Source organism: Mytilus galloprovincialis, chromosome 2 (assembly GCF_965363235.1).
Source record: "Mytilus galloprovincialis chromosome 2, xbMytGall1.hap1.1, whole genome shotgun sequence".
Classification (NCBI taxonomy): Eukaryota; Metazoa; Mollusca; class Bivalvia; order Mytilida; family Mytilidae; genus Mytilus; species Mytilus galloprovincialis.
Genome location: NC_134839.1, coordinates 58,907,654 through 58,971,788, shown reverse-complemented (window position 1 = coordinate 58,971,788; position 64,135 = coordinate 58,907,654). Strand labels below are relative to the sequence as shown.

Sequence of the window (64,135 nt, the reverse complement as noted above, 5' to 3'; positions counted from 1 at the left end):
TAACTAGACTCTTTTAAAAGTGAGGCAAATTTTGTTTTCGGTGAGGGGTCTAGGGGCTGCTCAAGGCACCCAGAAGCTCTGAGAAAAATAACGCAAAATCGTGCATTCTGAGCGTTTCCAGGACTCTTACATTGATACGCAATTAAGTTTCAGCTTTTTTCCCCGACAATCTTCTGGTCTCAAAGCAATTATATAGATTCATTGTAATTCAAAACTTTTAGGTTTTAGGGACAACATTACAAGACCGATATGTAGGTTAAACAAACATCGTTATTCTCATAATCATTAATACGGGATCTGTCTGTTCTGTTCTTGTCTTGTATTGTGTTTAGACTTTGGTGATTTTTTTAAAGGACTGGATTTAATATAGTGACAGTGCAGTATTATACTTTAAGTACTGCTTAGGCCGACAATAGGAACCATCTTGACCTTGTTTTATGGTATTACTGATTCTTTCATTGTTGAAGACCCTCCAGTGACTATCAAGATGAAGAACAGGAATAAAAACCCTGACCATTAATAATTTGTATTTTTTTATGCATTGACATTTTGTGCGATATAAAATTACCGTGCACGTATCCATATTTCTGTATTTTCTATTAAAGGGTCTGTACACAACTTAATGCACGTTTAACCCTTCAATGTAAAAGGTCATATGGCAGTACATTGTATTTTTTTCAACTGATTTGAAGCCTGAAGATTGGTGGGTGGTCTTTCTTTGATTTAAACCATGTCTAGTTTTATCTACAAAAAGAGCCAGTTTTGTATTCTTTGATTTTAAGTTCGATTCTCTATGAAGGAATGACCATTTCTTCTGTGTCCAGCAGCATCGTATCTTTTAAAATATTTTCTCGCAAAATGTCTGGACATCGGTAGACATGAAACATTGCCAAACCACACATTTAGTACAAATGAAATACAACATTTAGACTATAGTCATAAAGTAGGACAATAAATGAACAAAAAGACAAACCCGGGTACAAATAAGACACATGGATCACGAAAAACATGCAGGAGCGACATCAGAGAGTGAAGATAACTTGCTTCTTGCAAGACACTTGCTGTGAAAACAATTTGATATGAAGACAAGCTTTTGTTTTAACTTTTTTTTTTTTAAATTTCTAGCATGAGGCATTTGCCTCATTTGCCTCCATGTAGTTACGGCCCTGCCAAGGATTTGTATATCGATACTTTTTTTTTAATAGTATATTGAAAAAAAATGCATATGATATTAAGTTTTTAACATATTTTTTTCCAAATATATTTTTTTCGATATTAAAAAAACATTTGTGTTTGATCAGCTTAAGGGGGCTCCTGGGTATAAATCAAATTTTTTTTCTAATATAGGATTTCGCTATATTTTTTTATAAATGAACTTTATCCTATACTTAATAGAAAAATGAAATTAAAAAATGGAGTCACCATTCATTTAACTCACAATCATCCTCCGGAAGAAGCATACATTTTTGTTAATGTCCTTTTTTTCTGTTGAACTAATAGGCGAAATTGAGGTAATATCGAAATAAAAAAAATAACCTAATTACAGAAATCGCTAAAATTTTACAATTATTTAGTTTATGTATAGCTTATTTGAAAACAATAATAAAAAATATAGGTCACCGATGAGTTAAAAAAGATATTTAGAATTTAATGCACCAAAGGGAGATAATTTGGAGTTTTTTCAATGATATAAATATTTTAAAAGTCTTCTGGGGCCGAACTGAATCGATTTTTTTGGTTGATTTTTGTACCAAATCATAAAGTAATAACTAATAGTGTAATAAATAAAATTTGTAATAAAAAAATAAAGGTTTGATTTTTTCCTGAAATTTTTGTACCCACGAGCCTCCTTAATCGTCAAACTATGTGAAAGGACATTTTCGTATTCTACACAAAAAGGGGGAGAGGGTTCAGTGAAGTTGCAGGATAATACTTGCTTCTTTTTTATTCTCTATGGACCATAAATTATGTATGAAGGGCTGCTTCACATAAAAAAATGAACAAGTCGTCGAGAAGAGGAGTACAGTTAGTTCACATGGGAATGCCGATTTTCTGTTAAAAATATGCCCTATTAACAGATATATCGTCAATCAAAGTTCTCAGCTTCATCAGGCAAAAAAGTAATTTCTCACACAAATATTAAGTTGTCTCTTCCTCGAACAAGATGTTGGCGTCAGCGTTGGACCTTTTCATGAAACAATGATGAACGCTTTACATGGGACGATAAATTCAATTAATGTCTACTCTATTACTTTTATATGTATTTTGTAGAACAAGCTAATTAAATTGTGTATAGCGACACTTATAAAGTTTGGATAATCAGTAGAGTTATGAAAGATTAATCTTATATATATATAGGTATAATTGTCAATTCCTATACCGTTTTCAAAGGCTTAGTCAGCATGCGACCAATAAAAATGAAGTTGCTATAGTGATAAGATACCGTTGTCTAGCAACATCTATTTCTTTAAAAAAAAGATGTTGGACGAGTGTTCATGCACCAATTAATTTGTTTAGCTCTAATTTCATTGTCGATTATTTTTTTTTTTTTCTTGCATACACTTTTTTGACATTTCAGACTAGTTTTTGAATTCGATTCATAACTTATTTTTACCATTTGATAGGAAGAAATATTCTTTCATCATTGCTAGACTCAATTTTCAAAAAGTATATTTTTTGTCTTACTATTATCTTAAGTTCACAATGCTGCTACTGGATGAAGTCCCAGATAAGATAAGAGTTGGGCACGTTTATTTGACTGAAACAGCTCTCTTTCTTCTATCTATTCATTTTCAAAAAGTAGTGCTATTAATGTTATTATGTTTGCGCTGAATGGTTTGATCTGTAAAACTGTTTATTCCTCTAGGCCATTTGAAATTTATCCTTAAGATAATTATTATGACATTCCTATTTTCCGTTTATTCTCGACCGAACTTTCTTCGGAAAACGTTTGGCATATATACCGCTGATTCGTTCTGTACGCTGCTAGGAAGTTTTCTGTATTCTCAGGGGCACAACCAAGGTATTGTGCTATGTTCAAAGTGTTAGCTGAAATATTAATAAAAGCAGACTTGCGGTAACCTTGAGTCAATGAAACGATTTTTCGCCATAAGTATTGGTATGAGCGCTTGTTGGCCTTTAAAAAAGTGATACTATGAACGCGTTGTTGCCGTATATATATTGTTTGGTGATTTTTACTTATATATATACAGGAACAAAAGATAATAGCTTAGTTGACCCATGCAGTTGCAAATAGTTTCCATATTGAACTATATCCTAAGACCTTCACATACACACTTACTTTTTATTGCTAATATTATAGAAGTCCTTAGGCTGCTCTACATATCGAACGCTGAGGTTTTGTAATTTCATATCACATTAAAAACACACACTCGAACATTAAAATATTTAAAGAACACTTAGATCCATATTAAAATGATACCTTGACTTCTATGTGACATCAAAGTATTGTGTTTAATGAATGCATGAAAGGACATGCTATTATATATGTAAAAAATTTACACAAAAAGCTACTATCTGTTACATTTATCTTCATATAAAAGGAAGGAGGACCTGTTGAATTTGCTTTCTTCTAAAATATTGCTGAAGCTATTCAAGTAAGTAGTCTAAGTTGTTTCATATATTTACATTCACTCTTCACAAAATATCGTAAGTATAAACATGATAAAGTTACTGACTTGTAAGTTGTTTACAAAACATATTAGCATTTTTTTATATTTTTTTTTAGCTTATTACATTATGTAATTGTTATATATATGTACCAAAGTTGCAACAATCTTTTTATTCTCTTTGAATCATTTCTGCACAATGTTCCTTACTGACTTATATACTTGTCTTCGCAAGCTTTTGGTTTCGTGAGCATGGTGAGTACCTGTTTGGTTTAGAGAGTTACTACCTGCTGTTTTTTTTGTTTTTTTTTTTGTTTTTTTTTGTTTCTCCCAGAAACGTTGTGACGTGTGTACTGAAACTAGCATTTTACATGTATTGTGATTTTTTTTGGTGGATTTGTATTTCATTATACAACGTTTCTGTAAAGTTAATAAATTGTTTTTCAATAGACTACTTTCTCAGAGGTCTTTAGGACTGACATGGTTCACTTATTAAATATAATGAATTGGCTTTGAACTAGCTTTCAATGACCACAATAGTCTAAGGATGGCACTTTAAATTTCTATTTGTTTTGTAAGTTGTTTAGTTCTTGTTCTTTGCCGATTTTTAGTTTGCTGTTATATCACTGTCCAAAGTAAGGATAGGGATAAGCGCTAGGAATTTGTTTAACACCCCCACATTCTGCATGTGTCCTTAGTCATGAGAATGTAATTCAGTAGGTTTTTTTTTTGTTGCTTATTTTCATATTTTGATTTTTTTCGTTTATATATTGTTTTATTTGTATGAGCCGTTTGTTTTATCTTTTGAATTATTTCCATGTTGACACTTTTATAGCTAACTAATTAAACGGTATGGGTTTTGCTCATTGTTGAATGCCGTATGTCAGCCTACAGATGCCTGGTCTACGTCATTTGGTTGTTAAAGTTGTGTCGTAGCCAATCCTACTATCATACAAAACGTTGTTATACTAAATGAGAGGGTTCCTAAAATCATATATTTAAATATAGCTTATTTTCGTGATTTCATCTTATGTTGGGTTTTTTCAAAGCCTTCATATACTTTTTCTATAATCAAATAATATTGTCTTTACTCCAACCTTAAGTTGTCCAATAAAAATTTTAAAAAATGAACTCCCTTCTTTATGTTTTATAACGATACTAAAAATAGAATGGACATTTTCCAACAGTTGACTAAAACTCTTTCTAAACTGAAACATTTGAAATACGTACTGACTAACTTTCTTCAGCTCTTGAACTTTTTTGAAATTATCATTGGAAAATTTTTAATTATACATTTTTGATAATTAACTGCAAAAATAAAATCTGTCGAAAATCCTGTAGTCAAAAAAAAAAATGAAAGCCCTGAAAGACGGGATACGCCAGATGTGCGTTCCGTCTGCAAAAGACCTACCAGTAACAATGGTAACGCTCGGCTGAATAAAAAAGAAAAAAAAATACAAATGAAAATACGTAGTTGAAGAGCAATGAGGATCCAAAACTTCTAAATCTTTTTTCAAAAGACAGCCGATATAACTTTTTCCTGCGTAATCCTGGTGTAAAAAAAAATGCAAGCTGTTAATTTATAGGTATCACTATATCATGTCAACACAGAAGTGCTGACTAGTAGAAATAATGTCTACCCACGGTTGGAATGAGAAAATAGAGCGTGGCATTAAATAAACTTTTTTTAAACAAAGGAGTAGGGGCAATAAGGCCCTTATTTGGCCCAAAAATTACTGCAAATTTTAAAGTTATCATACATATTCTTAAATTACTGAAAACTGGTACTAAGAAAAACAAAACAAATTTGACATCGAAAAAGTTACCATGGCAACAAATCTTAACCTAATTTGCATATTTTGTTAAATTTCGTGATTTTCCTTGTTTTTTCATCAAATTTTAAGTATATTTAAGACTGAAAAAGTATGTGCGCACCCAAGAAACAACTTTATATTTGGTGAGATAATGCCAATAGTTATAATAAAGCTTTTGTTAAATTATTTTGTTGTTTCTCGGCTGCGCAGGATGTTTCCACAACGGACATAAAGTTAGAAAACTGCATAAATTCTGTATTTTTCATCGTTTTTGTGTTTAATTTTCACAATATCTCAATTAATTGTGAATCAGTACAGAACGTTTGCAGTCGTTTAAATTTACAGTCCACCGATTCACGTGGTGTATAGTTTGATACTGAATTAAATGCTGCTTTACAAATAGTTTAGTAATATCAAATAATAAAAAAAATGTTCATCTAAAACATATTTAGTACTTGTGAACTGTGAATGATTTATACACATATAATTTAAAAGAGACTCGCAAGATACCAAGGGACATGCAAAATAATAAGGCGTGAAATACGTTTGACCTTGCTATCTTTATAAGTACAATAATCCATTGAAGTACTCAAAATAATTTGAAATATGACACGAGAATTTTCGTTTCTTTTTTTTCAGCAGGGAAAATGTATAGGTTAAAGGGGCATTAACTGCTAAATTTATGTTCACCGATTAAACTTTAAATCTCAAAGCATATTTGATTTATAACATGCTAAAACTTATATATGTATATGCTCCATTTGGTTTCAAAACTATTAAGTTATCGCGCACTTAATTTTTTTTTCTGTATATGTCTTTCAATTTCACTCTTAAACGTTATTTATATTGACCATTATGCAACATTTATTAAAATGGTGTCGTAAAAAATGCTTGCACGTGGCAGATTTCCATACTTATATTAAATGTTCAAAGAAAATAAGTGCATGAATTACTGATTTTTTTATGTTTGGGTTTCTTATTTCATTTGTTCATTTAAAAACTATAATTCTTATCATCGTGTTATAAATATTGATGTTTCACATACATAAAACTTCCTGGACGAAAATAACTTTATATCGGTATTTTGTATAATATAAAACTTTTTGAATTCAGTTTTTGTTGAATATGGCCTTGATTGTTTATAAGGAGAATATTATGCTGTTAAAATCCAAACATCAGACTTAGATTCACAAAACCCGTTATATGACTTTATGACATTCATGAGACTGTAAAATTGAGAATGGAAATGGGGAATGTGTCAAAGAGATAACAACCCGACCATAGAACAGACAACAGCAGAAGGTCAGCAACAGGTCTTCAATGCAGTGAGAAATTCCCGCACCCGGAGGCGTCCTTTAGCTGGCCACTAAATAAATATATACTAGTCAAGTGATAATGAACACCAAACTAAACTCTAAATTGTACAAAAGAAACTAAAATTAAAAATAATACAAGACTAACAAAGGTCAGAGGCTCCTGACCTGGGACAAACGCAAAAATACGGCGGGGTTAAAGTTTATGAGATCTCAACTCTCCCCCTATACCTTAAGCCAATGTAGAAAAGTAAACGCATTACAATAGGCACATTAAAATTCAGTCCAAGAGAAGTCCGAGTCTGATGTCAGAAGATGTCACCAAAGAAAATAAACAAAATAAAAAAATAAATAAATAACAACAGACTACTAGCAGTTAACTGACATGCCAGCTCCAGACTTCAATTACTAAACTGATTGAAAGATTATGTCTTCATCATATGAATATCAGGCACAATCCTTCCCGTTAGGGATTAAGTATCATACCATCATAACATATATGAGAATACCATAACCCGTGTCATGCCAATAACTGTTTTTTTTTTTGTTTTTTTTTTAAATAAATGTGTTTAGTTCCGATGCAAAGACCCTATAAGTGAGATCAATATCAACGCCAAAATATGCAATCTTTAATCACATGAAAACAATATCGTAACTATATCCCTTTTTCATAAGTCTATTTAAAGGTTTTGTTAGCTTCTAAGGTGAATACTGACATTTTTGTGCTTTATAAAGAATATTTCCATAAAAAAAATTGATGTGAAATACCTGAACGTACAAGAAGTCTGCATGTTGAGCTATATTTACGAATGATGTCCTTATACCGATGATAAAATTTAGTAAATGTTTTGACTAGTTTGTGATATCGAAAACCCTGTTGTAATAGTTTTTCAGTAATACATAAATTTCTCTCGTTAAAATCTAAAACATTGTTACATACACGAACGAATCGTACAAGTTGAGATATATAAACACCGTAAGATAGTGACAAGGGAACGTCAGGTACCATCTAAAAATGGATAATTAACGATAGGAAATAAAAAATCATCTCATTTATCATAAATTTTAGTGTTAAGCTTTCCATTAATGATATCGGTATCAAGATCGAGGAAAGGGCAGTGGTCATTGTTAGTATTAGCTTTATTTAAAGTGAGTTCAACAGGATAAATTTCTTTAGTATAGATACCGAAGTCGTCATTATTGATAGCTAATTCGATGGGTCTTTGCTGATTTTTGTCATAAATTGTAAAATAGCGTTTCACACATATGTTGGTTATAAAGCTAACAAGTTTAAATCTTTCTTTTTTGCGTGTTCTTGTGCACAAAACACCAAATAAAAAACCAAAGATTAAGCAACATGAGCCCCATAAACAACAAGGGATTTACTATGACGTTACGCACGTTATTGCGTCAATACCGTGTAATCAACCAGTCCACACTAATAAATAGCTCTTCTATAAAATCATTACAGTTAAGTTATATAAAATTAATATCCATAGACTAGACAGGTAAATACTATTCCGGAAAAAAAATGCAAATTCTTTAATCATATTTTTCAATTGTCTAAAATAAGGACAGCATATTGAAAAAACGTCAAAAATATGCGTGTCAGACGTAACAGACTATACGCATAACAAAGGAGAAGGTTCACGAAGGGTTAAAATTGGCCCTGATTTTTTTATGTTTTTTAAATTTGGGCAAAAAATTACAAATGTCACATAGAAATACTTGTGATAATACTACTAAGACAAAAATATTTTTTCTGGCACTTTTCTTTACTATTTATGGAGCAATGACCCCTTCAATGAGTACAATTTGTATTGAAAGGTCAATTTTGGTACTTTTTGTCCATAACTTTAGTTTTTTTTTTTTTTGGCATAATTAACCTTGGCCTCCATTTACGATCCAAAAAGTGTTTATATTGATGAAATCTATATCAAAATTGGAATCTTTTGGTTACAACACATTTTGGATCGTAGGTGGCGGCCAATGTGTTTCAAAAGCTTTTAGGTTTGAAAAATGCACAAAATCATCATATTTTGACAAAATGTCTAAAATGGGCTTACTTTGGCGAATATCTTGTAGTCTTATGAAAAGAACTGATATATTTAGCATTTATACTTTTGAAATAGACCCATTTACGAAACAAATTGAGACCTTTTTGGTGTTTTATGATAAAGTTGATATTTTAGGCCATTTTGTGCCATTAGTGAACCTTGCCCTTTAGCAGGGGTGTTTGTGTTCTTCAAAAGTGTGATATCCGCGAAAATTCGAATGAATGATAAGCTTTATATATAAAGTATTACAATGATACTGAATATGCGTTCCTGTAACGATCTACGCATTTTTTTTTGGCAAAACAAAATAGTGTTCATTATGGTCAGATTTAGAAATGTTCAGTTATCAAAATTTATAGGTTTTAAAATACGAGATTATATGAAATTTCGTTTGTGTAAATTATGCTTACAAAAGTACATAGATAGACCATATCAAAATCGATTTTTTTTTTTGCAGCACTCACACCACACATAAAAATGCAACAGCTTTTGGCAAATGTCTTGCAAGATGTCAAATGTCGGATTTCGCCGCTTTTTACAACTAAACTGTCATTTGCAACGTTATTTATTGCATGCTAAATAGTGCTTTTCCGTAGTTGTACTTTAACTCTAAACAGCTACACACTTTTTAATAATTTGCGTAGTCAAAATTACTTCTTTTTCAAAGAAATGAAATGTTTTGCAAGTTTGTCCACTGCACGATTTTCATACGTTTTCAACGTTGTCGATTCGGGACGCTATTTTTGGTGGATTATCTGTAAAATTATATTTCCTCAAATAGAATTTTCTTGCTAGTCAGATACTATCAACAAGACCACAAAGTATAAAAAAAAATCCGATGACTGAAGTTGTTCGTTTAGATGAGGTTCTTAAGTTGTGAAAAAGTTGTGTATTACGAGAGGATAAAAAAATCGTCTTTTTCAAATTTTCCAATTTGGGAAGCGTAATACTGCAAATTTGTATTTCTCTGCAATAAGATTCATATGTATAGAACTTGAAAGTGAAAATAAAATTGGGACTGAAGCGTGGCTATATACCTCTCCATATCATAAAAAGCTTGCAAACATATGAGATGAATATAATTAACCTTTTTTTCTAACAATCGTTTCATTTCTTAATCTAATAGTTCCGTTACATGTATTAAAGTGAAGTGATTTTATTAGCAAGACCCGTTTAACTTGTAATTCCTGAAAAACTTTTTTAATTATCTTCTTCCTTTTCGGATCTAAATGGAGAAATATTGCATTCTTTTTCGTTTTATGTCAAATGGTCTCTAGTAGAGAGTTGTCTCATTAGCACACATCATACCGTATATATCTTCTCATGTCACATAGACTTATGCATTACCCAAATACGATATATTTTGTTGTTTGTTGCTTACATTACTTTCAGTGGGAAATATTTCATGCATATTTAGAACAACTATATTGATGTGCAAAACAAAAATTGCAAGCGAAATAAAAAAGATATGATATATCCCCAATAATCATTAATCGCTGTAAAACGTAAAAATTTGACGTTACCATTTGAGACGCAATATCTGATGGAGTGTATACAGTTCCAACTGTCGTGTTTCTAATGCCATGTACAACTTTTCTTGTAAGTCGCCTTTGTTATAGGCATGAATAAGGACGAGAGCAGAGGATTCTGGCTATACTACACGTGCTATATATCCGTCGACATCTACGACATTGATATCTCATAACGGCCAACAAAATCAAACAAAACATTAATGTTCGTTAAACTTTCGAATGTATATGATATTAAAAGCTAAACTTTATTTATCGATATAAAAAACGACAAACGAGAAAAGCTTATGAACCATATCAATAAGGACAGCAACTACTGAACATCAGATTCCTGACTTAGGACAAATGCAAACAATTCAAAAAAAATTGTCACCCTCTCAGCTATGTGATAGAGTAAATTAACACCCTCGTATCAGCCAATCAAAATATGGCATTTTAACGTGAAATATAATAATATAAACTATCAATTGAAATGGCTAAACTCAACCAAACGACATATTAGCACAAGTGAACCTACACTGAACGAATAAATTTTGATCTATGATACAATGTCCGTATAATAAGGGATGAGTAAGTATTATACCGCTGTGAAATGTCAAAAAATTTCAGAAAAACAACAGTAACCGTGACAATTTACCATTTACAATAATATTTTACACTGCACACAGGTTAAAGAAAATAATTTTGTTCTTAGATATACAGTTGAAATTGAGAAAGGACATATGTTTATATAATTGTAGTCATGTTATTATTTCTCATATACACCTACCTAATGCCCTTTGTTTCTAAGTAAAGCTTTATATTGTATTATGCGTGTGTTTTCTGTTTTGTCATCCTGCAGTTATTATCGCACCCCTTTCTCATGCATCTATCTAAGTTATTTGTTTTTTCTCTTTTCCTTTAATACCATTACCAATAAATTTATGATTTTATAGAACTCATTGGATTTGATAAATCGTGAAACCCTTCAAGCCATTATACTGCTGATTCTAAGAGCTAGCACAACTACATCATGGACAGTCGTAAAAATTCTAAAGCAAAGTTATAGTCTAATACTTGATCAAAAGGGGGACAATAAACAATTAAGAATATTTAAGCAATTTCAGAAGTATTATAATGATTTCGTCCGCGTATTTGTTATTTTTTTATAAGGTGTGTCTAAAACTAAATCTGTTTTTTTATTTAAAAAAATTGTTCCACACTATATTTAATGCTTTTCGTTCAATTCTAATATTACATCGAACAAGTACTTTACATGGAAAGTTTTTGTTTCTTCATCCATCCATATCTTCATATCGCCAACACAACATATGACTAAAATGAATAGCTATTTAAATTATACGGATAAAGTTTACTTCCTGAAATATAATACTTAAATATCATTGTATGTTCAGATCAAAGTAAGTAGATGTTTAAATAGTTTGATAATTAATAAGTTAATAATGTCAAAATCAATAATTGATAATTTCTGTATCATTGGTCATTTGTGAAGAGTTGTCTCAGTGGTAATTGTACCACATCTTCTTTTTTATAAACGTTCGTAAAACTTTCGAATATATAAGCTCAACTTTACCTTTAAATATCCTTGGTTTATAAGTTTAATTCAATGCAACAACTCTCCTTTAAGGAATATCTTCTTTTAATAGTTTTCTATGTTGTGTCGTGTGTGCTGGTGTTTTTTTGTCTTTTTCATTTTTAGCCATGGCGTTGTCAGTTTGTTTTAGATTTATGAGTTTGACTGTCCCTTTGGTATCTTTCGTCCCTCCTTCATAGGAATTGCACGTTATGTAATTTCGTATCAATTCTGTAAGATGTATCATACTCCATAAGCAAGTGTTTCTAGAATGTTGCTACACAGAAATCGAAGTATCAGAATGAGAAGATGGAAATCATCTCTTTTTGTAGTGGAGTCTAAAAAATTCAATGGACGCACATACTCATTCTTAATTTCAGGTTCTACTTGTAACAGTGTAAGTCAAGATTAAGTTCTGTATTTGTCGTATCTTTGACATTTATGATTTAAATTATGATATTAAATGTGTGTAATGTTTAAGCTAAATATTTTACTGTTTCGTTGCAGACACCTTTTTATCGTTAGTGTATATACATATATCTTTTAAAATATACTTCTACAAACGAAGTTATTTTGAATTTATATTTTATATATATATATATATATATATATATATATATATATATATATATATATATATATATACCATCTTTCTGTAGGTTTCGGGCAATCTAGTTTATTTATAAAGAACATGAAAAAATACTTCGATAACTTTTCTTATATACAAATGTAGTCATGGAAATATTTCTCATGCAAACCAAGTCAAGTCCTTTATTTCTAAGTAAACCGTGACTCATATCATGTTATGCATGTGTTTTTCTGTTTTGTAATCCAGCAATTATTATTGTTACCCTTTCTCTTGCAACTATCTAAAGAAAATAAAGTTTTCGGACTTTTCCTTTAATACCAATAAATGTATGATTGCGCAGAAATCATTGGATTTGATAAATCGTGAAACCTTTCAAGCTATTCCACTGCTGATTCTAAGAGCTAGTACAACAACATCATAGCCAGCGGCAGAAATCATAATGCAAAGTTATAGTAATAATAGTTTGATACTTGATTATATTATAAGGGGGACAATAAATATTTAAGTAGTTTTGGGCAGTTTCAGAAGTATTCAAATGATTGCGTTCGCATATTTGTTATTTTTTTTATAAGATGTGCTTAAAATTAATGTGTTTTTTTATTACAAAATATGTAACACAACATTTTTAATGTTTTTCGTTCAATTCTGTTAAAAAATACATAGAATAAGTACTTTACATTAAAACAAATTTTGTTTCTTCATCCATCCATATCTTCATATCGCCAACACAACACATGACTATAATGAATAGCTTTTTTAAAATTATGCGGAGAAAGCATACTTCCTGTAATATAATACTTTAATATCATTGTGTGTTCAAATCAAAGTAAGTAAATATTTAAATAATTTGATAATTAATAATTTGGTTATGTCCCTTATGATATATCAAAATCAATACTAGTTAATTTCTGTATCTTTTGGTCATTTATGAAGAGTTGTCTCATTGGTAAACCACATCTTCTTTTTTATAAACGTTCGTAAAGCTTTCGAATATGTGCGCTCATTTTTACCCGTTTAAAAACCATTGATTCAGAAGTTTATTTGTATGCAACAATCCTCCTTCAAGGAAAATCTTTATAGTAATGGCAAGTCATGCATTTTTGTACCAACTGTAAGATGTATATACTCCTTAAGAAGGTGTTGCTAGATGTTGCTCAGTATTAAAATGAGAAAATGGATATCAACTTTTTTTGTAGTAGAGTTTAAAATCTTGTAAAGGACTCTCGACGCCCATTCAGGTTCTACATGTTAGTCAAGATTACGTTCTGTATCTGTGGTATCTTTTGCATTTATTACTAGTATTCAAATTAAGATATTAAATGTGTGTAATGCTTAGCTAGTGATTTTACTGTTTCGTTCCAGACACCTTTTGATCGTTATTGTACATACTGTGGATTCATTATTATTCGTTGGATACCAATTTTCATGGCTTTCGTGGGTACTGTTGAACCACGAAATTAAATGTTCAACGAATAACAAATTTTCTATAGGCTTGTATGCAGACTTCAGCAAAACCACGAAATTAAATATCCACGATCTTCCCTTATCCACGAAAATTGGTACTTACGAAAATAAATGAATCCACAGTACATGTATCTTTAAAAATATAATTCTGAAAATGAATTTGTCTTGAATTTATATTTTATATACACTTATGCCATCTTTCTGTAGGTTTCGTACAATCTATTTTTTTTTTTATAAAGAACATAAAAAACTTCGATAACTTTTCTTATATATAAATGTAGTCATTGAATTATTTCTCATGTAAACCTATACAAGCCCTTTATTTCTAAGCAAACCCGGCCGCGACTTTATATTATGTTATGCATGTGTTTTTCTATTTTGTCATCCTGCAACTATTATCGTACCCCTTTCTCTTGCAAATATCTAAGAGAAATTAAGTTTTCGACCTTTTTTATAAGTTCATGATTTCGAAGAATTCATTGGATTTGATAAATCTTGAAATCTGTCAAGCCATTATACTGCTGATTTTTGGAGTTAATACAACAACATCATAGACAGTTTCAGAAATCTGAATGCAAAGTTATAGTTTGATACTTGATTATAAGGGAGACAATAAACATTTAAGTACTTTTGAGCAATTTCAGAAGTATTCAAATCATTTCGTCCGCATGGTTGTTTTTTTTTTATAAAGTGTGCTTAAAATCAAATGTGGTTTTTTATTACAAAACATGTAACACAATACTTATAATGCATTTTGCTAAATTGTAAAAAAAAATCGAACAAGTACTTTACTTGTAAAATTTTTTTTTTGTTCTTTCATCCATCCATATCTTCATATCGCCAACACACCACATGACTATAATGAATAGCTGTATTAAAATTATGCGGAGAAAGTATACTTTATAGCATTGTATGTTCAGATCAAAGTAAGTAGATGTTTAAATAGTTTGATAATTAATAAAATAATTTGATAATGTCCCTTATGATATATCAAAACCAAAACAGTTGAACATATTTACTACTGTTTTGGATTAAAGAAAATGTAAGTTTATTACACTATTCGATATTTTACATTTTCTATTTCCTAACCATAATGATTGTTCCTTTTGTACATCATATTACTGTGCTTGGCGCTGAATATTAATTTTGTAAATGTTGTTTTAAAGAAGCTGGTTGTTATAACTTTTATGATGCGAAATGTCTTAGTTCAAACGGTAAAAAAAAAGACAAAAATCACTTTTTTTAACGCATCTTATTTTGATATATAGTCTCCTGTCTTTTTTGAATATTAATAATTTATTTCGTTTTGCTACTTACACCCCTAAAATCTGAAACTTATAGTAAGAACTGTGTGGCATTTTGAATCAGCTTAAGGTTCATTTGTTGTTAAAACATATTCATATATGATCTCTAAATAAAAACTGACCATTACCGAACCCTAACATTGACACATATATGATCTGATCTTAGGTACGAGAGTTTATCATATCAGAATTTGTGATATCCATTTTTAAGAATTTGACATAGTACTTACGTCAAACGACAAAAGAGTTGTTGGAAGCTATCACGGTCAGCAGTTACAGACATAACATACTTTAAAAAAGTAAATAATTTGCTTTCAAGTCTGATTACGTTTTTGTCGAACGGTTTTGTATAAAGGTCCTTGTGAAATGTTTAAAACGATTATCAATGAGATTTTAAAGAACTGTTCTAATAATTTTATAATATCGTTTGATCTCCTCTGCATTCAGATTTTCTATCCTGAAAGGGAGACACTGTCATTCCAAATAGCCAATATTAAAGTGTGCGGTATTTCGTTCCCTTCTTTTTCATAACCTTTCGGTCCGAGACAATTCTAATGCGTCTTTAACAGCATGAGCAAAAGGGTCCACTATGTTTTATTGACATGTTGTTATCATTTAGATCAAGGGAGTATAATGAAGTTTGGAGTTTTTTTTTCAAATCAAGAAAGTTTGTCTTTTTTTCGTTCTTTGAAAATTGTCTATTTTGTTAGTTTATTTCTCTTGTGTACATTTTCCAATGGTCAAATTTAAATAAACGTTATTTTATGATAGGGATAAATGAGACCTTTTAGCTTTTTATGACGGTCTTCGTATGTGGTGCATATGTTCTTAAGAGCTTTTGCAATTAAATTTAAGTACCTTGTTTACAATTTTAAAAGATTTGTTCATCTTTGAAATAGCAGAGCTTGAACAAGTTTTTCTTCGAAAATTAATGACCCGATGGTATATGGTATTATAATTAGATCATGATAAACATGATAAATAAACACCAAAAAGGTCTACCGGTATATGACGGTGTATCGAATGATACTTCCTTGATATCTGATGATAAAACCATTAACTGAACGACTTTCAGCACAGAAATTAGGTCTCTTGTAGCATAACACGGATGTAATTTATTTTTAAACAGTGTGTTTATATTCACATTTATATTAATTTGCTATTTCAAAACGATTTAAATATTGACAGGGCGTTATCACATATAGGGTGCTTAATTAATCTTTACTACAATTTACTTGAATGCCAAAAAAATTGAAAAATATCGTTCATGCTGATCAGCGGTATAAAAGTAAAATAACGGAATATTACTATATATAACACAGGAAAACAGCATATAATAAAGGTGGTTTTTATTTAATCATTGTAAAATTTTATTACAACTTCTTATTACAGATACGATGTCTTCTACTAGTGTTACATGTGACATTCATGCGTCCACTGAAGCTCAACAATGGTGCTCTCAATGTGACCAGGCCCTTTGTGATGACTGCGTAGATTACCACAGTCAGGCTAAAGCTTCAAGGAATCATACAACAATCTCCACGTCTGATTTTCGAAAGCTACCAGCGTTTGTCAGATCTCTTAAAAAGACGTGCAATAAGCATGGTGAAAAAACAGATTTCTTCTGCTTAGTCCACGAGAATTTATGCTGTCCTTATTGCATTCAAACAATGCATAAGCAATGTGATGGAGTAGAAAATTTACAGACACTTACAAAGAATGTTAAAAGTTCTGCTTTCGTGGAAGATCTCGAGACTAATGTTCAAGATATAAAAACTAGTATCGAGGAACTATTAAAAGATCGTACACAAAATATTTCAAACATAGATAAACAAAAAGACAGTGTGTTGAAACAAATTACCAAGACAAAAATTGATATTATGAACTATCTGAACATAGTGGAAAAGCAGTTAGTGTGCGATTTAACTGAAGTGATTAACAAGGAAAAGTCTCGTTTAGGCAAACTAGTTAGCGATCTACAGGAAAGAAAATCCAAAATACACCAGATATATGAGGATCTTAGGACCATTAAACAGTTTGGAGCCGATATAGATGTTTTTCTTGCCATCAAGGAATTAAACCAATCAGTTCAAACTGAAGAATCTTTTATCTTTGACTTACAAACAGATACAAGTCTTTTCCAAACTGAAATTTTACTTCAGAAATCTGAAGATATAGAAACTTTAAAAAACAATTTTAAGACGTTCGGAAAAATCCTAATCATGTCAAAACCACCAAAGTTAACGCTCATGAAAAAGAAAAAAGCGCAAGCGCAAATTTTCATTTCAAAAGGACACGACGTTTTAACAGTAAATGGGCAGAAAACAGACAATGAGAAAATCTTTAATGAGATTATAGAAAACGGGAATGCAGTAGCCTTTGAAAGCGTTAATTTAAACACACCAGAGCAAGAAAAAGAGGAATCAGTTGATTCGGGGCAAAATTTGAATATTGAAATCAGTGTTCCTCGTGGTGAATCATTAAATGTTGAATGTATGCCTCGTATTAACCTGAAATTTGACACTTTTCTTGAAATTCCAGAAAGAGGTAAACAGTTGAACGCGTGTGAAATCTTACCCGAGGATAAGTTATTGTTTCTCATTAACAAAAAAATAGTTGTGTCCGAAACTAATCCAAAGAACATTCAGTATATTGATTTCACATGCAAGCCTACTGATTTAACATGCATCGATGGAAATGTTGTGGCAATTACCTTGTTCTCAGAAAATAAAATATGTCTTGTAGACATTTCTGAAGGACAAGAAATAGAAAGAATAAAAACCGCTGGACAATGTTTTGGAATTGACCATGCAGATGGTCAGATATACACAAGTCTGCCACATCAGAAATGCATTCAAGTTATAGACTATAAGAGGAATGTAAGTACAGAATCCACAATAGAGACAGTTCATAGTGCTTTTTACATCGTTTTCTCCGAAGGAAGGCTTTTCTGTTCAAATCACATGACAAATGTTGTTTTCTGTATGCTTACTTCCGGAAGTACATTATGGGAATATCGTAGTGACATATTGTTAGAACCATTTTGTATGTCGTTAGATTCAAAAGGTGACATATTCGTTGCTTGTAGAAAGAATAGATCGGTTATCGTGATCTCAGCTGATGGATCCAAGAGCACAGTTTCCTTAAAGAATGTATCAAGGCTAAAAGCTCCAAGAGCACTCAATTGGTGTCAAACAACTAATAAGTTTGTCGTATGCGACGAGCGTTCGGGAAGAGCTGTTGTATACACGTATAAATGAATATATTTTTATTTATATTTCACCCCAAAAAGACGAAAGATTAAAAAATAACTTTGAGATATAATGCCATATTTATATTGTTGTGTTTGTTCATCTTAGTTATGCCGCGTACTTTTTTATAATCCGGAGAACATATATGTTAGTCAATTTATATAAAATGTCTAAATATGCGGGTCTACACTTCTTTTTAGAAGTATACTGATACTGTACATCTTTAACATCTATGTGTGGGGTCTTTCTATGTCTTTATTCCTTTTAATTTTAAATAATTTGAGAGTCCTCTTTTCCTTTTATGCATTTGTTTATTTTGTCTTATATTCAGACAATCATCTGATGGTGTTATGATACCGTCTTTTTTAAGAATCTAATGTTTAAGATCAACGCAGCTTTCCTTGTCCTTTGGTATATTCTTACCATTGTGTTACATTATCATTGGAATATCAATTGATAGGAACCAATCACTTGGCGTTTGTCTCCTTTGTCGGAAATAATTCCTTTTCATATCCATCTGTTTTCTTGTACTTACCAATTGAGCAGCTCAATAGTTAACAAATGTACCAGGATTATAATTTAATACGCCAGACGCGCGTTTCTTCTACATAAGACTCATCAGTGACACTCATATCAAAATAGTTAAAAGCCAAACAACAGTTACTTCGTTTTGGATAAATAAACTCATCTTAGGTACCAGTGTTAAAATTCGAAAAAAAAAGTTTTGTGAACAGTTCTCCTACCGAATTAGACTATTTACCGGATTTGTTATCACATAAGCAACACGACGGGTGCCGCATGTGGAGCAGGATCTGCGTACCCTTCCGGAGCACCTGAGATCACCCCTAGTTTTTGGTGGGGTTCGTGTTGTTTATTCTTTAGTTTTCTATGTTGTGTCGTGTGTGCTGTTGTTTGTTTGTCTTTTTCATTTTTAGCCATGGCGTTGTCAGTTTGTTTTAGATTTATGAGTTTGACTGTCCCTTTGGTATCTTTCGTCCCTTTTCTTTATAGATAAACTAAAATAACTAATAATGCGTGTCACACACGAAATGCTATCTACTGGAAGGTTGATACCACCGACAAGGAAACATCCACCTGCAATGGCATCAACCAAGTGATTGTAAATAAACATCATAGAAACCAGGAATGAGATTTTGTACGACAGACGTGCGTTTAGTCTACAAAAGACTTATAAGTGACACTCGAATCAAAACAAAAATAACAAAACTTCAAGGTAAATTCTCCAAGTTGAAGTCCATAAAAACTTCAAAAATCAACAACCAATCAACGGCACAAGTGAAAAAAAAAATTCGTTAGGGTTCCACGGAACCCAGTGTCTCGCCTACTTTTGCTGTTAATCGCAGACTCAACAAAAATGAGGAAAAACATCAATAAACATTTCCCTCTCGATACTGTGTTTTGTTTGAAAGAAGCTTCCAAGTTTGGTAAAAAATCCAGGATAGTTTATGAATCTAATAAATGTTTTATAAACTTTAACTGCAGACTGTATGTAATTTTAACTGGAAGAAAAAGTCCATTTATAAGTAAAATACGGAAAAAGTGAATTTTTTTTCACAAAATTTACTTCTGAAAAATATCTGCGTCTGGCGTACTAAATTATAATCCTGGTACCTTTGATAACTATTATGATCAGAAACAAGCTTTTGTCTAAGTTTGGTAGAAATCCTGGATAGTTTAAGAACATTATAAAAATTTTAAAAACTTAAACTTCAGAGTGAATGTTTTGTTGCTGGCAAAAAAACTAAGTCCATTTATAAGTAAAATACGGAAAAGTGGAAATTTATTTTTACAAAATTTTCTTCTTGATACTATCTTATGATCATAAACAAGCTTCTGTCTAAGTTTGGTACAAATCATGGATAGTTTATGAAAGTTATGAAATTTTAAAAACTTTAACCACAGAGTGAATGTAATGTTTCCTCACAGAAAAACTAAGTCCATTTATAAGTAAAATACGGAAAAAATTGAATTTTATTTTTACAAAATTTACTTCTGGATACTTTCTTATGATCATAAACAAGCTTCTGTCCAAGTTTGGTAGAAATTCAGTATAGTTTAAGAAAGTTATTAAAATTTCAAAAACTTTAACCACAGAGTGAATATTTGTGGACGCCGCCGACGACGACGGAATGTAGAATCGCTTAGTCTCGCGTTTTCAACTTAAGTCAAAGGCTCGACAAAAATCCATATTCCTGCCTTGTTACAAGCATTTCCAATGAAAATTGTGGGTTATACCTAGGTTTTTCAGGGTAGCTAAACCTCACAATTATATGACAGTTGTTTAAAGTTTCGTTTCATTGTAAAATCTGGTGAGAACGCAAACAGAAATAACAGGGTAATGTGATAATAATTTGGATCCAGCAACCACAACTGTGAAAATCTATATCACAGACATACACCACAACTGTGAAAATCTATATCACAGACATACACCACAACTGTGAAAATCTATATCACAGACATACACCACAACTGTGAAAATCTATATCACAGACATACACCACAACTGTGAGAATCTATATCACAGACATACACCACAACTGTGAGAATCTATATCACAGACATACACCACAACTGTGAAAATGTATATCACAGACATACACCACAACTGTGAAAATGTATATCACAGACATACACAACTGTGAAAATGTATATCACAGACATACACCACAACTGTGAAAATGTATATCACAGACATACACTATAACTGTGAAAATGTATATCACAGACATACACCATTACTGTGAAAATCTATATCACAGGCAATCACCACACCTGTGAAAATCTATATCACAGACATACACCACAACTGTGAAAATGTATATCACAGAAATACATCACAACTGTGAAAATGTATATCACAGACATACACCACGACTGTGAAAATCTATATCACAGGCATACACCACAGCTGTGAAAATGTATATCACAGACATACACCACAACTGTGAAAATCTATATCACAGACATACACCACAACTGGGAAAATGAATATCACAGACATACACCACAACTGTGAAAATCTATATCACAGACATACACAACTGTGAAAATCTATATCACAGACATACACCACAACTGTGAAAATCTATATCACAGACATACACCACAACTGTGAAAATCTATATCACAGACATACACCACAACTGTGAAAATGTATATCACAGACATACACCACAACTGTGAAAATCTATATCACAGACATATACCACAACTGTGAAAATCTATATCACAGACATACAACACAACTGTGTAAATGTATATCACAGACATACACAACTGTGAAAATGTATATCACAGAGATACATCACAACTGTGAAAATGTATACCACAGACATACACCACAACTGTGAAAATCTATATCACAGACATACACCACAGACATACACCACAACTGTGAAAATCTATATCACAGACATACACAACAACTGGGAAAATTTATATCACAGACATACACCACAACTGTGAAAATCTATATCACAGACATACACCACAACTGGGAAAATGTATATCACAGACATACACCACAACTGTGAAAATGTATATCACAGACATACACCACAACTGTGAAAATGTATATCACAGACATACACCACAACTGTGAAAATGTATATCACGGACATACACCACAACTGTGAAAATCTATATCACAGACATACACCACAACTGTGAAAATCTATATCACAGACATACACCACAACTGGGAAAATGAATATCACAGACATACACCACAACTGTGAAAATGTATATCACAGATATATACCACAACTGTGAAAATCTATATCACAGACATACACCACAACTGTGAAAATCTATATCACAGACATACACCACAACTGGGAAAATGAATATCACAGACATACACCACAACTGTGAAAATCTATATCACAGACATACACCACAACTGTGAAAATCTATATCAAAGACATACACCACAACTGTGAAAATCTATATCACAAACATACACCACAACTGTGAAAATCTATATTACAGACATACACCACAACTGGGAAAATCTATATCACAGACATACACCACAACTGGGAAAATGAATATCACAGACATACACCACAACTGTGAAAATCTATATCACAGACATACACAACTGTGAAAATGTATATCACAGACATACACCACAACTGGGAAAATGAATATCACAGACATACACCACAACTGTGAAAATCTATATCACAGACATACACAACTGTGAAAATGTATATCACAGACATACACCACAACTGTGAAAATGTATATCACAGACATACACCACAACTGTGAAAATCTATATCACAGACATACACCACAACTGTGAAAATCTATATCACAGACATACACCACAACTGTGAAAATCTATATCACAGACATACACCACAACTGTGAAAATCTATATCACAGACATACACCACAACTGACGAACAAATTCAAACAAACATTTATCTGTCAAAGACGTCAACTTTAAGGGGTAGTAGATAGTATTTTTCGGTGAAAATGAAGAAAAAAATACGTTTTAAGTCTTTGAAAAACAAGAATGTGTCCATAGTACAAGGATGCCCCACTCGTATTATCATTTTTTTTCTTCCGTGGGCCGTGAAATTGGGATAAAAACTATAATTTGGCATTAAAATTAGAAAAATCATATCATAGGGAACGTGTGTACTAAGTTTCATGTTGATTGGACTTCAACTTCAATAAAAAAATACCTTGACCAAAAACTTTAACCTGAAGCCAGACAGACAGATAGACGGACGAACGAAAGGGAAGAACAGACAATCGAATGAAAGGATGCACAAACCTGAAAATCATAATGCCCCTCTACTATAGTAGCTGGGGCATCAAAAATATCGTTTACATTTTCTGTATAAAGTAAAAAGTTAGTAAATATAAATAATAGGGTAAGCAAAGTAGAAGCAACACTGTATAAAACCAGTGTCCGAATGGCACCCGAAGAACTAAACTGCACCAGGAATGCCCAAAATTAGCACGAAGACAAATAACGGTTAGACTAAATAAAATAAAAAGATATACTTTGAACAGCACCTACAATAAATTACATCATAGATACCAGGATTGAAATTTCATATTAACGCCAGACGCGCGTTTCATCTACAAAAGACTCAGCAGTGACGATGAAAAATGTTAAAAGGGCAAAATAAAGTACGAATTTGAAGAGCATTGAGGACCAACAATTCCTAAAAGTTTTGCCATATAGAGCTAAGGTAATCTATTTCTGATGTAGAAACGCGTGAGTATTTCAAAAATTCAAAAGTTTTGTAAACAGTTGATTTATAATTATGACCACCATCTTGTATACGTACAATTTGTGAAATTGACACTGAATATCTATCTATTTTAAGTTTTAATACTTTCTGATGATGTTTGTCAGAACTAGAGGCTCTAAAGAGCCTGTGTCGCTCACCTTGGTCTTGTGCATATTAAACAATGGACACAGATAAATTCATGACATAATTGTGTTTTGGTGATAGTGATGTGTTTGTAGATCTTACTTTACTGAACATTCTTGTTGCTACAATTATCTCTATCTATAATGAACTTGGCCCAGTAATTACAATGGAAAATATTTTCTAAAAATTTACCAAAATTTATGAAAAATGTTAAAAATTCACTATAAAGGGCAATAACTCCTTAAGGGGTCAATTGACTATTTTGGTCATGTAAACTTATTTGTAGATCTTATTTTGCTGAACGTTATTGCTGTATACAGTTTATCTCTATCTATAACATTGTATAATAATATTCAAGATAATAACAAAAAACGGAAAAATTTCCTTAAAATTACCAATTCAGGACAGTAACCTAACAACGGGTTGTCCAATCCATGTGAAAACATCAGGGCAGATAGATCTTGACCTGATAAACAATTAAACCCTGTCAGATTTTCTCTTAATGCTTCGGTTTTTGAGTTATAAGCCAAAAACTGCATTTTACCCCTATGTTCTATTATTAGCCGTGGCAGCCATTTTGGTTGATTGGCCAGGTCACGCCACACATTTTTTAAACAAATTACCCCAATGATGATTGTGGCCAAGTTTAGTTTAATTTGACCAAGTAGTTTCAGAGAAGAAGATTTTTGTAAAAGATTAAGATTTACGAAAAAATGGTTAAAAATTGACTATAAAGGGCAATAACTCCTTCAGGGGTCAACTGACCATTTTGGTCATGCGTGACTTATTTGTAAATCTTACTTTGCTGAACATTATTGCTGTTTACAGTTTATCTCTATCTATAATAATATTCACGATAATAACCAAAAACAGCAAAATTTCCTTAAAATTACCAATTCAGGGGCAGCAACCCAACAACAGGTTGTCCGATTCATCTGAAAATTTCAGGACAGATAGATCTTCACCTGATAAACACTTTAACCGCATGTCAGATTTGCTCTAAATGCTTTGGTTTTTGAGTTATAAGCAAAAAACTGCATTTTACCCATATGTTCTATTTTTAGCCATGGCGGCCATCTTGGTTGGTTGGCCGGGTCACGCCACACACTTTTTAAACTAGATATCCCAAAGATGATTGTGGCCAAGTTTGGATTAATTTGGCCCAGTAGTTTCAGAGGAGAAGATTTTTGTAAAAGATTACTAAGATTTACGAAAAATGGTTAAAAATTGAATATAAAGATCAATAACTCCTAAAGGGGTCAACTGACCATTTTGGTCATGTTGACTCATTTGTAAATCTTACTTTGCTGAACATTATTGCTGTTTACAGTTTATCTCTATCTATAATAATATTCAAGATAATAGCCAAAAACAGCAAAAATTCCCTAAAATTACCAGTTCAGGGGCAGCAACCCAATAACGGGTTGTCGGATTCATCTGAAAATTTGAGCGCAGATAGATCTTGACCTGATAAACAATTTTACCCCATGTCAGATTTGCTTTAAATGCTTTGGTTTTTGAGTTATAAGCCAAAAACTGCATTTTACCCCTATGTTCTATTTTTAGCCATGGCGGCCATCTTGGTTGGTTGGCCGGGTCACGCCACACATTTTTTAAACTAGATACCCCAATGATGATTGTGGCCAAGTTTGGTTTAATTTGGCCCAGTAGTTTCAGAGGAGAAGATTTTTGTAAAAGTTAACGACGACGGACGACGGACGCCAAGTGATGGGAAAAGCTCACTTGGCCCTTCGGGCCAGGTGAGCTAAAAAGGATGATACATTTTTTGGCAAAACCGTGGCTTGTTTTACTCAGACACCGATGATTGTTTACAAAGTCTGAGTAGCAGCTGCAAGTTCAATACGTGGGTGAAGTTGGCATATTGCATATTGCTGCTAAGATGAGCAAAATTTATAATTTCAAAATTGAATTTGTATCGTTTGTCATATATTCTTGTACGGAGATGCCTGGTGTAGTCGACTGTTTTTGAAGAAATCCATTTGACAAGAATATGCACTTATACATCTCGTCATTGTTATTGTGCTATGGTAATTTTTTTTTATTCTTGTCTTTCATTTTTCATAAAGTGCTTTGTCTATATGCCTTTTTGTGTTTCTTTGATATATGTGTTTGTTTTATAGTGATTATGACACAAAATGTTGAACGCTGTGCCCATATTTTTGACATTTTTACCTATTATGTCTCTATGTTTTGTTCACATATCGATGTCAATATAATGGAATTTTATGTGACTGTCATTCAAGTGAGAGGATTTTCTTATCCCAGGCATAGATTACCTTAGCCGTATCTGGCACAATTTTTTGGAATTTTGGATCCTCAATGCTCTTCAACTTTGTACTTGTTTGGTTTTATAAATATTTTAATATGAGTGTCACTGATGAGTCTTATATAGACGAAACGCACGTCTGGCGTACTAAATTATAATCCTGGTACCTTTGATAACCAATTAGCTAGCTATAAATACAGGTTTATTTTGCCATTTTCTAAACAAGAACACGTCTGTACCAAGCTAAGTTAGAAATATGACATGTTTGATGGGTTTGAGCTTTTGATTTTGTCCTTTGAGTACGGACTTTCCATTTTGAATTTTCCTCGGGTTTAGTGTTTTTGTGATTATAATTTTTTATTAAATAACTAGAAACCAAAGATAAATGCTATAATCTTGACACTGAAAGGCAAAATAAAATCAAAGATAATTATCTTGACACCAAAAGGCCAAAAAAAATAATCAAAGATAAATGCTTTTATCTTAACAACAAAAGTCAAAATAAAATCAAGACTGGTATTATTAATATTTTATATCACAATATGCTTAATATTTATGACACATTTCAGTGATGTTACATCATACATACAAAACACTATTCTGGGTAACATTTAGCTAAACTGTTGAGTGCACAGGTTGATCAATTTACTCCACTGAAGAAAAGCAAGAATACACTGAACATAAAAGTGTGAAAATAAAAAAGAATGTATGTAAGCACTAGACATCACATTAGCTTGTATATTGAAGAAGAAACAAAATCAGGAATACGGATAATACAAGACATACAAATTAGAAACCATACATCTGTGCGAAATTTGACGAAAAACAGATCTATAATAATTCAAAGCAGGAATGCAAAAAAAAAAATCAATATTTTCATGGGATTGATAACAGTATCTTTTAATTTTCAAGGTTATTATCAATTAAACCCTTCTCAACGAACTTATGCTATTAGAAACAACAAAAAATATCCATTTCTAAAAGGAGGGATATTTGTCTGCATTGAAACTTGTACCGGTAGTTAAATAAACTCATCATAGATACCAGAATTAAATTTTGTATTTACGCCAGACGAGCATTACTTCTACAAGACTCATCAGTGACGCTCTAATCCAAAAAAGTTAAAAAGGCCAAATAGAGTAAGAAGTTGAAGAGCATTGAGGACAAAAATTCCTAAAAGTTTTGCCAAATACAGCTTAGGTAATCTATTCTTGAGGTAGAAAAGCCTTAGTTTTGTCAATAGCTAATTTATAAATGATAGATCATGTCAGCACATAAGTGCTGACTACTGGGCTGGTGATACCCTTGGGGTAGTCTTATGTTTATAAGATGCTTTAATTTCAGTGCTAATAAAACATTTTAAACTAAAACTCTCACTGTTGCTTCATTTACCAAATATAGAAACAGGGATATGTCGTGCGATCAATTTTAAGTTTCATCACTATTCTACACAATATGGGGTTCAATCAGGGATGGAAAATAGTATACTTGTAGAAGAAAAACATGTATAAATAACATTCTGTAATATTTTCACAGTTGAGACAAAACATAGGAATTAGGAAAGGCAGTATCTATCTTAGAAAAGAGACAAAAAAATGAAAACATAAGCTTCAGTAAAATAACGTAAAAGTGAGTAGATTTTTTTGTTTGGGAAGTGTAAGGTAAACCATAAAATCACAATCAAAAACTATATAATTCAGATATCAATACAATAACATTGATCATGATTATACAAAAACCATTGGTCAGTTTCAACATTCACACACTATCAAAAATAAACACATATTTTGCTTTAAAATACTCAAGCTTCACTGTTAACATTCTTACACTGCTAAATTCAAGCACACAACAATCTCATCTGAACATATACACACTCACTCTCAGATCATGTGATAAATAAAACCTAAGTTTTGTACAGGTTATATAAATGCAACAGCAATATTAAGACTACAGCTTATTTACTATCACATTACCCTATCAATGACAAATCTCACATACTCATGTTTAGTAATATGTAATTTTGTGGATAATAACTCAAACAAGTGTGCAAGAATTTTTTTTCTTTTTTTTAACTGTTTGGCAATAATTAGAAGTATTGTTCATCCACAGTAGCTAATTGATTTTTGATCTGAATAGTGGGTTAAAAGATTGACTATAAATGTTCAATCTTTCAGGTAATTTTCAGACTTAGTTAATTTAGTACTGTTCAGACACTTCGCTTGTAGTCAATATAGTTCTGGTCAGTCTATTTTTAGTTTTTTAGTAGTTTTATTTATCTGTTAATAATTTAATTTTGGATGTAACGCGTCTTCTGATTGGCTGACGTTATTTTGTTTTGAGCCCATAGACATAATTTAGACATGGTACCGTGACGTCATCAATGTTTTTTCATGGTTTTCTACGGTTTAAAATGGAATTTAGAATTAAATTATGAGAAATGACTGTAATAATTTTTCTGTCTATTCAAAATAACATAAAAAATGTGGTGCACACTGTAAAATAACCCGCTACCTGCGTTATTCAGTGTGCACCAAATTTTTTGTGTTATTACTTCATAGACAGAAAAAATATTACAGTTATTCCTTAAATAACAACATCATACTTAATTGTCTGAAAAGCTACTGAACAGAACTTGATTGAAAGCAAGAGAAATGTCTGAATTGTACTTATTTTACAATTAAAGTGTGTAAGATCAAATAAGCTGCTTAAGACTAAGATTCATTTACTAGTGCTGATGTCCAGGATGTCCACCAGCAACAAAACAAACTAGAGGCTCTTAAGAGCCTGTGTGTGTCACTCACCTTGGTCTATGTGCATACATGTATTAAACAAAGGACACAGATGGATTCATGACAAAATTGTGTTTTGATGATGGTGATGTGTATGTTGATCTTACTTTACTGAACATTCTTCCTACTTCCAATTTTCTCTATCTATAATAAACTTGGCCCTTTAATTACAGAGGAAAATATTTTGTAAAAATTTACCAAATTAATGAAAATTGTTAAAAATTGACTATAAAGGGCAATAACTGCTTAAGGGGTCAACTGATCATTTTCATTTTGGTCATGTTGACTTATTTGTATATCTTACTTTGCTGAACATTATTGCTGTTTACAGTTTATCTCTATCTATAATAGCATTCAAGATAATAACCAACAACGGCAAAATTTCTTTAAAAATTACAAATTGGGGGCAGCAACCCAACAACCAGTTGTCCAATGCATCTTAAACTTTCAGGGCAGATAGATATTGACTTGATAAACAATTTAACACCTTGTCAGATTTGCTGTAAATGCTTTGGTTTCAGAGTAATAAGCCAAAATCTACATTTTACCCCTATGTTCTATTTTTAGCCATGGTGGCCATCTTGTTGGTTGGCCAGGTCATCGCACACATTTTTTAAACAAATATCCTAATAATGATTGTGGTCAAGTTTGGTTAAATTTGGCCAAGTAGTTTCAGAGGAGATGATTTTTGAAAGATTACAAAAATTTACGAAAAATAGGTAAAAAATGACTATAAAGGGCAATAACTCCTTAAGGGGTCAATTGACCATTTCGGTCATGTTGACTTATTTGTAGATCTTACTTTTCTGAACATTATTGCTGTTTACAGTTATCTTTATCTATAATAGTATTCAAGATATTAACCAAAAACTAAAATTTCCTTAAAATTACCAATTCAGGGGCAGCAACCCAACAACCGGTTATCCAATTCATCTGAAAATTTCAGAGCAGATAGACCTCTACTTGATAAACAATTTTATCCCATGTAAGATTTGCTCTAAATGCTTTGATTTCAGAGTTATAAGCCAAAATCTACATTTTACCCCTATGTTCTATTTTTAGCCATGGTGGCCATCTTGGTTGGCTGGCCGAGTCACCGGATACATTTTTAAAATTAGATACATCAATGGTGATTGTGGCCAAGTTTGGTTAAATTTGTAGTTTCAGAGTAGATTTTTGTAAAAGTTAATGTTGACGGACGATGACGACGCCAGACGCTGGACGCAAAGTGATGAGCCAGGCTGTGGAAGGGTTATACTTTTTACTTTTTACTTGTCCTACAACATTTTTACCAGTCCAAAATCAGTCTATGATCCCTTAACGTATTCATGTCATAATATATTTTACTCTTATGCATCTTATGTATGATATGATAATGTTCTCCTAGACACAATGGTTGCCTATCATACTCTGAATATGAGTAAACTGGGGTTACATATAAATTTTGTGTTAAATTTGAAAACTTATTGTATGGTAATCATTCAATAATTCTTACCTGGAAAATTCTGTATTTCAAATATATTCTGACAGTGAAAATCTATAAAGTGATAGCAGTTTACTGAATCAATTTCAGACAATTTCAATTTGATAAACAATGTCATACACCATGAATGATCAAGAAATCATTAGAAACTACTGTATCAATAATACTTTGTCAAACAAGTAATGCTCTAGGAATGTTACTAATGCACAATATTTATAATAGTAAAAGCTTAGCCATATTAAGTATTTCAGTTCTAACTAAAAGCAGGATTTAATATATAATGTTAAAGTTAAAAGGTGTTCTATTAAAAGCATATGCTGAACACAAATTGTGCTCTGTAGAGAGACTTAAATTTCAGCTATCTGAAACCTATTTGAATTGGAATTTTCTGAAATGATTCTTGTCATTTAGATCATGTATACAGTAAATGCAAACATATTTATTGCAGTTTTACATTCACCAATTTCATTTTACTGTTTTTCCTCAAAAAAATAATATGTCATTAATTCAAAATTAAAGTGTTGTAAAAACTTCCTATCATAAATTATCAAAAACTATTAAAACCTCAAGAAACATGTTAAAATACCCAAAATAAAAAAAAAGTGTTTGTATAAATTTCATTGTGGAAATGGTTATGCAGTCCTTTAATGTGAACACACTTCATTGCACCTCAGTTTTATATTAAAAATAAAATATTACATACAATCAAAGCAATGGGTTGCCACAATCCAAAAGTAAGATCTAAACATAAAGAAAATGTTACAGTTACATGTAAGAAGACTTTTTGAGGATTTTAAATGTCAAATTGTAATCTAAGAAGATTTTTTTATTCTTCTTTCAGGTAAGGAACCAGAATCAAAACGGTATGTGATTGGTTCATCATGAAAACTTTGAGCAGTGTAGGGCAACACTTAAAGTTCTCAGAACCATAGTTTTCATCTTTTAATTTTAACCCCAAAATATTCTGAACATGGTCATATGATGCATTGCCCTATGTAATATCAATTTAAAAAGTTTTTTATATAATAATTTGTAAAGTGATCATTTGAATAATACCCCTACCTGAAAACTTTTTGCAAAATGATACCATTATACACATACTAAGTACTACGTCATTACTTCTTACACCAATGGATGAAAACATTTATTATTCTTGCACACATGTTGCTTTTCTTTTTTTTGTCCAAAAATTACAAAGAAATTCCATAAATAGTGTTTAGCTCAATTTTGTAAAAAAATGTTTTTTTTCTTAAACAGTCATCAAGTTTTAACAACTGATTTGATACATTTGTTAAAAAAAATTCTTGTTGTGTGTGTTGAGTATCATAATTTTGTGCCGTCAAATATGTACAAATCCAGTCATTGATCTCATCACAGCCAATAAAATATGACACTAGCTTTAGGTAAACTGTAGTGTCCTGTGTCCTAGTCATTCCAAAGCCAGACAATATCTAAACATACTATTTAAATGCTTTAAATATGCAAATAGAATTAAATAGGTTTTCTTTTACAAGGACATATCATGAAGCACTATCAAAACAGTTTTTAAATATCAATAAACAGAATTCCTGACAATACATATGTATCTGTATATCAAAACAGATCTTTCTGTTATGTTAACATAACATATAAGCAACATTAATATGATCAAAGAATTGTACAGCACTTGCAATAACGTTGACGTCCATTTCCAACTGATGGTGGTGGTGTCACTGGTGCGAAATATGCATGGACTTTGATATTTGGTAGTCTTGTCTGAAAAAAGCAAAACATATTTTGAGACATTTGTGTAAATAAACCAAGACTTACAATTTCAAAGATACATTATTTTTTTGGATACCAATTTTTGTGGATTGAGGAAAATTTGCATTGATTCTTTAAAAGCGTGGATTCTTTAAAATGATACCATGACCCTGCATACGAATGTTATCTTTGTCCTGATCTAACACTTATCCATTCTGTCTATTATCTAACTTTTATTGAGAAGTCTTCCAAAATTAAAGTTTTTCCACTAATGAGACTCAATTGTTACAGAGTTTAAAATATCATAAGTAGTTTTACTTACCCTTAATCTCCTGATACCAGCTCTAGTAATTAACTGACAATCATAAAGTTCTATTCTTTCTAGACTTTGGCAGCCCATTAAATGTTCCAAAGAAGCATCAGTAATTAGAGGACAATTATCTAGTTCTAATATTTTTAAATGTTCCGTAGCACAGGCACTGGCACCTACATGTCTAATACCTTCATCTGTCAGTAACTCACAGTGTGATAAACTCTACAATAGAAGGCAATAATTTTTAAATGTTGTTTGATAAATGTTGACTGATAAACTCTACAATAGAAGGCAATATTTTTTAAATGTTGTTTGATAAACTCTTCAACAGATGGCAGTATTTTTCAAATGTTGACTTTTTGTTTTTGTTTTTGTTTTAAAATTATCAATTAAATTTTGTTTTTAAATGTTTTTATATTTATTTATTGTTTTGTTGAGTTTGTTTTGGTGTTGTGGTGTTTGTACCACTGTCCCAGGTTTTGGTGTTGTGGTGTTTGTGCCACTGTCGTGGTGTTTGTACCACTGTCCCAGGTTTTGGTGTTGTGGTGTTTGTACCACTGTCCAAGGTTTTGGTGTTGTGGTGTTTGTGCCACTGTCGTGGTGTTTGTACCACTGTCCCAGGTTTTGGTGTTGTGGTGTTTGTACCACTGTCCAAGGTTTTGGTGTTGTGGTGTTTGTGCCACTGTCGTGGTGTTTGTACCACTGTCCCAGGTTTTGGTGTTGTGGTGTTTGTACCACTGTCCAAGGTTTTGGTGTCGTGGTGTTTGTACCACTGTCCCAGGTTTTGGTGTTGTGGTGTTTGTGCCACTGTCGTGGTGTTTGTACCACTGTCCCAGGTTTTGGTGTTGTGGTGTTTGTACCACTGTCCCAGGTTTTGGTGTTGTGGTGTTTGTACCACTGTCCCAGGTTTTGGTGTTGTGGTGTTTGTACCACTGTCCAAGGTTTTGGTGTTGTGTTTGTACCACTGTCCCAGGTTTTGGGAGGGTTGGGCGCCTGCTGATATGATTCACCCTGCCACATTCTGTGTGGTAGGGACGACATCAAAAGATCAATGTAAGACAAAAAACTTAATTCAAATAGTTTGGGGGTGGGGTTGAACTGCAGCAAGATTTGGTTATCTGACATTGATTTTTACATATACATATGGGTCAATCAATTTTCCCTAAATTAAGTTAAGAGGGGGTGGGGGTGGGGGTGGGGGTGTCAGTGAAAAAACTATGTGAATTAAGTTTTTTATCCTTCATTGAACTTTTGATGTCGTCCCTTACTGTCCAGATTCATGCACCTGTAATATACTGGTTGTGGTTTGTTTCTGTTTTTCATATTTGTTTTTTTTTTGTTGTTGTTTGTTTTATACATAAATAAGGCAATTAGTTTTCTAGTTTGTTATTTCATTGCCCCTTATGGCTAGCTATGTAGTATTGATTTCTCTCATTGTTGAAAGCCATATATGGTGACCTGTAATTGCTACCTTCTAATTCTTCTGGTCTTGATTATTTATTTTCCTTGATAAAAGTTTATCAAATATGACAGTTGCTATCCATTTCTTTGACCTGTTTGGTCTAATCATTTGATTAGGGTCTTTCCTTTATGAATTTAGCACACCTTAAACAAAAGGGAAGTGTTTCCATGGAAATGGTACATCATAATCTTTTTTTATCAGTTTAACTTATAAAAAAACAGCATTCAATCATACAATTCTTTTACAATAACAAAATTATACCACTATACATTCATTTTCTTTTCTAGGATATAAATCAAATAAAATATAATGTGTTAATGATTAAAAGTATAAAATGTCTTACCAATGCACTAAGCTTAGGACAAAACATTGCTAAGTAATTCAGTGTTGTGTCTGTAATCTGGAAGACAAGACAATAGATTTGCTTATATAATAGATAGCAGGCATATAAAGTCAAAAACATTATAATGGGAGTTGGAATATTCTTTAGTATATGTAATTCATTTAAACATACCCCATTTAATAAGAAAGCTATTATAGTCCTTACTATGATTATTATACCTCAGTATGTATTTTCTTTATCAATTTATAGACAAATAACATTATGTTTCTTAAATTGTCTGCAATAGACTACCTGTTAATAGTTTCAAAAACATTTTACTGTAAGCAAACTTTTTCTTGTAAAAAGATTATAAACCTGTTAATAGTATCTAGAGTGAACTTTAATTTGAATACTGGAAACTTGATGTGGTTTAGGTCAGGTGAACTCTGTTCTTTGTACATATTCTATAACCCAAATAAAGTTATCATATAACACATACTGATAACTGAAAACAATGTCTTTTCTTTTTAGGTTAATAAACAGATGAGAAACTCCAAACAAACCAAATGCAGAGTGGTCATTAAAAGTCAAGCAACCAGTCAATAAAATTTGTATGCCAAAACTTCAGAAACATTTATTCATCATATTTTGTTCATTAAACAACAAATGTGTTAATCATTTGTATAAGTGTTACCTGTATACATTCTTCCAGATCCATTTTTTCCAAATTGCTGCAATTCTGAAAAAAAATTAATTATATTATAAGGTCGTTATTGTTAAAGACAAAGGTAATAGTCCGCATAAAATAAAATGTTCTTTTTCAATCTCTGCATGCTTTCCCTAAATTCTTATTGAAAATCATTACATTCATATATTTTTGCAACATATTTGTACAGAAGTATAATAATTAACTACTGCAAATATTTCTAATACTATGTGGTTTTTTTTTAAAAGCGACACAAATGTGTATAGTATATTGAACTTTTAATTCTCCATTATTTTAGAAAAGATGATTGTTCTAATACAGACTCAACTAGTTTTGAAACATATGCCTCTTATAGTTGATGTGTTTCATGACGTTTTGGTCTGTGACCTAGATTCGTTTACCCTTAATTGATTTATAACACATGACCAGTGGTATACTACTGTTGCCTTTATTTGCACATTTTATTTAAGGACAACTGCATATCTAAGAGTTTGAAACTCCTACCCTTGCTAAGGCTTGGAATCCATTATCTGTGAAATGTGAACAGTCAGCAACTTCTAATGTACTGAAATATAAATCTAAATATCATTGTAATGTGCAATAAACATACACAATATTATATAAGATATATAAGTATTTTACCTTCTTTGCTTTTTGTACTAACTTAAAGTTTCTAAAGTAAATCAACATAAAAATTCTTGCTTAAAAACATTTTAATTTGTAAAAAAGTGTAATACAAGACAATAGTGTGTTTTATATGCAAATCTTTTTTTTTTTTACAACATACCAATGTATAAATTGATATATTTAGTAATTGAGTCATATATCCTTTTATGTTCAAATGGGCAAAGATAGATAACAAGTGACAAAAATACGAACAATTATCTGATGCAGTCTAGGAATTGACTTTTATTTCAAACCCATCCTAAATTCCTTCGCCAAAGATGTTTATAATACCCCGGTACTCACGTGAGATTATGACATCCTTGACCTAAAGAGACTAGTGAAGCATCAGTCAGACGTGTACAATTAGAGAGACATAAGAATAATATCTGATGACAGTGGTCACCGATCTCCTGTACAGCATCATCTGTTATATTCTAAAAATAGATCAACGTAAATATCAAACCATTGTTGTCTTCATAGGAAATACATAGCAATAAGTTTTGTTTTGCTTTCTGCTTCAATTTTTATATTTTTCAACCAAGATAAAGCCATGGGCTGACAAATAATATTTAATCTTGGTTGACATTTATATTCTTTTTATTGGCGGTCTTCAAAATACTTGTTTGTTTTGATATGCAATGTAAAAACAAATAATATCATCTGAAGAACACAATGCTCTGTATAAAAACTTCAACCTTCTGTGTTGATTTTTATCACATAATTAAATAAAATTTTCATATTGTTTAACCTGCAATATTTTTTTTTCAAATGTTTGCATTACGATGTTTTGAATTTCAATATATTTTCCCCCTCTTATGACTTATACAGTTTACCAAATAACACTGATACATACTGTACAACTATGCAGGTTAATCTTCTTCAGTTTTTCACAATTTTTAGCTATATAACCAACACCTTCATCTGTGACCTGTAAAATATACATGTTTTTGAAAAAAAACCTCATCAAAGATAGATTTATTTATTGTTGGTTGCTTAACATCCAGTGGCAAATATTTCATGCATGTTAAGGACGAAACTTATCAAAGATACCAGGCTAATAATTTTGTGCCCCAGATGCATGTTTCATTAACTTTCTTAATAAAACCATTTCTGATGGTTGAAATGAAACAATTAAAAGATTTGACCACCTATTTACTAGTGCATCATTTGTAATTGTGAGATTGGGGGCATAGCATTTTGTATTTTATGGAACAGTCCTTATCATATTCTGACTTTGGTGGATCATTTTATTATCCAATATGCAGCTTTGGTACATAGCTTTGTCTCTTTTTTTGGTAAATAGCAAAATGTGACATTAAAGTTTGTATTAAACATTTCTATTATTAAGGGCATACGATACAGTTGCAGGGAAGGTAATGACGTTGCTAACGTAAATTATTATTTTCGCAACGTCAAACTATGACTTATCGGGAAAAGATTCAGTTTTCGACTGATTTTTATCATTCAAACTTTTCTAACTTGAAAATGAGTTCATGGACCCCTCTTTTTTAAAATGCCATTTGGTTTGATCGAGAAGATTATGTGTGCCAATTTTCATGAAAACGTAAATAGTGCGACTTTTTTAAATTTGATAAATATACAGCAAAAATTTATGTTTTTTTTCTACATTCATGAACATTTGATAAATATGAGTTTTTTCTGAATAAAAAATGTATAAATTTTTAGGATACATATAAAATACAGAAATTACAAATAATTTAACAAAAAACAATTTGTGTTTATCTTTTAAAACAAAAAAGTTATGTCATTCTTTCGAAAGGGAAAATACGGCCACAAAATGAAATCTGAATTTTTAGCAAATATACAAAATTTCGACTCATTTTACTCAAAAAGTAGCACATGAAGGTATATTTTTTATTGCATATTTACTTTAATCAGGTAAAAAATAGTCTATATGGAAATTTTTATCAAAATGTAAATATGGGATCAAAACTGTATAGTATGCCCTTAAATAGACATTTTCTACAGTGATTGTAAATGTTCCAGATATCCATAAACTATCATTTCAAGATCAGCACACTGGTGATCCTATTTGTGATAAATTTGAGGGTTTAAAGATCAGTTCTTTACTAATCATTGATATTATGTTGATAGTCCTAAGTATAAAGCTTTATTAAAAACTGTCACATAAACTTAACATTAACCAAGATAACTAAACAAAGACCAATGAACCATGAAAATGAGGTCAAGGTCAGAAGACACCTGGCAGTTGGACATGCACACCTTACAGTCCTTCCATACACCGAATATACTAGACCTATTGCTTATAGTATCTGAGATATGGACTTGACCACCAAAACTTAACCTTGTTCACTGATCCATGAAATGAGGTCGAGGTCGAGTGAAAACTGACAGGCATGAGGACCTTGCAAGGTACGCACATACCAAATATAATTATCCTATTACTTATAATAAGAGAGAATTCAACATTACAAAAAATCTGAACTTTTTTTTCAAGTGGTCACTGAACCATGAAAATGAGGTCAAGGACATTTGACATGTAACTGACGGAAACTTCGTAACATGAGGCATCTATATACAAAATATGAAGCATCCAGGTCTTCCACCTTCTAAAATATAAAGCTTTTAAAAAGTTAGCTTACGCCGCCGCCGCCGGATTACTATCCCTATGTCGAGCTTTCTGCAACAAAAGTTGCAGGCTCGACAAAAATGTGTGGGATAAAAGTGATGTTAAAAAACATTAATGTTTAAAGCGATGAAGATAGAGTTTGGTGAATAAAAGAAGAGTTTTCTTTCTCCTTGTTTTAAATGCCATATATTATTTAATGACTTGTAAAGATCATATATAACTTTGATGAAAGGATTTTTTTTTTAAATTAGCCTTCCCAAGTGACTCATAAGCTACCTTTCTATTACATCATGATACTTTTATAAACTATTGACCTTACCTGTGTTAAACCTTTGCCTATAAATGTATGTAAGTTATGACAACCTTTGCTCATAGCCTCTAACCCATCGTTTGTTATTCTGGTACACCACGATATATTTATAAACTGCAGAGTATGGCACCCATCACTAAAAATATTACATTTTTTTTTCTTTAACAATGTTATATATGGTTTTAGACAATAAAATACATTATTTTAACCATGTAACATTTGTAAAAAATTGAAACTATCAAAAACCATTGGATAACTGAATCTCATTTAACCAACATTTTAATCATTTAATTTATGCATGCCCAGTAAGTTCTTTTTCTTGAAAATGCTAAATTTTCAAATGAAATTTTGAAAAGACAATAAAGTAAATTGGTTTTAACCCCCAACCCTTCAGGTTTCATTCATTGAAGACTGTTTTATATTTTCTTTTTTTTTAATTTTCATTTACAATTTCTTGTTGTCAAATAGCAATTTCAAAACAATCATATTGCTTGGTTTTTTTACTTTATGTTATTAAATTTTTCTATCCATTTTTCTCTTCTGAATATTCAATTTTGCTTATTTCATTTGAATATGAGACTGAAAAAAAAAAAGATGAGAATAAAAGTAATCAGCTATTGCCATCTTTATTCAATTAAAAAAAAAAAGACTTTCTAGACTATAATTTGTTAACAACATTAGTAACAACCCTTCTATTATCACTTATATATCCCAGACTTACCTAATCTACCTAATTGCCCCCCTCTCCCCCTTTTTCCACTTACAAATAACATTATAAAGGGAAATACTCAAGAACTGTAATAATGATGCAACCAAAGTTTGAGTTTGATCTAAGTTTTGTGCTAATAAGCATTATTTCATTATTTATCAGTTTCATTTGGTTGAGGCAAACCTAAGTAAGGGAACAGAAATGAAAAAATTAAGCAATTTTTCCAATTTCCAAAAGGTGTAACTCCAAAATGGTAAAAGTGCAATTCTGTTGTTGAATAATAAAAAAAAGAATGGTAAAAGTGATGTCACTCAAATTCAAACTTGCTGTTTTTTGAGGTAGTGAGCATTGTGTGTATAAGTTATTTATCATTTGATTGAGGCAAACTAAAGATAGAGAGAGAACGAAGGTACAGACGGACAATGGTAACACTTAATGCTCCATCCACTGAAGCAGGTGCATAAAAAACAAGTACCTTACTACAAACAATAACTACCAACCTTAAGGCTTTCAGGGATTTATCAGTAATCTGCTGACAGGAACTGATATCTAACCAACTTAACTTATGACTATGCTTCCCTAAGTGTTCACAAGTACTGAAACAAAAAAAAGTATTTATTGTAATATAAAAATATTGGACTGACAACCTCACAATATAGATACAAGTTTAATTTTAAAAAAAATGTCTGATAGATTATAGATTATTTTTTTTCATGGTGTGTTTAGTGTACTGTTGTTTGATTTTTGATTGTTTTTCCTATATTTCCATGGCATTAATGTCAGTTTGTTTTTCCATTTATGATGTTAAAAATCTTTTTAGAATCTTTTGACTCTCTTTATCAGTTACAAAACAGAAAATGGTTACAGTTGTTCAGTTGTATAAAATAAAATCTAAACTGTTAAATTTTAACAGATTCATTGCACTGTATTTCTGTGAATATAGATTACTGTATAAGGAAAATATAAGGAGTAAATCTTTGTATTCAAGAAAATTTGATTACATACTGTTAAGGAAGGATAATGTACAGAAAAATTCAAAATACTTTTCAGTGTTTTAGAATGTGATAAATTCTTAAAATTCAAACAACATATATACCAGTAACATGTATTTTAGCAACATTGTTTAACTAACAACAGTATCTGTTCCAATTAAACAGCACAGAATTGGCATTGAGACAATTAATGTCTCTTCAGTGAAGTTTCAGGCTCAGCTATTTGAAATACCAAAACATAATACAGATATCAAGAAGCTAACCCAACAAACAAGCGAAATTATAGCTAAACCTGGACAAAGAATCAGAGCTAAGTCAGGATCCTGTAATTGAGTGGTTGTAGTTTGTTGCTGTTGATCATATGCATTGTTTGTTTACTGTTTTGTACCTTTCTTGTCTTGATCTGTTCACCACTGTCCCAGGATTAGAGGGGGGTTAGATGCCCACAAACATGAAAGTCAGGAGCCTGTAATTCAGTGGTTGTAGTTTGTTGCTGTGATACATATTTGTTTTTTGTTCATTATTTTGCACATTATTTGGTTGTTAATTAGTTTTCTTGTTTGAATTGATTTACATTTATCATTTCGGGGCTTTCTATAGCTAAATGTGTGGTATGGGCTTTGCCAATTGTTGAAGGCCATACAGTGACCTATAGTTGTTAATTTCTGTGTCATTTGGTCTCTTGTGAAGAGTTGTCTCAATAGCAATCATACCACATCTTCTTTTATATATCTATGCATAAGCATAAGATAACTTTCATTGACATGTCTTAAATCAAACATATTCTAGCTGGAAATCATCAAATTAAGACAATGGCCATAAAAGTGCAGTAGGACTTAAATTTGCAACAACAACAAAAATGTAAAACTTTGATTGAACGAACAAAAAGATATCTGCTGCCCAACAACACTATTTTGTATAATGAAATAAGTAAGATCTATTATCTCAACACTAACACATTGGAACACGAATTCCTTTAAGCACATATGCAGATGCTGTTTAACAAATTTGGAACGTTTCATCAATATCAATCTTGCTGTTTAGGGGAGATGTACTCAGAAGGCACATGTACACACAGACAAACAGACAGATGACTTCTATATTCTTCATGAAACTTCTATCTATGCTATTGTTGCTTATAAAAGCTGGACAATACTCTTTGTATGAAGAATCAAGATATAATGAATGGAGAATTGTGTCCATGGAGTTATGTAGGAACACAGATGATGCCCACACTTGGAAATCAAAATTAAACACTTACACATCGGTAATTTCTTTACAATTGTTCAAATTTAATTCTTCAATATTCCTACATTGTTGTGCAAATATTCTGAAACATAAAAAATAAAGATACAATAGTCATTACTTATTTGATATTTGAAGTTCTCTCCTTAAAAGTTGATATTTTCAATTACCTATGCATCTTTACAACATATTGTAACCTGCTGGTTTCAATTGAGATAAAATTATGACCTTTTTCTATATTTTCACTCTTTTCTGTCCTGTTTTTTTTTTATTAGTTTATCCTGATTTTTTTTACACATAAATTGTCAATCTGACTCTTTTTTGTTGCCAAGTTGCCCATCTTTATTTTTATTCAACCTCCTTACCTGCCTTTTTTTTCAAATTTTATCCTTGTTTGGTCATTAAATCATTAGAATGAGGTTAAGAACAGCTGATAAATGTAAAAAAAACATTTATATAATTGAATAGTCTATAGTTCTATTTCATCAGAAATACAAAACTTTGAACAAATAGTTAATGATATATGTACCAGTACCTTTCTCTAATTAATCAAAGTGATGGAAATCACTCATGGAAAGATTAGAAGAGTAGTTTGAATAATTTCATATTAAGGTATGGTGGGGAAAAATGATCATTAATAAAACACTATTGCTGAAAATTGCATTAACAGCAGGTCTTTAGAAGGAAAAGTGCTTTTCCAGGATAAAATGAGCTCAATTAAATAATATGGGTCTCTTAATTTGCGCAATTTTATTTAAACTGCAGTTTATATCTTATCCAAATAATGTTGCCTGTTCTGAACATATTGCAAAAAAAAACCAAAAATTGCAAATCAAAAATTCTTCTACTAAGTAAATGTTACCGACTATCCTTGTAAAACATAAAATCTAGAACGTTAAAGTGTCAACAAAAATAATCTAAAAATGTTGTTTTGGTGCATTTTGTAAGTTGAAACATAGGTTATATGACATTGAAGATATAAAAGTTGTAGAGTGCCTTTGATCATTTTTTAAAGTATTTTTCAACACAGGGCATTGAAAATGTACATTTTCAACAAAAACAAATTAAAAAACTTATTTTATTGAAATGTTGATTGATTTGATTGGGAATAAACTAATAAACAATTATTATAATTAAAAGTTTTAAAACTTTAAAACTGTTTCAAGCCAATAATCCTGATAAAAAAAAGTGAACTATTCTAAATTGTTGATTAATTACAGATGATTATTGGAAATTTATGAAGTAAATTATAGGCCTTACTTGAATACCTTTTATATTTTCATATTTATATTTGATATTTCTTTTTTTTAAAGATCTTGTTAATCCATTAATCATTTATCTTTCAGATATAATTTACAGAATCACTTTATGTAATGTAGTTCAAAAGAAATAAGCAATAAATAAATCTATCATCCTTATCAAACATCTAATATATAAATTTGTGTATTCAATTATGAGGTCAAATATTCGTTTATTGAATTGTATATTGAAGGATCTATATAATTATGTAAGACAGAGGTTGAAAGGTAAGGTGGTCAATTTTGTTCAACAGTTTAGGAGGTGGGGCATTGTAATTAAAGGTCTGTCTACCTTGTCTCTGATTGTTTGTTGATAATGACAGTTGTCAATCATACTAGTATTGTATCAATACTTAATAACTTATCAAAATGTTTAAAAAAAACCCTGCACATCAACACACCTTAATGACAAACATTCTTAAATGAACTGCTCCAATAATATACCCATTTTTTCAGTTTATTTGTGTATTATGTGCACATACATGAGAACTATAGGGAACTATATTTCAGTGTGAATACATTTAGTAATAGTAGCTAACCTGTCAGGTTGTTAGGGAGGCCAGGGTTCTAATCTTTCAAAAAACTACTAAGTTTTCTGTGTAAAATATATGGAAGATGAAATAATGATAAAACCACCAAATTTCTGCAAACTAACAATAAAAGGAAGAAAAAAATATCTTAAAATATAACCTTACTTTAACGCATTATCTGTTATACTCTGACAGCCACGTAAACTAAGAGATTTTAAAAACCCTCCACATCTCTTGGATATATTTTCTACAACAGGTCCCTGTAAAAGAATTCACAATACAAAAATTAGATTAAATAAATTAAGTTTACAAATCAATAAAGTAAACAGGAAACTTAAAATTGTTAAAAAGTTTTAATTGGTGCTAAATTTTCAATCAATACTTGGTATTTTCATTGGAAGAAATTCTGTGCTAGTTGCTAATGCAACCAATATTGATGATACACAATGTACATAATAGTTACATAAATAGAAATGTCAAAGAATTTAATTTAATAGGAATAAAAAGAGAATTCATACTTCCTTTGTTTTATTGGCTACTAATATTATATATCAAATCTCAGATTCAATACACTTACCTAATAATTAAGCAAGAGACTCCAAAGAGCCTGTTTATTTCACCTTGGTCTATATGTGTATTCAACAATGGACACTCCAACATTATCATGATTATAGACAAGAATAGAATTACTGACGAAAATTTCTGGGTTTTTTTTATCTTATATTGCTGATCATTTAGTCTGTTTAGTTTCTCTCTATCTTATTTAGTTTTTGCTCAAAACATAAAAAAGGGTAAAATAAACATTCTTAATTCGAGGGCAATCTTAAGAGTCTACTAACTACATCAACAAAATTTGACTTGCTAGTAGATCTTGTTTTGCATTTCTATCATATGAGGCAAATAGTCAAAAAAAAAGATTGGTTAAAAAACATCATGAAAGGGCAATAACTCAAATAATATTGTCAATTGTCAATTGTAGATCTTATCCTGCGGATCATTTATGAATATTGATGTTTCTTTCTATCTATTATAATTTTTAAGATAGGAGGCAAAAACGCAAAAAATGAACAAATTGTCATCAAAGGGCAATAACTCTAACAGTGAGTCAACTAGCTCCATTTCAATAATTTGTAGAACTTGTCTTTCTGATCATTTTGAAAATTACAGTTTCTCTCTAATCTATTTTAGTTTTCAAGATAAAATTTTTGTAATTTAATTATATGTTGTAATTTGTTTTTAATCAGTATATTTACCTTGTAACACAGACAGACATTTTATACTTCAAATTCTAATAATGAACTCACAACAATATCACGCTGAAATTCAAATAAGTCAACTCTTTGCCAGTTACTTCCATCTAATGCTAACAAATTCCAAAACTGCAAAAGTAAATTGAATAAGTCATCACTAAATATACCACTGTTCAGTAATTCAGAATAATTTCTGAAAAAAACAAAAGTAAACAAGCTGAAATGTATCTCCTGCTTTACTGACCATGAACAGTTTTTATGTTGTTAGTATTAAAGATAAAAGTTTCACTACAAGTATCACAAAAAATAACATTATCAATGCAATGATTCATAAATCAAGGTTGTAGATTCAGTATATCAAATACACATGTACTCACCTTTGATACTTTCGCACATCTACATAATGAAACAACATCTAGGAATGAAAATATTCTGAAAAAAAAGAAATGTATGTGTAGTATACGAAACCAGATGCTCCGCAGGGCGTAGCTTTATACGACCGCAGAGGTTGAACCCTGAACGGTTAGGGCAAGTATGGACACAACATTCAAGCTGGATTCAGCTCTAAATTTGGATTGTGATTAAATAGTTGACACAGCATAGGTTTCTGACACAGATTGAATGTGTTCTAATGAACTTAAAATTTTTGTTTCTCTTAGAGCAATTCACTATGCTGTTGAATATTAATCCTCTCAAAAAAATGTTTGAAGAAATTTTCTTTTTTATTTATGAAATTTCAAATGAGAAAAATTGAACCCAATTTTTTTAATCACATCCCCCTTTCCCTTATTCCAAAACTAATCTCAATTACAATTTCTAATGGAGTTTGCAACAATAACTACTCATTTAAATACATCATAAAATATTAAGATGTAAAAAAACTGCTTGTTATCACTGAATGGTAAAGATTATTTTAATTTATCAGTTGGTAGTAAAAAGTGAATATACATTGTATATTGTATATAACAAAGATTTAAGTTGATTCTGGACAAAGAAAGATAACTCCAATTAAAAAAAAATCTTGCTATTGCACAATATTTTGCAATTAGATATTTCTTGCTTACTATTCTGGACAAAGAAAGATAACTCTAATTAAAAAAAATTTTGATATTTCACAATATTGTGCAATTAGATATTTCTTGCCATTGCGCAATACTGTGCAATTGAAAAGACTTGCTATTGCACAATACTTAATATAATAATTTTAGATCCTGATTTGGACCAACTTGAAAACTGGGCCCATAATAAAAAATCTAAGTACATTTTTGGATTCAGCATATCAAAGAACTTCAAGATTTCAATTTTTGTTAAAATCAGACTAAGTTTAATTTTGGACCCTTTGGACTTTAGTGTAGACCAATTTGAAAACAGGACCAAAAATGAAGAATCTACATACACAGTTAGATTTGGTATATCAAAGAACCCCATTTATTCAATTTTTGATGAAATCAAACAAAGTTTAATTTTGGACCCTGATTTGGACCAACTTGAAAACTGGGCCAATAATCAAGAATCTAAGTACATTTTTAGATTCAGCATATCAAAGAACCTAACTGATTCATTTTTTGTCAAAATCAAACTAAGTTTAATTTTGGACCCTTTGGACCTTAATGTAGACCAATTTGAAAACGGGACCAAAAGTTAAGAATCTACATACACAGTCATGACAGTTAGATTCAGCATATCAAAGAACCCCAATTATTCAATTTTGATGAAATCAAACAAAAGTTTAATTTTGGACCCTTTGGGCCCCTTATTATGTTGGGACCAAAACTCCCAAAATCAAACCCAACCTTTCTTTTATGGTCATAAACCTTGTGTTTAAATTTCATAGATTTCTATTTACTTATACTAACGTTATGGTGCGAAAACCAAGAAAAATGCTTATTTGGGTCCCTTTTTGGCCCTAATTCCTAAACTGTTGGGACCTAAACTCCCAAAATCAATACCAACCTTCCTTTTGTAGTCATTAACATTGTGTTTAAATTTCATTGATTTCTATTTACTTAAACTAATGTTATTGTGCGAAAACCAAGAATAATGCTTATTTGGGCCCTTTTTTGGCCCCTAATTCCTAAACTGTTGAGACCAAAACTCCCAAAATCAATCCCAACCGTTCTTTTGTGGTCATAAACCTTGTGTCAAAATTTCATAGATTTCTATTAACTTAAACTAAAGTTATAGTGCGAAAACCAAGAAAATGCTTATTTGGGCCCTTTTTGGCCCCTAATTCCTAAAATGTTGGGACCAAAACTCCCAAAATCAATACCAACCTTCCTTTTGTGGTCATAAACCTTGTGTTAAAATTTCATAGATTTCCATTCACTTTTACTAAAGTTAGAGTGCGAAAACTAAAAGTATTCGGACGACGGACGACGACGACGACGCCGACGCCGACGCCAACGTGATAGCAATATACGACGAAAATTTTTTCAAAATTTGCGGTCGTATAACAAACTAATAATAAAACCACAAACTGCAAACAGAAATTAAAACCCTATCAGAGAATGAACGTTTTGAACTATTATTTATAGTGTTTACATCTACTTTAATAAACATTCAATCAGGATGTTGTTATTTTCGAATCTTAAAGACTAAAATTTTCCCAATGACAGATATAAGCAACAAAACACAACTCCTGAATTACGGGCTCCTGACATGAAACAAGTGGTAGGTTAAATATGTTTGTCGGCGCCCAAAAAAGAATCAGATACTGAAATGTCTACAAGCAAAAACAGCTAAAAAATAACAATTAACCTGCATCAACCATGTACTTCATATTGCCAAAGGACAAATAATATATGAAACTTTAAACTATTTAAAGAATTTTTATCAGAAAATAAGGCAAGCTAAAAGCAGTTTTTATATTGTACACATTGACACAATGCATTATGTTCTATATAAGGTTGGTGATCTCTCCAGGCACTCTGGCTTCCTCCACCAAACATCTGACCGCCACAAAAACAGCACAATAGTGTTGAAAGTGGTGTTAAACACCAATCAATCATTATATGGTTTTTTTCAATTTCTAGTAAAGAACCATTTTAGTATAGTGTTAACCACACCATTTCCAGACAAGCTGCAAAATAGGGGTACATTCACAGATATATGCAGCTAAGTAATGTTGCCTTGCTTCAAACAGCTGTCGTTTTAAAATACAAAAGGAGTAAAATTGAGAATGGAAATAGGGAATGTTTCAAAAAGACAACAACCCAACCAAAGAGCAGATAACAGGGGTGGCCAGCAATGGGTCTTCAATGCAGCGATAAATTCCTGCACCCAGATGCATGCTTCAGTAGTGTGTATGATATAATGACAATCAACTACAATAGGTACAATACTGTTTTTCACAATTTCACATTCTGGGGATTCAATATCTTCTCCCCAGGGCCTTTTAGCATCATGGTAATGATGCTATAATCTTTAAATGTGATGCTATTTGAATTGGATTTCTTATAGATTATGTTATTGATGTGATGCTATAATTTTTAAAAAGACGGTATTTCAATTTCCCCTGTTAACCAGGATGCTAAATGAAATATCTTGGGAGAACATTGGTGTCATGATAACATATTTGTTCATGAATTTACCTTTAACTTTTCACTTTTCATGGTTGTAAAAATCAATCACCTGTCACACTTATATATCCCTTTAAGCCCAACGAAACCAGTTTACATGCACATTATACATGATGATCAAATTAATTGACTAATTAATGGAACATTTCTGCTGGCAATTCAGTAATCATTAAATCTTCAAAGGAATCAATAAAAGGCTAAATAAATTGCAGGTAAATTAAGCTAGAATTAACCTGTCAATGTCTGGGTCTGTTTGTTTACAAAATAAAATAATGATGTTACAGATGTACAAAGGAGAACTCTTATATACAAATAATGGACTTACTTTTTAACCCCTGTTGAGGGTTGATCCCCCAAAATAAGTCAGGTATATTACAACTGCAATTAATGCTATCAAAATGAATTATCCTTATACTCAAAGCCATCAGTTCATTGAATTATGTATAGGTAACGTTTGTAATGAAAAGTTAAGTTATAATGGTTTCTTATACTGGATTTTTCATCATGTCATATTTTTCTCAGTAATTTTTGGAGATGATGTTTTAATACTGTATACAAATAACAAATACCAAACCCACTGTCACTATCAAGGGATCATTTAAAATCATGTGCCATGAACAGAGCCTTTTGCTAAAGGAAAATAACACATTAAAACATTGATTAGAGTAGACTATTAAAACAGTACTGCATATATATATATATATATATATATATATATATATATATATATATATATATACATGGAATCTTTTTTCTAAAGCATCTATACAATGTTGTTGTCAATAAAGCTTACGGGTAATATCAAAGATGATAATAACTACAGCTAAAAATATCCATTTAATGATGAATCTTATAGTCTTAATTTATAACCTGTCGTTTAAATCACAAATCTAGTACAATGTATGCTGTGCAAAACCTATTTATCAAATCCACCCCCGCAATTGGAAATTATCCTTTCAGGGTACTTCATGGGATATATATACAATTAACCTGGAAATTGTCTTACAATGTATTATGAAAATGCCTTTATGGATATAAATTGTTTTATTATAAGACTATAAAATTCCTTTGTTCTCATTGGCTAAAAGCAAATGAAAGACCATCTTCTTTTGTAAAATGTCACCGCTGGAAAATTTGCTGCAAGAGGTTAATATAATCAAAGTGTTAGAATAGCTAACTTTAACAGTTTGTACCTAATATAGATATTCCAAGGCAACATCTTTCACATTGGTCAGGTTTATGACTTTATAACGTCATACAGCAATTTGTTTTAATCATTTTGAGTTTTTTTTATTTTTCTTCAGGTTGGGAGAGGTAGTGAAACAAACTGACAAGGGAGCTACAATTTGATTTTTATGGGGATGGGGGCCTAGGATAGAAAATTTTGTCTTGCATTATTTTTTAATTGTAATCTCTGTCCTGCCTTTTTATTTTTCACTCTATCTGAATAAAAATCTCTCTTTTTTTTAAATAGGCATTCAATTATTTTGTGCATTTAGGGACTAGTATGACAAACTAATCTAAATACTTTGACCTCTTCAATCAAAGTCTTCCTCCAAAAGTACATGAACATAATGATTTTTTAATAAGGCAAAATATTAGTCTTGACATATATCAATTAAAACATGTGAAGCAATACTAACTTAATTTAAAAATGAAAAGTATAAAATGTTGACAAAGAAGCATGTATTGATTAATAAGCATTGATGACAAAAGAAGTGAACGACTTTATTTGAACTTTGAATTTAGTGATTTGTTCAGCCGTAAGCCTGTCCCTGTTGTGCTTCAAATGAACTAGATGTACAATGAACCCATAATTAGCTGACATAACAATAAACAGCTTAGAAATAAGCTTATAAAGGCATGTTTTACCTCAATATTGATTTAACATAAGTCATCAATAAAACCATGCCAAGAAATCATAAAGCTTGGAATAATTTTTCCAGGAATTACAAATGGTTCTATTACAGAGAGGACTATAAAGCGATATTGAAATAGAAAAGTGTTATGTAATATAACAGCTCATACCACCTGCAACAAATTATAAACAGTGACATGGTGTATAATATGAATTGTAATTACAATATTAACAACTATAGGGTCTATAATTAGTTACTTTTAACTAATGCATACTAATTTATCAACCTTAGTATACTTTTTTTATTTTTCAACAAATAAATTTCCTTTAATTATAAATCAATATGCATTGATGAATTATTAAAACTAAAAAATTTCAAAAAAAAAACATGCACGTCAAAAACCATTTTTAAAGAATATCCTTTATACCATATTATTCATTATATGTTTTTTGAGCCTATACTTGAGGAGCCAATTTCACAAAACATCGCAAGTTTAAGTCTTAAGTGTTATACTTAAGACTTTCCTAAGTGAACTCCTAAGACAATTTCACGAAGCATATCGTAAGTTTCATTCCTACACTTAGGACCGATGTCCATGTCTATAAACTAAAGCATAATTTTTATTGGTACAAATGTATTCATGCATGGTGAAGAGTCTATGATTTTTTTTACTCATATTTTATTTTTAAAATTAGATATGAATCATGATCTTACTGCATGTCATGCAGTGTACATATTCCAACAGTGATCAATACCACCTAGACAGTTTAAAAGTATAGATTTTTTCAAAGATTTGCAAGTTTTAATATTAAAAATGTTATTTATGAGTACCATTGAGTATTAGCTTCATCAAATAAAACAGATCATATAATATTACAACATCGAAAGACATTTTTTAAGAGAAAAAAAAATGTTTTCAAATTGAAATACATTTTTATGTTCATTTATATAATTAATAAAGCACTCTCTGTGATAAATGCATTTTGTGTATTTATGAATTTTATTGCTGAGATGAAAACATATATGGTGCCCATCATTTTCCCATATTTCCTCAAAGAACCTAAACAGTATAAAGTGCTACATGTATCTAAAAAAAAAAGAATGATTAAATTTTTCTTCCCATATTAACCAGTAATATGTATTTTCTCTTGATCATACATCTTGTACATTTATAAATAAATCTGTATAGGATAAGAATGCAATCAGCTAACCTTTTTAATATTTTGAAAAAGCATATCTTTACATACATATTCTACTAGAAAAAAAGTAATTTTCTACCTGATAGTAATTTTGTTGTTTTAGCTTAAAACACTTGCTTCTGGCCCATAAGGCCAATTAAAATTAATTGATAGATTTTCATCCCCGCCCGCCCCTCTGAAATCTTCCCGCCCCAATTTTTTTTATTTTTGAAAAAATTACGATTTCCGGATTTTGTTCATCTCCGTTACCGGTAACCGTCGATATTTCGTTTCGTGTAAAACTTCCTGTTTTAAATTTCGGTTTTCGTATTGCTTAAAATATTCTAACTGGATGATTAAGTCGATATATTCTGCTAATCTATGAAGACAACATCATTTACCGAGAATAAATTAAACGATTGATTATGAGAAGGGCGTGAAATATTCGCTGTGTCCAAGAACGCAAATCGCCGTACACTATGTCACAAATGACAAATGTTTGCGAGTAAAACACCTTGAATTTATTTTATGTATACAATGACTTTGTGTCAAGAAATTTGGACTGTGAAGGAAACCCAAAAGCGTCAGAATCGTGAAACACATTTGACTGGAATAAAGAAATTGACACAAGCATGAACTTTTTAGATTAATGACCGTATATTGAGTTCAAAAAATCGACAAACATACGCATTTTTAATTTATTAATTTACAGCAAGCTCTTAGAAATAAATTTATCCATGCCTTTCGTTTTTTTGTAAAAAAAAAACCCCAGCAAACATCCTCTGTCCCAATACCCACGATAGAGTCATTAAACAACTATGTTCTACATTGTAATTATATTTGCATCTTGCATATTAAGGACCAACCCTATTATTTCAACACTGTTTATTCTGTACTTATCGTACTCATGTTGCATACCAATGGATTTTTATTCGGACAACAAAACATAGCTTAGAAAGCAAAATATATTTCATGTAGGTAGTCCAACTGAAGAGAGCATTTCCTCACATTTCTGCTGTTTACTATAAAATAGGTTTCTAAAGCGGCAATTACATGTAGAACAGTGGTGGCCAATCAGAGATATATACTTGAATACGAATTAGAAAAAGCGGCACCAGCATATGGAGTAAATGTGTCTCAATATTGATACGTTACTCTAGAGCTAGCTCAAAGTACATGTACGCTGATTTTGTTGAACGAGGAATACTGCTTTCTCAAAAGTTGCTAAGACAGGGCTATGAATCATCAAATTAAGGTCATCACTCAAGAATGGTTGCCATCATGAGCTGATTGGCCATTATGACAAAAGTGTGTCAGAAATTATATCTCAGTGATATTCTTCCTCAGTCATAACAACCTTCCATTATTACCGAACAGAACAAACAAATAACATGACAGGTGCCATATACGGTACAGGAAATGCGTACTTTTCCGGAGCACCTGATTTCATTCCTGGTTTTTTGTGGAGTTTGTGTTGTTTCCTACTTATTATTTGTAACTGTTGGTGCAAATGTTTTTTTGTTTTATGAGTCTTTTACTCCTTGGTTTTGATTGTTATTGTCTTATACACGATACCTAATGATGTAGTTACATGATATAATCTTATTATTACACTTGCATATATGATCGAATAACACGTGAAAAGAAGGTTTCATATGAAATAAAATTTAAAAAATAAAATCCTCCCACCCGCCCCATTTTTTTCAAAAATTTGGATGAAAATCTACTAATTAATTTTAGTTGGCCTAACTTGTAAATAATGTAAACAGAACATTCAAGTCATATCAATTTTTAATAAACATGTGTGACATTCAGTATTAACATACCTTAATAATAGTTCTTTTGGGAGTTTCTTATTTATTGGAGCATCATCATCACTAATGGATATATTGGAAACCTAAAATAAATAATTTCTCTCGTCAACAGAAATCAGACAATTAAATATACATGTATAGGCATGAGAGCACTTAAAATGCTATTTTCCATTATTATTGACACATGGTTGTCAATTTAATAGAATTTTATGCGACTTTCACACAAGTGAGAGGTTTAGCTAGCTATTAAACTAGATTTAATCTACCATTTTAGAAAATGCATGTATGGTGACTGAACCATGTCTGGAATATAAAAGTTATTCATTTGTTTGATATGTTTGAGCTTTTGATTTTGCCATTTGATAAGGGACTTTCTGATTTGAATTTTCCTTGAAGTTTGGTATTTTTTGTTATTTTATTTTAAAACCAGGAATCAAAGAAGCATTTTCAGTTAGAATCTTGGCATCATTCTCTATACAATGTTAGTTGTCTTTATCAGTTCTTTCCATTGATGATCATTTCAAAATCATTCTACTTATTGGAAAGTTTTGACAAATTTTCATCAGAGTTCTGTATTTTGTTATTTTACTTTTTACATTTCCTGGGGGAATTATAAACTCTGGTAAAAATAGTTCAATGCTTTTAATTTTCCAAACTTGTCATATATAACCCTTAGTCCAAATAATTATGACGTCTTGAAAGGCTATTATATTTTTTTCTTTGACGCCTTACTTCGAAGTAAGGCGTCAAAGAAAAAAATTATAATAGCCTTTCAAGACGTCATAATTATTTGGACTAATATAACCCTGTGATATTAATTTTATATAAAAATCTGACAAGAATTGTAGGAATGAGGGTGGTGTTTACAAGAATTGGACAGATCAACAGATTGACCTTAGGCTGTTTTACAATTTTGCAAATTTCAATTCTCAATTTTATCAGTTATTTTTATGTTCTTTGTTGAGTTTGGGCAAATAAAATCATCTGTAGTATAATTAATCTATTTGCAAATTGGTAGTAAAAGTTGATATACAAAAACTGTAACTAAAGCTTATAAGCATCATGACTGTTAGGTACTCAAAATAATACATAAATTGGTATAAAATTAAGAATGGAAATGGAGAATGTGTCATAGAAACAATAACCCATAAAGAAGACAACAGCTGAAGGCCACCAATGGGTATTCAATGCAGCAATAACTCCCGCACCTTGAGGAGTCCTTCAGCTGGCCCCTTAACAAATATGTTACTGGTTCAGTGATAATGATATCATTCTAAACTCTGAATTATACACATGGAAAGCAATTTTCTGATGTTCTGGTTATACTTTAATCAGGAACCATCATGATCAAATACAACACTTTGAGAGCTTCAGATTACATACTTACTAAAAAAGGAGCTACATGTAAATGACCAAAAAGGACATTGAAAATAGCCAAATCCATATAAGGTCAACTTTGCTTGAGAGGGTTATGTTTCTTGATAATTTCTAAATCTATACATTAGGCGAGAATTTAATAAAGTTTTATTTTAAATCATATCATCACAGCTGAGCAGACTAGCTGGGCTGTCCGAGTTAAATCAATTTAATATCAACTTTACCTGAAGTACAGTTGTAACCTAAAGTTTCTTTTTTATGAAAAAAAAGAAATTATGGAATATATGTTTTTAAAGTTGTCAATACAGAATCACTGAGCTGATGATATTTACAATGTACCCACTGGGACGAGCATAAGGGACATACATGTAGCAACATCTATTGACATAGTGTAGTCAATGATCATGACACTTTCTAAATTTGGTGCATCAAACGCATGAAATAGTATTGATTTTTCCAAAACTATGACAGCCATTAATGTAAAGGTGCTCAAATGAATGCATAAATTGCTATGGATTTTTTAGTTTGTTTTTATGGTGTACTGTTTTGTTACACCACTGTCTGAGGTTAGGGGAGGGTTGAGCACTCACAAACATGTTAAACCACTCCACATTCTTTATGTGCCTGTGCTTGTCTTTGGTACAATGGGCTTTTCAGTTGTCTGATATATGTGTTTTTTCGATCAAGTGAACAAGTGAATAATCCAATTATTTGTGGGCACATAATACAGATAAAATTCAGAATGGGAATGAGGAATGAGTCAAAGAGACAACAACCCGACCATAGAACAGACAAGTACTATATATACCATGGTTTTTACGAGTTTAAATATGTTAATGAGTAAGACACATGGTATATAAAATTTGTATTACAAATGTATAAATAAAATGATTGACAGCTTCAAGACCTTCAACTGATATTGGAAATTGATCATGTTACAGTTTTATCCAATGAAATGGAAGCTCGCGCAAGTCACTTTTGCGCTTCGTGTATGATCGTCTGTGTATTTCATGTAATAGAACCCCTGAATTTGCAAAAAGTAAAGAAAATGTCGGATTTTCCCCGATTTTTTTTCTCAGTTTTGTGCCCCGTGTATGTTTGTAGGCGCAGGTAATTTCATAATGTCATCAGACTGAGGTAAACAAAAAATGTCGGATTCCAGCGACAAGGATTAAATAATTATTCTAATGACGGTAAGAATTGGTTTTTTTTTGTTTTCAATGTATCATACAAATTAATCATATTTTACAGAATTTTCATGTAATCGAAAAATGCTTCTCTTCCGTTATTTTATTAGATTATTTATTAAAACACAATTTTAATGATAAAACAATATTTTAACAGTGGCGGATCCAGGGGCGTAGATAGTGTACGTCCCCTAATCATGTTTTTTCACAGATATTTGTAGCCGATATTTATTCCTCCCTTTTTAAATCGAATTTAAATTGAATTTTCGCAAAGGAATGATAGTTATACATTTTATTTTTTTCAAAACTGAAAGAAGAAACATTTAGTAATTGTTTCCAAAATTAAGGGAATTCGTAACAATCCTATGTAGTTTGAAAAGGGTTTCTTGAAATGTGGTACACATAATTTATTGCTTTTTTTTATAAAATGAAAACAAATGAAGATCTTTACCTTTTAGTACGTTTTACAGTTTCCTAAATATTTTAGAGGCGGATACATTTAAAAAAAAAAAGGTGGAGCTTCAGCCATGGAATAACATGAAAATGAATATGTTATACCATGGCTGAAGCTCCGCCTTTTTTCCTTTGGATTCTAGTCGAGTTGCATATTTAATTAGCAAAGTATGGTACAACATAAATTTGCATATACATAATATACCATGGTTTTCCCTCACCACACTTTTTAAGCAAATTATTTCATAAAAACATCAAAGGAAAAAATCCAATTTATGTTACAACAGCAGAAGGTCACAAAATGTCCTCAAATTCAATGCAGAGAAAAATTCACGCACCTGGAGGCGTCCATCAGCTAGCCCCTAAACAAATATATATACTAGTTCAGTGAGAAGGAACCCCATACTAAACTCCAAATTGTACACAAGAAACTTAAATTAAAAATAATACAAGACTAACAAAGGCTAGAGATTCCTGACTTGATGAATGAAATTGCAGGTCAATTAATGTGTTCTGTTAAATAGTCATGTTTGTTTAATGTGGTGTCATTGGGTGTACAAACAAATTTGACAGGAATACTGTCATCCAATGCAAAAATATTTAACCAAACATGTACAAGGTAGGTGGCTTGGTGGTCCAGTGGTTAAGACTAAAAGCAACAATGATGAAGGTCCATGGTTCATGTCTGACGTGGGATGTTTGAAATTTCAGTATATTAGAAGGGTGATTTTCACTTCCACTTTCATCTCCAGTACCCATTCTGGAGTTTAAACTAGAATGAGTACATTGGGTCCAGTGGTTCTCTCCAAGTACTTCTGCTTCCTCCACAACAATAACAGACTTTCTGATGTTCTAGCACTCCTGTGGTGTTGGACTGAACTCTGTCCTTGCTGTACATACATTTTTGAATATTAGTGAAACATCTACATTGATCCTGTTAGAGATTTAAGAGTGTTCATAGATACCACTGTACCCTCACAGCTTTCAATTGGGTCTCATAATGAGGTCTAAGCGTGATGCGGGATTGCCAATTTTTGTAATCGTGACACGCAAAAGTCAAATTATTTTGCTGTGAAAACGGGAAATGAAGTCGTGGGACACAGGAAATTACAAAAAAATAAAAATTGCTATCATACATTGTATAAGCGGGACACGAGAATCTGACAAAACAGCGCGCAGTAAGAGGGATCAGAACCCCCCCAATGAGACCCCCTTTCAAGGGGTTCTTCAGATAATGAAGGTGTCAACCTGAACATAACTACATATATCCCGAAGAAGCCAGACTTGTGCAAAGACCACAAGAGGAGTTACGTAGTTATAGACAATGAATTTTCAAACATGAATAGTGATGCCTAGCAAAACCAAAAAAAACAAATTCAAGTTAACTTTAGAGCCATTAAAAGGCATTATTTCAACGATGCTAGGCCAGTTAATAGAGATTATTTTACAGTGGAAGGAGATAAATAAACGATGGTAGTGCACCATCACCAAACTGCACCATCACCAAACAGGTCATGAAGATCCCGGATATGACTGTAATATTTATGCAAACGAAGAATTCAAGTTTAATGACCGCTGACCATGTTGTTCAGTCTTTCTGCGTCTTAAACTGTCTTTCATGAAGTTGTATCTACAAATATTTCATGATGTCATTGGTGAAATCAATATAATGGCCAAGTTCTAGGACCAGGAAAATTGTGTTTCTTCCTTTTAATAAAAACAATTTAAGGAATACTTTTAACAATAACTCTTGCCTTTGTTATCTCAAAGTTTATTATATGAAAAAAAACATCTGATCACTTTTAATATTTTAATACTTTCTTGAAAAGGACATATCCATGACTTTAAAGAAATTAAATTTGATGTTTGATGGACAAGGAAACACGTGTTTCTTTGTTTAGAAATGAACACTAATCAGCTCAATGCCTGGTGACAATTGTCAGTCTCTTTAGACCTTACCCAACCGGAAGATATACATTAGCGAAGAATTATTGACACCAAGTTATCTCGTTGTCAGTAACGTTAAATATCTAATCAGCACTGAAGTTTAAGAAAATATGCAGCTGATCGCATCCCGATTATTTCATGGCAACGTTTACCATTTGTTGGTTGTCGCAAATCAGCTGATTTTGACAACACCAGTCTTCTGATTTGGATTCATCTCGCAAATGCTTTCTAATTATTCCATACCCACCTCTGATCGACTTTTTACATGATGATTGAAGCTGTTGTGGTTATTCATCACGCCAAACCATTAATAATGGTTTTTGCTATATGTATTTTCATCAGGAGAGGAACGATCGAACAAAAGAGAAATAATAACAAATCATCTTCCGACGGCTGATAAAAGGAGCTTTCTGATTGGATCATTGTAATGACGTAATTGATGTCAACAGAGCAGGTGCTCTATGCAGACGAAATTTTCTTTGATTTGCTGTAATGCGCGGACTGTTGAATGTTCCAAATGTAGCATTTATATTTTGATTTTCACAGAACAATGATTTTCATCTATTTTGAAAATTATAAATAATTTGTTTGTTGACATTCATATAACCAATCAAAAAAGCTAATACACTTTACGTCTTAAGAATATGTTCGTTTTAAAAATATAGTTATGAATAATATTACGTTATCTTATCTAAAATCATCTGGGACCATGCATTATATCGATTAAAGAATTTATAAACCCATGTCGTTATGATTATCAACTGCTCATCTTTAATTTGAATATTTGAAAAAAAAAAAAAAAACTGAATAAAAGTTTATATTTCAGTAATATTATATAGTTTTCTATAAGATATTGTATTATATAAAGCTGGGACTAGTTACTATATAATAAGTCATATAATAATCCCAGATAAAATATATCTTCAGCGGCTAATTTATAATGTAGTAGATATTCAACCTGAAACCTGGGACTATTACACTAATTATTTATATTATAAATTATAGACCCAGCTGAAACATAACATATACTAGAACACACCCGTGATATCGCGGGTCCGTGACTGAATTAAAGTATATATAACTATGCGCAAGCCTTATTTTAGTATTATTTTTTATCTGATAAAGTCATGCCGATAATAAGATACACAGTTTTCTCTGCTTTCAAATCTTTCTGTTTGAACCCGTCGAACTGGAACTTATCAATTATTGGTAATATTAATTATTTGGATAACAAAAGGTCCTGGAATGGAGTAATTTTTAATCAACAGCATTGTCCTATGTTAGTTATAAATAAAGTTGAATTATTTGATTCACTGTTTTATGTCATGCCCGCTAACAAATTGAAAACGGTTCCTATATACACCTTATTTTTAGTCCAGATTTTTAGTATTCGTATTGTTATCTTAGAAAGTCTTACTGATTAAAATACTACAATAGGTAACAATTTGACATTGATTGAATTTAGTAGTGTCAACCGTGTGATTATGATCCGTGTATATAGCATAATCCTAAATACACCGTTTGGTGGTGCACCTGTTAGATGCGGAACGTACAGATAAGGTAATAGGTAACAGGTGAATATACTATTGGTATCGGTATCGGACTCGACCCGGAACTTCTTAATTATTGGCAATATTAATTACGTGGAAAACAAAAGGGCCTGGAGTGGTGTAATTTTTAATCTACACCTGTGTACTATATTAGTTATATATAAAGCTGAATTCTTTGATTCGTCGTTTTTACGTGATGACGGCTGACAAATTGGACCTCGTAATTTTAGTATTATAGATATGTTCCTGAAGGCAAAGTCCAAGGACCTGTACTATGTGAGACACAGCTGCGCCATGAGCGCATGATACGCCCGTCGTCTGTGTGTAAGTTTTATGCAGAGACATATATACGTCTCTGTTTTATGCAATAATCATAAGTAGTTTCTGAGATACAGCAGGACATGTGAAAACAAACTTTTTTTAAACCAAAAAACTCAATAACTCTTAAATCAAATTTTGAATCATCATAAAAAAACATACAGATCTTAAGATTAATATAATTAAGAAGTGTGTACAGTTTTAAGCAATAATCATAAATGGTTTTTGAGATACAGAGCCACATGTGAACCTCCCCCCCTTTTTTTTACAAAAAAAACTCAATATCTCTGAAATAAAATTTTGAATCTAAACCAAAGAGATAGATCTTTAGATTTATATAACTAAGAAGTGTGTAAAGTTTTAAGCAATGATCATAAATAGTTTTTGAGATACTGCGCGACATGTAAACCCCCTCTTTTTTTTTTTTTACAAAATACTCAATAACTCGATCAAATGAAAAATTTTTGAATCATCACCAAAAAGTATACAGATCTTAAGATTAATATAACTGAGAAGTGTTTAAAGTTTTGATCAATAATCATAAATCGTTTTTGAGATACGGTGCGACGATGTTAAAATAACACACCCCTGTTTTAGTTGTCCCGTAACTCAAAAAGTTTTAATCTAATTTTCGCCAAAAGGTATACAGATCGTTTGACCATCATGAGAAACAATTATATTAAAATTCATGAAATTTGGATAGTTGTTCTCAAGTTACAGTGCGACATGTTTACGCCGGACAGACAGACGGACGGACGGACGGACGCCGGACATTTGTATACCATAATACGTCCCGTCAAAATTTTGACGGGCGTATAAAAAGTCTAATTTCCATGTTCCGCCTTACACCAGCAATTATTTTTTTATTCAGGCATCTTTTTGGTAAATTTTAAGTTTCAGTATTAACTAGAGTATATAATGCACCAACTATTGCCAATTAAACATTCTTTCTTATATTTCTTCTAATAAAAATTTGTAATTAAAATGTTCAACCCCCAAAAAACTCATGTTTTCCGGTGTTGTTTTCTGAAAACTAAATCATTTAGAGGATATCGAAAGTAAGTAAACAGGCTTCCGATTTTCACAAATATGATAGATTATGTAGAAAACTTGTCCCTTACTAATCTGATTTTGTTATAACTAAAGCATGTGATAAAATTTTTCATTTTAAGGGTCTTTTAAATTTTGTCCCAAGGGGTAATTTTCTTCCTGTTACCACTGGTTTTTTTTTTTTAACCTGTGGACCCGTTTGAAAGTCCAAGCAGGGCCGTAACTAGCCTCTTTTAATAGTGAGGCAAAACATATTCGCCGAGCGTAGCGAGTAGCAAAAATTTTGTCGAGGGGTCTTGAGGCCGGTCAAGGCCCCCAGAAGCTCTGAGAAAAATAACGCAATATCATGCATTCTGAGCGTTCCACGGACTCTTTCTTACATTGAAACGCAAATAATCTTTAGCTATTTTTTCGACAACATTCTAGTCTCAAAGCAAAAACATAGATTTATTGTAATTTAAGACTTTTAGGTTTTAGGGGCAACATTAAAAGACCGATATGTAGGATAAAGTAAAATCGTATTTCTCATAATCATTAATACCGGGTCTGTCTGTCTGCTCTTGTCTTGTATTGTGCTGACTTTGGTGATTTTTTTATGACTAGATTTAAATATAGTGACAGTGCAGTATTATACTTTAAGTACTAGTACTGCTTAAGTCGACACTAGGGACCATCTTGACCTTCTTTTACGGTATTAATGATTATTGAAGTCCAAGACCCTCCAGCAACTATCAAGACGAAGAACAGGAATAAAAACTTTGACCATTGATCATTTGTATTTTTTCTATGCATTGACTTTGTATGCGATTAGGTCCCGTGCACGTTTACTCCATATTCCTTTATTTTCTGTCTAAACACGACTTAATGCAAGTTTAACCATTCAATGTAAAAGGTTATATGGCAATACATTGGTTTTTTTTAAATGATTTGATACCGGGAAATTGGTGGTCTTTCTTTAATTTGAACCATGTCAGCTATGTAGTTTTATCCACAGGAGCTTGGGTATATGATACAGATATTTTTTTTATTTTTTTTTTTTTTTTGTTTTTGATTAAAATAGTAAATTTTCTATATTTATAATACATATCTATCACTTCTGTGCATGTCTCACCTATATATAGCTAGTTTCGAGTGATTTAAACGACTCAGAGAAAATACTCAATTTTACAATCCATACTAAGACAGATTGCTGGTATTTTCTCTGACTCGAAACAAGGTGAGACATGTACAAAAGTGATAGATATGTATAATTAATATAGAAAACTGAATATCTTAATCAACGGGAAAAAAAAGACAAAAACATATTTGTATTCTTAGATATCAAGTTCAATTATCCATGCAGAAACGAAAATTTTTTCTGTGTCCAGTATAGCATCGTAGATAGATATAGGAAGATGTGGTGTTAGTGCCAATGAGACAACTCTCCATCCAAATAACAATTTATAAAAGTAACCATTATAAGTCAATGTACGGCCTTCAACACGGAGCCTTGGTTCACACCGAACAAAAAGCTATAAAGAACCCCAAAATTACTAGTGTAAAACCATTCAAACGAGAAAACCAACGGTCTAATCTATATAAAAAACGAGAGCATATTCTTAAAATATTTTCCCGCACAATATCTGGACATCGGTGGACATGCAACATTGCACACGTTTACAAATGAAAAACAACACTCAGACTATAGTCATAAAGTAGGACAATAAAAGAACAAAAGACAAACCGAGACACAGAAGTACAAACAATAGACCATCAACTCCAAAAACCAAAAGTAAAATAGAAACATAGATCACGAAAAAAATGCAGGGGCGACATCAGTCCAGTGAAGAGAACTTGCTTCTTGCAAGACACTTTCCGTGAAAACAATTTGATATAAAGACATTTTTTTTTTTTTTTTATTTTTTTTTTTTTTTTAAATTTCCAGCATGATGCATTTGCCTCATTTGCCTCAATGTAGTTACGGCCCTTCCAAGATTGTATTACTTGTAATGCAGTGAGAAGATAATCATTTCCTGAATGTAAGACTCCATATTTATAGGTGAATGGCAGCCAGTTTGAAAAATCCGAGCTCCCCAAAGATCAGAATTTAGAGAAAAATAATTCTGTTGTTCTCTCCTGTGACAGCCTTTTTGTGTACCATCTGAGAATATTTCATTGTCAGCACTATTATAGTACATGTGTTTTTATAGTATCTAACTAAATTAATATGTAGATGGAAGTAAACTTCTACACAATTCGAATAAAAAGACAAAAGTGAAGTGTAATTCCTCAGTTCTGTTACGTTCGGTCATGTTACCTGATAAAAAGTAACAGCATAACCATGATCAGTAACGAAGGATGTTAAAGACAATTTCACTGATGAATCAAAAAGTTAATCTACTATAGGCCAACCGTTTCATTTAGTATAAGTTAAATAAATCTCAACATAATATACAGTATATTGAATGAAAAAAACAGGGGTTTTTTGACTGCAGAGAACATTGTGCAACTCTAGTATAGTAGATAGTAACAGAAAGGAATTTATTTTAGAATTTTTCATTACCTAGGCAGATTTTTCATCTTTCAAATACAGTTTCAAGAATAAATGACATTGTTTGCTGTTTCTCTTCCAATTGTGACCACAATCTGAAATCCGATGTATTTTTCTTAAACTATGAAATAAAGCAATTAAAAAAAAATCCTTCCTGTTACCGTTGTCATGTTACTAAAGATTCTTTCATGTTACCGACATATCTGACTATATTTTAGTATATTTCTTAACCTTTTGTATTGCAAATGTTAAAATAAATAATTGGCATTTGATAAACTATTGTAGAATATACTAGTAAACCACAAATAGTATCTTGAACTTATTCCTTATTCCCATTAGAAACTTTTTAAAATTGATTCACTTTGGTAACAAGAAATAACTGGAATTTTTTGTACCCTTTTTAAAATTGACATTGTTACCACATTTAACAATTGTTTGAATTACAGACAACAGTTCCTTGATCACCAATGTGTGCTATTAAAATACCGGGTCTAAAGACATTTTTTTTCGTATTGCCAAAAATTAGACTATTTCAGATATTGTCTCGTGAACGTTTGTCATGAATGACTCATCTCATTTATTTTCTGGGTTTCTATTAATTTCAATTATTTTCACATTTTTCTGTATTATAC

The 64,135-nt window shown here is 31.3% G+C and overlaps 1 protein-coding gene and 1 long non-coding RNA gene across 2 annotated transcripts; one reads left to right on the top strand and one right to left on the bottom strand.

The window, feature by feature from the left end:
- Positions 1-14,806: 14,806 nt before the first annotated feature.
- LOC143063977 (uncharacterized) lies at positions 14,807-18,702 on the top strand. The gene is made up of 2 exons (XR_012975149.1): positions 14,807-14,894; positions 16,665-18,702. It is a non-coding gene; the product is annotated as an uncharacterized LOC143063977 (long non-coding RNA).
- An 8,045-nt stretch (positions 18,703-26,747) lies between these two features.
- On the bottom strand, positions 26,748-58,461 carry LOC143063976 (F-box/LRR-repeat protein 20-like). The gene is made up of 15 exons (XM_076236455.1): positions 58,303-58,461; positions 53,104-53,174; positions 45,040-45,094; positions 44,717-44,791; positions 43,578-43,672; positions 41,601-41,669; positions 39,848-39,943; positions 38,648-38,774; positions 36,571-36,645; positions 36,021-36,151; positions 35,556-35,616; positions 35,040-35,084; positions 34,367-34,423; positions 32,571-32,783; positions 26,748-32,260 (listed from the first exon to the last, which is right to left on the bottom strand). The coding sequence occupies exons 1-15, from the start codon at positions 58,348-58,350 to the stop codon at positions 32,153-32,155; spliced, it is 1,326 nt and encodes a 441-aa protein (XP_076092570.1). The 5' UTR covers positions 58,351-58,461; the 3' UTR covers positions 26,748-32,152.
- Positions 58,462-64,135: the final 5,674 nt, after the last annotated feature.

Bases quoted from the DNA above. Each gene is read 5' to 3' on its own strand.
- LOC143063976 (XM_076236455.1), bottom strand. From the start codon at position 58,350: ATGAATAACCACAACAGCTTCAATCATCATGTAAAAAGTCGATCAGAG. The intron at 45,095-53,103 runs GTATGTTAATAC...CTTTTTTTTCAG, and splicing joins CCAAAAGAACTATTATTAAG to AATATTTTCATTCCTAGATG. The intron at 41,670-43,577 runs GTAAGGTTATAT...TTTATGTTTCAG, and splicing joins ATAACAGATAATGCGTTAAA to AATATTTGCACAACAATGTA.